The sequence below is a fragment of the Helobdella robusta genome, assembly GCF_000326865.2.
Source record: "Helobdella robusta unplaced genomic scaffold HELROscaffold_84, whole genome shotgun sequence".
NCBI classification, from domain to species: domain Eukaryota; kingdom Metazoa; phylum Annelida; class Clitellata; order Rhynchobdellida; family Glossiphoniidae; genus Helobdella; species Helobdella robusta.
Window position 1 is genome coordinate 341,133 of NW_008705486.1, and position 71,266 is coordinate 412,398.

At 33.1% G+C, this 71,266-nt stretch overlaps 9 protein-coding genes across 9 annotated transcripts in view; 3 read left to right on the forward strand and 6 right to left on the reverse strand.

The window, feature by feature from the left end:
• Window positions 1-3,430, reverse strand: part of HELRODRAFT_182310 (hypothetical protein) — a gene marked incomplete at both ends in the record, with an annotated part of 14,556 nt that extends 11,126 nt beyond the window's left edge. Inside the window, 6 exons of the mRNA XM_009032587.1 lie at window positions 727-1,272; window positions 1,650-1,838; window positions 2,380-2,494; window positions 2,728-2,812; window positions 3,125-3,221; window positions 3,399-3,430. Of these exons, the coding sequence (XP_009030835.1) occupies window positions 727-1,272; window positions 1,650-1,838; window positions 2,380-2,494; window positions 2,728-2,812; window positions 3,125-3,221; window positions 3,399-3,430 (1,064 nt within the window). The remainder of the gene's footprint in view (window positions 1-726; window positions 1,273-1,649; window positions 1,839-2,379; window positions 2,495-2,727; window positions 2,813-3,124; window positions 3,222-3,398) is intronic.
• Window positions 3,431-12,038: 8,608 nt separating this feature from the next.
• Window positions 12,039-13,015, reverse strand: HELRODRAFT_182311 (hypothetical protein; the record flags this gene model as incomplete). The annotated part of the gene is made up of 2 exons (XM_009032588.1): window positions 12,039-12,185; window positions 12,848-13,015. The coding sequence occupies 2 exons, from the start codon at window positions 13,013-13,015 to the stop codon at window positions 12,039-12,041; spliced, it is 315 nt and encodes a 104-aa protein (XP_009030836.1).
• A 5,094-nt stretch (window positions 13,016-18,109) lies between these two features.
• HELRODRAFT_182312 (hypothetical protein) lies at window positions 18,110-20,092 on the reverse strand (the record flags this gene model as incomplete). The annotated part of the gene is made up of 4 exons (XM_009032589.1): window positions 18,110-18,174; window positions 18,452-18,631; window positions 18,733-18,841; window positions 19,985-20,092. The coding sequence occupies 4 exons, from the start codon at window positions 20,090-20,092 to the stop codon at window positions 18,110-18,112; spliced, it is 462 nt and encodes a 153-aa protein (XP_009030837.1).
• Window positions 20,093-37,798: 17,706 nt separating this feature from the next.
• HELRODRAFT_182313 (hypothetical protein) lies at window positions 37,799-41,472 on the forward strand (the record flags this gene model as incomplete). The annotated part of the gene is made up of 5 exons (XM_009032590.1): window positions 37,799-37,814; window positions 38,129-38,196; window positions 38,829-38,881; window positions 39,653-39,876; window positions 41,381-41,472. The coding sequence occupies 5 exons, from the start codon at window positions 37,799-37,801 to the stop codon at window positions 41,470-41,472; spliced, it is 453 nt and encodes a 150-aa protein (XP_009030838.1).
• A 5,636-nt stretch (window positions 41,473-47,108) lies between these two features.
• HELRODRAFT_158058 (hypothetical protein) lies at window positions 47,109-51,890 on the forward strand (the record flags this gene model as incomplete). Its single annotated transcript, XM_009032591.1, has 7 exons — window positions 47,109-47,114; window positions 49,314-49,386; window positions 49,549-49,614; window positions 49,684-49,785; window positions 50,222-50,352; window positions 50,788-50,922; window positions 51,807-51,890. The coding sequence occupies 7 exons, from the start codon at window positions 47,109-47,111 to the stop codon at window positions 51,888-51,890; spliced, it is 597 nt and encodes a 198-aa protein (XP_009030839.1).
• A 4,956-nt stretch (window positions 51,891-56,846) lies between these two features.
• HELRODRAFT_182315 (hypothetical protein) lies at window positions 56,847-58,186 on the reverse strand (the record flags this gene model as incomplete). Its single annotated transcript, XM_009032592.1, has 4 exons — window positions 56,847-56,958; window positions 57,378-57,439; window positions 57,572-57,811; window positions 57,950-58,186. 4 exons carry the CDS (start codon window positions 58,184-58,186, stop codon window positions 56,847-56,849), a joined length of 651 nt encoding a protein of 216 aa, XP_009030840.1.
• Window positions 58,187-61,953: 3,767 nt separating this feature from the next.
• On the forward strand, window positions 61,954-62,926 carry HELRODRAFT_182316 (hypothetical protein; the record flags this gene model as incomplete). The annotated part of the gene is made up of 3 exons (XM_009032593.1): window positions 61,954-61,976; window positions 62,249-62,600; window positions 62,792-62,926. The coding sequence occupies 3 exons, from the start codon at window positions 61,954-61,956 to the stop codon at window positions 62,924-62,926; spliced, it is 510 nt and encodes a 169-aa protein (XP_009030841.1).
• Window positions 62,927-65,619: 2,693 nt separating this feature from the next.
• HELRODRAFT_182317 (hypothetical protein) lies at window positions 65,620-67,542 on the reverse strand (the record flags this gene model as incomplete). The annotated part of the gene is made up of 2 exons (XM_009032594.1): window positions 65,620-65,808; window positions 67,141-67,542. 2 exons carry the CDS (start codon window positions 67,540-67,542, stop codon window positions 65,620-65,622), a joined length of 591 nt encoding a protein of 196 aa, XP_009030842.1.
• A 401-nt stretch (window positions 67,543-67,943) lies between these two features.
• HELRODRAFT_182318 (hypothetical protein) overlaps window positions 67,944-71,266 on the reverse strand; it is a gene marked incomplete at both ends in the record, with an annotated part of 4,271 nt that continues 948 nt past the window's right edge. Inside the window, one exon of the mRNA XM_009032595.1 lies at window positions 67,944-68,061. Coding sequence (XP_009030843.1) covers window positions 67,944-68,061 — 118 coding nt within the window. The remainder of the gene's footprint in view (window positions 68,062-71,266) is intronic.

Below are 71,266 nucleotides of genomic sequence, written 5' to 3' on the forward strand. Positions count from 1 at the left end.
GACCTTCCTCGGTACTCGATCAAAAGCCTTTTCTAGATCCACAGGACACATGTACAATCTTCGTTTCTTCTTTCTATAATTCTCCTGCAACATTCTCACCATGAACAACGCATCCACCGTTCCCCTACCAGGCATAAACCCACACTGCATTTCATTAACTGTCACCATATTTCTCAACCTCCTCTCAAGCACCCTCTCCACTACCTTCATTCCGTGCTCTAGCAATTTCACACCCCTATATGACCCACAATCTCTCACATCTCCTTTGCCCTTATACAACGGCACCAACACACTGTGTCGCCAATCCTCAGGTATACCTTCATCATCAAACATACTGTTAGCAATTCTCATCATAACTTCAATTCCTATCACCCCACTCGTTTTTATATGTTCTGCCGCCACTTCCGAAACCCCTGTCGCCTTACCTAGTTTCATTTCTCTAACTGCTTTCTCTACTTCCTCCATCGTCACCTTCTCTATAGGTCCGTGTGTGACCGCGGATTCCACATCTCCATCCCACTCATTCTCTTCATTCATCAACCTTTCCATATGAGCATTCCACACCTGAGCTTTTTCCTCCTCATCTATGCACAACTTGCCAGATCCATTCCAAACACATCCATTCCCTATAACATCTTTCCTATCCCTCATTGACTGCTTTGCTACTTAGCTACCGCCCCCACATGACCATTCAAATCACCCAACAACACCACAAACTCATCCAACCCCGCTTGCCCAATCTCGTCAGAAACATCATCATAAAACCTATCCTTCTCCTCTTCCTTCCTACTTTGTTGCGGAGCATATCCTGATATCACCCTCACTATTACTTTTCCAAACACCATCACCACCACAATTACACCATTGCTTCTCCGCCTCACTTCCAACACCTTCTCCACCAACTCTTCTCTTACTATCACACCAACTCCTCCCGTACGATCATCCCCCTTCCACCACAACTTATATCTTCCACCTTTAGCCCCCACAAACCTTGTACCCTCACCCTTCCATCTGATCTCCTGTAATGCAGCCACGTCAACCATTCTCCTCTGCAGCTCCTCCACCACTTCCAAACTTCTTCCTGTCAACGTGCCTACATTCCAGGTACCAAACCTCCAACCCCTTGGTCTACAAGTAGTCCTTCCATCTATAGTGCCTTGCACCGCCACACTATAGAGTGCGATGCCAGTAGCCAGACCATCCACAGGGCCTTGCACCACAACCCCATGGACTGGGTCACCGGAGATTCTTCGCACCCTCTTCTGCAGGATACTGAGGGCCATTGTTATTTCCGTCATCATAAGGATTATTTTTTGGCTAGTTTTTACGCAGGACGCCCTTCCTTACGCAACCACAGAGGAAGAAAGTGTACTGCAGAGGGCTGAAAGAGCTATGGTGAAGATGATGTGTGGGGTTAAAGTGAAGGATAGGAGGAGTAGTTCAGAGCTGATGTCGATGATGGGACTGAATGAGGACATTGTGACATTGATAAGGAGATCGAGATTGCGGTGGTATGAAGGAATGGTAGGAAGGTGTCGTCCGCGATTGGGATGGAGAGAGCAGGTGGAGAAGGACAGAGTGAAAGCGGGGTTGCGTGATACTGAGGCGAGTGACAGATGTGGATGGCTGATTTAACAAGTTGATTCAACTTTTTACTGTTTTTATCAACTGCCTTACTGATGATTTCAATTTGAGTCCTAACCACATTATTCAGATCACGTAAGTTGTTGAGTTTACTCATCATTTCGTTTTTATTTGTTTTTACAGAATTAGTTAACTTTTTGAGAGTAGGAGCAAGATTTGAACAAGCGTCACGGAACCATTTCAAATTGCCTCCCCTGTCCAGCATATCACAGATGAGAGATGGTGTACTTATGTACTCGTACTGGCCAATATATATTGCGTGAGCAGGTCAGAAATTAGCAGGTCGGAAATATATATATATCATACTTTTAGGAATCATTTTTATAGTATGCATCGCCTGGACGTCAGTCAACACTGACTATAACCCTAAAACCAGTATGACGAGTCGTAGGTAGCTCCTACTCCTGAACGTGAGGCTCAAATGCACGTTTGCTTGCTCTGCTTTACTCCCTCAATGAGATCTCAATCTCAGACGTTCGTTTACCGAGAATCATATATATATATATATATATATATATATATATATATATATATATATATATATATATATATATTTCCGACCTGCTAATTTCTGACCTGCTCACGCAATATATATTGGCCAGTACGAGTACATAAGTACACCATCTCTCATCTGTGATATGCTGTGATATATATATATATATACATACACACACATACATACATACATACATTATGGCGTATGTATATACATATATACTTAATTTCAACACGAACCTGACATCCATGACTTGGTGCAGTAACATAAGAGCTTGAAGACTTGTGTTGAATTTAGATAGATGAATGATTGTGTACAATGCTTCCGTCTGCTCAGTTATGGCGTCCGTCTTCACTGTTAAGCATGTAACAAATAAGGTTTCATTTATGTTATAAATTAATTATATTAAATTTATATACTATGATCACCTGTTTTTTATATTGTTTTTATATTATTGTTTCAAAAAATCAGAATCTGACAGATGCAAAATCTGTATGCTATTGTGTGTGATGGAAAATAAATTCAAATAATTCACAGCTTGATATTTTAAAGCAGAACATAGCAATAAAAAAATTATGTACAATTACCTCGGGCACATAAGTACGTTTTGTTGACTCCCGTCAACACAGCACTCAATATCTTTGTATCAACTTCTCCTTTTCCTATGTGCAGCTGGTTACGATGTTCATTTTAATAGTCAATAAACGATTTTATATATGTCCGGAAGTTTGCATAAAGGTAAATTATTTTAATAAAGGATCAGTTTACAAAAAAAAAACAAAAACTAAGAAGGCGAGCATTGTTTCATTGTAACGCCCATGCACATACAAAAATTAATATTTAATAAACAGGTTTATGCAAAATAGAAACATAACAAAGTTAAAAGCAAAACAAGAACAGCCAAAAACGCTAATAGCAAACAAAATGATAGTTCATTAACATTTGCTAACAAAAACAATTATCGGTTAAATAAATTTAAATGACCTTGAAGAAGTTGAAATAGATGCCAATTAGACGAGAAGCAAGATCATTTTCATCTCTATTTAGTTTCATGTTTGACAAAAAACAAATTGCATAGAATCTGTTTGTAATAAAAATAAATTAACAATAATTATCAGTCATACAAATAACAAAAATAATTTGACTTATAGCTCAATAATTAACCTGAAACGAAAATAAATTATAAATACTATCATTGCAATCAACAAAAAAGGAGACATACTGAGCTTTTGAAGATATGTTGGTTCTGTACAGCAACCTTTCAACTTCTACAGCAGTTACTAGCTTCATTTTTGGATGTTGAACAACTAAACATAAATGCATTAAATATATTCAAACCGAGGTTGTAGCAACGAAAAAATAAATTTCTATAAATATTTCAGTCGTTTTAAAATGTGATCACAAACGAAAGCCGATGATGACAATGAAATGGTGGCACAAAAACTAACTAAGCTTGTTGAGGAGATGAACAACATTTGATGCAACTTTTGATGAAGGATCCCCCAACTTGTTGACCAATATGGAAAGTAACAACTGCCACACATTGTTGCGGTAAATTTAATATAAAATTACTTTATATAATTTAAATTTAGAATTGAATATTGGTCATTTATTGAACGGCAATATTAAATTATATTATACTAAATTGCAAACGTAAGCAAAAAATTATTCAAATTTTATTTATCGCTTAAAAAATAATAAAAAAATGAATACATGTGTCTGTATAATTACTTACTTACTTTCTTACTCTACTTTATTTTTACTCTTAATCTTACTTTTTACTCTTACTCTTACTCTACTTTATTTTTACTCTTACTCTTTATTTTTACTCTTATTTTTACTCTTATTTTTACTCTTACTCTACTTTATTTTTACTCTTACTCTATTTCATTTCCTGGTTATGACATTAAACTGACCCTCACTGCCTTGTGAGTGATGTTGGATCATCAAAGGCTAGGCCCACCGCTTATAACTGTGGTTGCGTAAGGAAGGGCGTCCTGCGTAAAAATTAGCCAAATAAATTACTTATGATGACAGAAGTGACAATGGCCCTCAGTATCCGGCAGAAGAGGGTGCGCGAGGGGTATTTCGGTTTCATCATAGATAGCCAAACGGCAACCCCCGATCTCGGGGAAAATGTCGTCTAAACGTGTGTTGTTATTTCTTACTCTACATACTACCTACATCACTCATCCGATCGACATGAAGTTTTAGGAAGTTGTTATGCATACTTATACATGTTATGCATGCAGGTATCCAAACGTTACTACAACTTTGCCGTGAAGTGTGGAGAAATTGCTCAATGTCGACTGAATGGAACTATAGCATGACAGTCCCGCTATACAAAGGCAAAGGTGATCCATTGAACTGTTCATCATATCGGGGTATATGTCTGTTAGAACACTCCCTGAAAATTGTAGAGAAAATCATTGAGAGAAGATTAACGTTGTGCATCACAATCGGAAATTATCAATTTGGTTTTCTAGCGGGAAAATCAACAATTGATGCAATTCACATCCTTCGGCAACTGCAAGAGAAGTACCTCGCAAAGCATCAACAACTATCACACATTTTTGTAGACCTTGAAAAAGCATTTGATCGAGTTCCCCGTGTAGCAATCAGGTGGAGTCTATGTCGACAACTCATTCCAGAATATCTTGCTCGACTTGTGATGGAAATGTATACGAATACTAAGACTTTCGTCAGCACAACGGTTGGAAACACAGATGCATTTGACATCGGCGTTGGAGTTCACCAAGGCTCGATTCTCAGTCTACTGTTATTTATAAGTGTGATGGAAGAAATCACAAAACCGATACGCACTGGTGACATTTGGAATCTAGTATATGCTGATGATATCGTTTTAACAGCCACGTCTGAGCAGAATGCAGCACAGATGTTTGAAGATTGGAACACCAGACTCGCCGATCATGGATTCAAAGTCAACATCAGCAAAACCAAAGCAATGAACACTGGTGAACCCATCCAATCCACAGCTATGGACGATGGCCCTGTTCAGTTTGTAAAGCAGGTTTAGGTAACAATTCAATCAAGTGTCAGCAGTGTAACCAGTGGTGTCACAAACGTTGTTCAAAAATGATTGGTACTTTATCTAAATTGTCCAATTTTGTTTGTCATGCTTGCATCAATCCACATTAACAAATTCGAAATAGCACTGTTTTTGAAGCCATTAAAATAGAGAAAGTCACATCGTTTCAATATCTAGGGGATGTACTGAATTGTACTGAAACAGCTGAAGCTGACGTTCGAGCACGCATACGTGAAGCCTGGAATAAATGGCATCTCCTTGCCTCTATATTGATGTGGCGTGACATCCCACTACCACTACGATCAAGACTTTATAAATCTGTGATACGTCCGGTGTTGTTATATGGTGCAGAAACATGGCCAATGACAGCCAAACCGGAACAACAACTCCAACGAACCGACATGAAAATGCTTCGATGGATGCAACGAATTAGTCTGAAGGACCACATCGAATCTACCGAAATCCTGCGTCGTGCTGGTTTAGACGATATAAAGGACGAATGCCGGCAACACCGTCTGCGGTGGTTTGGTCATGTCAAACGAAATGGAAACAGTGCCATAACTTTTCTTGCAGATTTTGAAGTACCTGGCACACGTCCCAAAGGCCGTCCAAAGAAGTCCTGGTCGCAAACAATCGAGCAAGACATGAAAGCTCTAAATTTAAATGAAATGGATACAACTGATTATCTAATTTGGCACAAAAAGTTGATGGCAAAGAAAACAACGTCCTACCTCGGGAAACCAGGTCTCTGGACGCAAAACGAACATTGATTGATTGATTGATGAAAACAAAACGTTCCAAAATGTAAACAAAACCAAAACGTTCTCAATGTCATTGTTATTTTATAACATTATTCCATTCTATTTAAACAAACCCCTAACATATTTTTTTCACCTGATTCCGAAAAGTGTTATTAAGATTTTGAAAAAATGTATATTTTAAAAATAATTTTGAAAACTAGTGTTTTTTAGATGATATATGTGTGTAGCGAGCGATACGCAATCGTCATTTACACTGATAATAAGTGCTGACAAATGTGTTCTTAATTTTTTTAAAATTGATGCAACTTTATGATACATCCATTTGGATTAACTAAACTAGCCTACTTGCCATGTGTTGCTGCTGTATCAGAAAAAAAAATTCAAGAAAACTTTTTATAACTTATGTAATCATTCATCATGTTCTTTCGCACTGGCTACCTATAAAATATAGCATAATTTTTAAAATTTGCACATTAATGTGTAAGTCTCAAAATAAATTATTTTGTTTTTTATTTTATTTTAAAATAAATTATAAAATCAAAGCTAGAATATGCTGGAATGATGTCAATGCATAATCTCCAAGAAAAAAGAAGGAAATAGATGGTTTGTGAATGCAAAGGACTCTGCAACACTGATCGCTTGAAGCTGCCTTTCTTAAAGTTTAGAAGAATTCTAGATGACTTTATAATGCTGTAAAAAATCGCCACTGGCAGTATAGACAGTGGATCCTCGCCAGCAGTGAATTTCGTTGGAAATTCTCTGGTCGTTTTGTTTTTTTCTTGACGGCTTGAAAATGTTTTTGTCATTATTTAATGTTGTAATGGCCTAATATTTTATTCGATTTAGCAAGCAATTCTGCAACCATGTTGTTGTATAATGTTATCTGATTTTCCTTTCTTCAGTTTGTTAATGTTGTTGACCAGTATTTCTATTTCAATTTTTTCGAACTTTTCAGGCTTTCTATAAAATGACAATTTAGGCTCATGTTCAAAACGTTTTTTCATAATCTTTTCATCATATTCAGTCAAGTTTATAATATTGTCCTTTGCTTTAGGGATCTTTACTCTCATTTATATGTTGTTTGATATTGTTCATTTCTGTATTTCTAAATTTAAAAGTTGGTTTTGCCGAAATAAAAAAATGTGTTAGACAAGGCTGTATATTCACTCCAGACTTGTACAATCTCTATAGTGAAATCATCACGAGAAAGACAGATCTTCCTAAAATATTTGTTGGAGGCGTGAATATAAACAATGTAAGATATGCTGATGATACAGTTCTTATAGCGAAATCAATGGAAAAACTGTAAACAATTGTTTCAAAACTGGTTTTTGAAAGAGAATGGATTGCAAATTAAGATCAACAATACAGAGTGCATAGTTAACAGTAAAAACAAAACCGCCCCTATCTGCTCCATAATCATTAATGGTAAACCGGTGAAACAAGTCAACAGCTTCAATTATCTCGGAAGTCTGATTACCTCAGGTTGTAAATGTAATATGGATATCAAACGAAAGATAGCTATGGCAAAAGATGCATATTCTAAAATAAAAAACATCTTCACCAACAGTAAAATCAGAATATCAACAAAATTAAAATTTGGACAGTGATGGAAAAGACACGAGAGTTATCAAAGACCTCTATTGGGACCAAAGAGCAGCGATGAAAGTTGGTAATAAGATGAATAGTTTTGTCGAAATACAAAAAGGTGCTAGGTAAGGCTGTGTATTCTCTCCAAACCTGTACAATCTCTATAGTGATGAGAAAGATAGAAAAAAACATCCCCACCAACATTAAAATCAGAATATCAATAAAATTAAAACTGTTAGAGTGTTACATTTTTCCTGTGCTCACTTACAGCAGAGTCCTGGACGATTTCTAAAGAAATAGAAAAAAGATTGATGCTGCTGAGATGTGGCTTTTGAATAGAGTTATGAAAATTAGTCGGACCTCTCATACCATCAATGAAGATGCAATAAAACAGTCCGGTTATGAAAAAAGAAATTACTACAAATAATCCGACGGAGACAGTGAAAGTTTTTAGGCCACATCATGCGGAAGGAATGGAAAACTACTGGAAAGATAGCAGGGAGAGAGAAAGAAGAATATTTATATCATTTTTCAATTTGTCGGAGGTGCAATCTAATGTCGTAAGTTATTGATCCGTTCTTCTATGAGTTTATTTACATCTTTACAAAAGAGTTGGATTTCTCAGTGAAGAAAGTTTCTTTTAAAATCTACGGTTACTTTTTCATTTCAAGCTACCGGACCGACTAGTTTAATGTCAGTATATCTAGGCAAGAAGTTTTTTATGCATATTCTGTTGAATTTGATCGAAGTTATCAGATTATTACGTTTCTTCTTAATCTTTTCCAACATTCTTATCAACTTCTTATGTTTGTAATCCAATTCTTAAATCAAATTTTCAAAAGTAATTTTTTAAATTATTTTTTTTGCCGACGTTTCGCCGCCAATATATCGTTAGCAAGGTAATGTTTAACTGAAATAACTACGTATGTACGTACAGTACAAATAACTATGCATGTAACAAATAAATAGACATACACAAATAACTATGTGTATACAGTACAAATAGCCATATACATACACAAAATAAGAATACTTCCATAAAAATCATCACAAGCACAAAACGATTGATGTAAGCAAATAAAAAATCACCTTCTCTTGTTCTGGGTTTTGATTCAACAGCTCTAAAATGACATCTGATGAGTATTTTTTTGTAATAGCATATTAAATTTTTCAAAAAAAAGATTCAAGGTGAGAAACTATATAAAAACTATAACAAAAGTGCTAAAACCTAAAATATTTAACTTTATCTATAAAAAAAAAATCAAACTTCACCAACTTGTAACTTTTTTTCTAATTTTTTCGACCGAATCTTTGCACAAAATCTGCATTAATGAAAAACAACGATGAAACAAATTTAACTTGTATCACTTCACTGTCATCAGCAGCCTCGCCACAATTTATTGGTACAATTATTTCAAACGTATTTCTAGCGTTAACATCGTCGCTATCTAAAGTTAAAAGCAACATTAAAGTCTAACCTCAATAGGAAAATTACGGCGATATTTTAAAACAAATGTATATAACCATAAATACATAAACAAATCAGTTTATAATCAGGAAATACAAAAAATTTCCAGACCTAAATCTTGTATGGCCACCCAATTATCCAATGGATTAACACTGGAAATATCAGAATTAACACACACACACACACACACAAACACACACACGCATGTATAAAGGATTTAAAGGTAAATGTTGATAAAACCAAAGTTATGTGAAGCGGGGAGGATTCAAATACTTTTGAACGTCGTAAATTTCCCTGTGCAGTGTGTGGTAAAGGAGTCAGCGGAAATTCAATACCATGTGTAAAATGGATGAATGAACGCACAAACGATGCAGTGGTTTGAAAGGAGAACTCAACAAGGGCAAGAAATTTGTTTGTAAACAATGCAAGTTGAATGATACTACTAAACGAAAGGGTGATACTGGGCACCTGGGAAATTTTGGATTTGAAAGAGTGGAATCTTTTTGTTATATAGGTAATATACTAAACAAGGAGAGAGGATAGAGCGGTCGAAGGTAGAATAAAAGTAGTATGGAAAAAATTCAGAAAAATTACTTCAGGGTTGTGTTCTAGGGGTATACCATTGGGTCTAAAGGGTAAGGTATATAGAGCATGTGTTAGAAGTTGCATGTTGTATGGGTGCGAAACTTGGGCTTTGGCGGCTGAAAACTTAAGAAAACAGGAGAGAACAAGAAAGTCAGACGTTGAGAAGAATAATGGAAGTATTCTTGAAAAAGTGTCTAAGTGATGAGGTAATAAAGAAAGGGTTAGGGGTAGATGAGTTGTCAGATGTAATTAGAGGTATTAGACTGAGATGGTTCGGCCATGTTGACAGGAAAGCAATTGAGGACTGGCTAAAGAAATGTAGAACTATTGTAATTGGCGGTTTAAAAAATGTGGCCGACACAACTTCACTTGGAAAGAAGTGTTGTCAAAGGAAATGAGGGCACTGGCCTGAAACCAGAACTGGCTTAGAAGAGAAAAAGTCGGTTAAATGTGCGTGATCATGCGACAAGGCCAACCCAAAATTTTTGTCAGCATCGCCTCCCAGGGTTGAGCGCCAATAAACGTACATGATGATGATGATTATGAAATATATAAAAACAACCTGTGTACAAATAAATCAGAGTGTCGAAGTCGGATATTTTTCATTCGTGTTTTTTAACAGACATGTTTAGCGATATGTAATCATCTTTAATACTGATAATGGATGCGGACAAACGCACTGTGCAAACATTTATTTGTTCTATTCTATATTACTATTAAATGTTTTATAATGGAGTTTAAATTAATTGTGATACCGACGAAAAAATTTTCACGTTAAAAGAGTATATACATGTTTTGTGTTTTTAAATCGTAAAGTAATTTTCAAGGCTTTAACTGAAGAAATACTTGGAATCATGTGGTGGCTATGCAATAGATAAAAATTGCATAAAATCATTTATATTTTGTAGTACATATAAATAATAATTTTACAGTGAACTTTATTAGTATAAACTATTTATCAAAAATTTATATCCAAGTAAAAACAACGACGTTGTTGAGACTATCGTAAAAAAACTTCGATATCATGTAGAGAGTAATCAAACTAATTATGCAAACCATTTAAAAATTCAACAAAGCCGGCAAAAACTAAATACATATTCTGCTATTTTTAGCTAAAAATAATTACAACATATGTTAACGGTAAATTTCTTTGACGTAGATTATCAACTGCAAATTTTATAGTTGCAAATTATTTCTGTAGATTTATACCAACAACCTGTAGTTGCGTTCTTTATTGTGATACGGAAAATAATGGATAATAATTTTTCGTGGCCATTTACCAACTCACAAATTCAGTCTTGCATTTCTTAGCGTCAACCTCTTTAATATTAATATTAAATATTTACGCAAACACTTTTATCACCACATAACTATTACGTTTCTTTTTATGCATGCCGCCATTTACTACATACCATAATTCGCATTTCCGTCTCAACTTTATGATCTTTTAAAAGAATTTGTTTCAAAATGCTTCTAAGCACTTTTACATCTTGTCTTTTCTATTTCCCATTTTGCATATAATAAAAATCAACCGTGAGGTGTTTGCATCCTCTTCGAGCTCCTTCCATCGAGCGAGCACACGCAACAGATGCCTATTTTCAGAAAGAATGACCTGCCAAGTCTTTCTCAACAGAGAAAACGTCTCTGCTCTTTCGACCTACGACCAAGACGATGGCACAAAGCAGTAGATTTCGCTCACTAGTATCTACATGAGTTTGAATATCATTCATGTCGTAACTTCTCAATAAGTTTTATTTTGCCAAATTAAATAAAACAATCAAATGAATGAATCATTTGAATAAAGAGGAAGCCAAAAAGTAAAAAAACTTGAAATGGCCACCATTCGTATATAACAACAAATGCTAGCAAAAATTATAAAGACAAACAATTAAAAGCAGGGGAAAATATAAATATTGTTCATTAAAACAAAATATATAAAAAATACATGATGAACTTTAAACAATTGTTTATATAAGATTTAACTTTACCTATCTCCGCCTCGGTGCCAAGCCCCAAGAGCTCATTTTTTAAAATCTACGCTTTAAAATTTGTTAAAAGTTCTCTTTTGTCTCATTCCCTTCTTTAATAATAAACTCTCGGGATAGTCTGATAGTCGTGTCAAACATTTTGTTGTACGATACCAAAAACAGATATCGTCATTTGGCTTTACAGATACAACAATGTTGGGTTAATATCTATCACTTCAGTATTTAGCAGTATCCAAACTAAGCTTATTTAGCTTATTTTTTTTACCAAAGGTCTGCATTGAAGTGAGCATAATTTAGCTAATATAATAGTTAGCCAGCGCCAATCACTTGATTATTATAGTCTCTCAGAATCTATTATAATAGGTGTCATCTTTGTCATAGCCTCTCGCGTTTCTTCCACCAATGCTTATAGTAAGCAAGAACACGTTACGGCAATACCAGTATAAAATACTACTCTTTAGATCCATTCTTTAGATAAGGAATTCAGAGATCCAAAAGATTCAGATTCGTCGAATCCAACGCTAGATATTTGGTAATAACCGGATCCATAATTCTCAAATAAGTTAAGTGAAAATTGGTTTAATTGAATATTTTTAATTGCCAGCTAGAATGTGAAATTTTATAAACATTATAAAATCACGTGTTAACATTTTTATCACGTGTTTGTAACCGAATCCCAGCCGAATCATGTGATACAACGGTGTGGTTTGAATCACAAAGCGCAGAATCGTTGAAATTTTTCATTGTTTCGTTTATTCTTACTTACAATCCAAAATTATTAATGTCAGCTATAATGCTTACAACAAATCATTGCGAGAATAAATAAAAATTTTTAAAAAACTTTTGGTTTTTTAAGAACACAAAAGCACAGCCGATAGCCGACAGTTACAAATAAATATTTATTCATCAATATGAACGCATAATTATTTGACAAGTGGCAGACCAATTTTGTTTATATATGTTTTTTAATTGATGTATTAATGAACTATATTTTTAGTTTGAATTTAGTTTTAGTTGAATTTAAAACAAAAATTTAGTCCTTATCACTGTGATTGAATATTTTAGTGGGATGGAACTTGAGTTGAAATATATTTGACTATGAGCCCGCATGCTTCTTGGATCCGGATTTGGATCCACACGAATCAATCACTTAGAATCTCGATTTCCTAGATCCGTCCATTCCTACTTTAGATCATGCTAATACTACCGTGATTTAAAAATACAAATGAATACATAGTTCAGATTTTATTAATATGTAATACTAACCTGAAGTGCATCGATAAAACTTTTATATTTTTTCTTGAGTTGGTCTTCATAATACCACACAAGCAACTTTTGATCCATCATTTCCCGATTGCCATTAGTCAACTTCTCTAATTCAACCAGTGGATGCTGTGCAGATCCGACGACATAAGAGTGGACAACAAAAAGCATAACATTTAATTATTTTATTTAGTTTTATGCTACTACAATTATAAAGATCAAACAAATAAACGAAGAGTGGACAACAAAAAGCATAACATTTAATGATTTTATTTAGTTTTATGCTACTACAATTATAAAGATCAAACAAATAAACGAAGTTTGCATATTTAAATTTAAAAATGAATATAAAATGCGACAGAAAAAATTATCAACCTGAATGAAAGTTTTTAGTTTGCGGTTTGGAACAAGAAGTTCTTGCAAAAACAAATCTTTTACTGTATCTGGATAATTTATATTGCAAATTAACATAACCATATAAACGTGGTGATGAAAGAAACCTATTGGAGGGTGAGTCAGCTCAGATTATACAAGTGTCGGTCCTATGTCGTTATTATTATTACAATTCACTCTTACGATAGTTCTCAAAAGATCAAAGGAAAAAAATTGCAACAAAAGTTTCGAAAAACAGCTAAAAGTACTGAGAAAAACAAGCCAATCAACATAATTAAAAATAACTGTGAAAATAATAAACAAACAAATAATTAAACAAATCAAATGAGAATAAAGAACGTTTGTTCTTTATTCTTTATAACCAAATTAAATATCTAAAAAAATATTATTATACACTATAATATAAAATAATAACAATAATAATATACTAGAATAAAAAATAATATACCTAATAGTTATTGTATATGTATCATGAATAAATGTATGAATAAAAACCATCAACGTTAAACCATGTTATTAAAGTTACCCATGTTCGAGTCACAGAATTTGGGTTATATAAATTTCATTGATAGATTGAAGCATCTGCGCCTTATTATTTTAAAACGATACGATTCGATATTAGAATTTTGTCTCGAATGAAATGAGACGATACGAAACGCCGTCAAAAATAACTATTTGATAACGATACTTTATCTCGATTCAAATTGTTGGAATCGAAACTCGTTAAGCGACACTAATTTTTTAGAAGGATGCTGGATATTTGGCTATCAACAAATAAATACTATCTTTAAAACGATATCTAAATAAAAAAAATAAGCTCTTAATCTCCAAAATAATATAAAATTAATAACGTTATTTTTGATATGCTGAGCTTAATATTACCTGTATTTGGAGTGTTAAGAATTGTATGGTTTTTGAGTTTTGGACAGATAATGTCATCACACAATAAAAATGACGTGTGATAATTTTACCGTCTAAGCAAAGTCGCCACTTTATAGTATACAAAATGTAGTTTCCCTGCCAACTTTACCGAAAACACTGCACACAAACCAAACAAAAAATCAATTCACCAAAAATTACCATAAATTACGATTTTATTATACCTTCTTTTTTGATAATAGATTTTTTTGTGTGCAATTGTTTGTTTAGGGACTTCGTACAAAAGATACCAGACGAAATTTTTATATAATAATAATAATAATACGGCAATTGACAATGGGCCAGTTGCACGATTGCTTCAGAGGCACCCAGAGTCTGCATACGTGACGTTCAACTTCTAAGCTCCGCCGGTAGACCATTCCAAACACGCGGAGCTGCATGATGGAAATGGCGACCCAAGAAATGTGACCTAGATACTTGAATGTTTAAAAAAGTGGGAAATGACGAAATTAATCAATCAATCTTCGTTTAGCGTCCAGAGACCCAGTTCTCCCGAGGTAGGACGTTGTTTTCTTTGCCATCAACTTTTTGCTCCAAATTAGATGATCAGTTGTATCCATTTCATTTAAATTTAGAGCTATCTTGTCTTGCTCAATTGTTTGCGACCAGGACTTCTTTAGACGGCCTTTGGAACGTGTGCCAGGTACTTTAACATCAGCAAGAAAAGTTATGGCACTGTTTCCACTTCGTTTGACATGACCAAACCACCGCAAACGTGTTTCCGGCATTAGTCCTTTATTTCATCTAAACCAGCACGACGCAGGATTTCGGTAGATTTGATGTGGTCCTTCATACTAATTCGTTGCATCCATCGGAGCATTTTCATGTCGGTTCGTTGAAGTTGTTGTTCCAATTTGGTTGTCATTGGCCATGTTTCTGCACCATATAACAAAACCAGACGTATCACAGATTTATAAAGTCTTGATCATAGTGGTAGTGGGATGTCACGCCACATCAATATAGAGGCAAGGAGATGCCATTTATTCCAGGCTTCACGTATGCGTGCTCGAACGGCAGCTTAAACTGTTCCAGTACAATCTCGGACATCCCCTAGATATTGAAACGATGTGCCTTTCTCTACCTTACTAGCTTGCATTGCTATTTCAAATTTGTTGTTGTGGATTGATGCAAGCAGGACAAACAAAATTGGACACATTAGATTAAGTACCAATTATTTTTGAACAACGTTTGTGACACCACTAGTTACACTGCTGACACTTGATTGAATTGTTACCTACACCTGCTTTACAAACTGAACAGGGCCATCGTCCAGTAGCTGTGGATTGGATGGGTTCACCAGTGTTCATTGCTTTGGTTTTGCTGATGTTGACTTTGAATCCATGATCGGCGAGTCTGGTGTTCCAATCTTCAAACATCTGTGCTGCATTCTGCTCAGACGTGGCTGTTAAAACGATATCATCAGCATATATTAGATTCCAAATGTCACCAGTGTGTATCGGTTTTGTGATTTCTTCAATCAGTTATAAATAACAGTGGACTGATAATCGAGCCTTGGTGAACTCCAACGCCGATGTCAAATGCATCTGTGTTTCCAACTGTTGTGCTGACGAAAGTCTTAGTATTCGTATACATTTCCATCACAAGTCGAGCAAGATATTCTGGAATGAGTTGTTGACGTAGACTCCACCTGATTGCTTCACGGGGAACTCGATCAAATGCTTTTTCAAGGTCTACAAAAATGTGTGATAGTTGTTGATGCTTCTCTTGCAGTTGCCGAAGGATGTGAATTGCATCAATTGTTGATTTCCCCGCTAGGAAACCAAATTGATAATTTCAGATTGTGATGCACAACGTTAATCTTCTCTCAATGATTTTCTCGACAATTTTCAGGGAGTGTTCTTAGACGTATACCTCGATATGATGAACAGTTCAATGTATAGCGGGACTGTCATGCTATAGTTACATTCAGTCGGCATTGAGCAATTTTTCCAGATTTCACAGCAAAGTTGTAGTAACGTTTGGATACCTGCAGTACCAGATGCTTTGATAATGTCATTTGTGAGTCCAGAGGGCCCTGCTGCCTTTCCATCCTTCATAGCTTTCAAAGCTTCTGTAAGCTCCTCTACGGATGTAAATGACGGATGTAAGTTTTTTTTTATGTTTATGGCATGATATAAGATTGAAAAATTAAATGGAGGACTGTGATCTTATTTATTTCATATTTTTTATTTCGTTAAAAGTTTATTATTTATTTCATATTTTTTTATTTCGTGACAAGATTTTTTTAAATGTCGTCTTTATTTGAATTATGATACGAAAAATCTTGTATCGTTATAAAAATTCGATTCGAGACGCAGATGCACCAGACCAAAAATATTATTTGAAGCATTTAAAATGCTTTTCTTAGGTTTCCTGGCTTAAAAAACATAAAAAGCAATGTTAATTAGATACAGTTAATTCAGGGTAAAGATAAAGTAATTTAAAATTAGGTTAATGTGGCTATTTAATTTTCTGTTATGTACAGTAGGGGTTTTTATAATGAACTTTAAATTTTACAAAATATATTAGATTAGATTATTTGTATTAATTTGAAATTTATAGTAATAAATTTATTTAATTGTTGTTGGGAAAGACTTCTCCTATATGATCCAATTGGTCTAATCCCTAACTAAAAATTCTTTCATAGAACTACGAGCATGATAAAAACAAACTGTTTTAGTAACCTCGTATACAGCCACAACTATTTTTCTTCCTCCAGATATAACAACTCACGTTACAATAACTAACTTTCGCTTTTAAACACTAAAAATTTATGGTCCGCCTATATTGAGAGCATCCAGGTCTGTCTTGGGTGGCGATGTGGATGAGTCCAATCGGCTGCAGGCCGATCCATGGCAGCTTTTATAATTCTATTTTATAATCCTCTGAAAAGCGAGTTTGAGCTATGTGACCAAAACAGGGTAAGAGTTATTTTTCTTACTTTGATGTTTGTGACATGATTACGGTAGAATAGACGAAGGATTTTTTATAAGTTTTTTTCAGGAGAATGCCGGTAGTTGACCATGTCTCACATCCATACAGCAGACGTAAATGTTCTAGAATTTGATTTATTCGCCTGTGAGACGCTTGAAGTGCCATATGTTGCGGTCCAAAGACATAAATGAACGGGTGACGGCGATTCGGCAATATATCTCCGCACTACAACTGCCAGTGATTGCATTTTGGAGCCAAGGCAAGTGAGCGAATCCACAACTTGTACATTATTATTCATTACTGAAACAGTTTCCAACGAAGGATAACCCGGTTTTGTCCCAATTTATTTCTAGTCCAAAAGATTCAGCTTCCTCAAAGAGGAATCTGAATCCCGAATCCAATTCATCGGGGCTAGGAACTCATCTGGGGCAAAAACGTACCCCTGTCTGACACCATTATCAACAAACCACTAAGAACATTATCCCGTGACTTAACGCAGCTAAGGAAGTGAGTGTAAAAAGTTTTTAGCAGGTCCACGATATGGTCATGAACTCCTAGACAGCCGCCATATAGCTTCTCTGTTAGTACAATCAAAAGCTGCCTTCAGATCAACGTAGCCAAACCAAATCGGTCGACCAAACTCACGACTGGTCTGCAGCAGGAGTGACGGTGTGAGGATCTTATCAATGGTAAATCTGCTAGGGACTGACAGGAGTGTGGTGTCTCTGTAATTTTTGCATTTACACAGACAGAGCAATAACAACTTCCTCCATTTCAATCACTATCAACACACTAATTACAGCTTCTGATTCGAACAAACTAAGACCAACTTTTATTTCGAATGCAACAGAGAAAGCAATAATTTTAAGAGCTCCATCTGTTGCTTGTTATTATGTTATGTTTCGTCTCTTAACCGCATTTATCGCATGGCATAAATAATTCCCTCCTTTTTGTCCACATTCTTGTTCTAGTTCATAATTTCCCCCGCCAAATTTTCAATTAATTTTTCAGCTCTCCATCAATCTCAGCCATCGAGATGTCCATATCACTTATCTCTCTACTTACTAATATGTGATAAATAGTAAAGAGAACAAAACTAAATTTCAATGAACCAGCCACTTTTCTATCTTGCTTCAATTTAAATTTATAGAGGAACAAAACTTAATGCAAACTTTCTAAAATAAATGAATCAATTTGTGACATTTTACATTTTCAAGTTAATTTGGTACAGCATATCGAAAATACATATCAAAATGATTACTTTTTGTAATAATAATTCGATTTCAATATCAAACTATCAAAATTTCTATTCCCATGTTCAGATAATAAATAAAAAATAACCTAATGTTTCAAGCGCTTTTCTTCTTTCTTTCACCAGTAAACTAATTAAAGAATCAAGATAGCAGAAATTATGGAGATGTGAATCCTGAATGAGGACTACCCAAGCAGCCACTTTATCTTTAGATGTTCCTTTTGACAGAACTGTTTTCAACCAGCCTTGCTTCTTTTGATTTTCAATTTCTGCAAAAAAATAGCAAAAATAAGACAATGGAAGAAACCTTGCAATTTTGATGTGAAATTAATAATATAAAATTATCACATATAAATAATGATTGACATACTCTCTTTGTATAATGCGACGTCGGCTTTCATTAATTGAGAAGCATGTAGATAGAGTTCATCAGAAACAGTTTTATTGGCTAATTCATACTCTCCTGAATCCACTGAAATCTAAAAACATAAATATTGTTGTTTTTATTGGCTAATTCATACTCTCCTGAATACACTAAAATCCTAAAAAATAAATATTGTTGTTGACAATGCATCGACATCCAAATCATTTCCCTTGCAGTTCATTCTACGTTAAAAAGGAGAACGTTAAAAACGAAAATAGAAATAAAAGTTTATTATAATTATAAAAATCGTGTTTTTAATCACAAAATTTATGCCATGTCAAACACTTTTGCTTTAACATTTGTTAATAAATTAAACGAATGACTGCATTAACGTGTTAACTACAAACTCTTTTAAAAAGACTCAATTACAGATCCAGTTTAACTGTTGAGCATTTCTTTCTTTCGTATTTGTCAAAAAGAAAAACATAGATCCACCGTTAAAATTTTTTTAAAATTATTACAACTATTTTTTTCTTTATTTGTATATTACTTGCCTAAAATATTTATGTAATATCACATGATTTTGAAAACCAAGTATTAACAGACGACGTGTTGCTTTCAACAATGAAGATCTCTAGTCAATTTTGTGTAGATAACTCCATTGCATTAGAATATGTCTATATGCACTTTGAACTTGAATAACATCCTAAACCCGAAACTTAGAATGAAAATTTTGCAACCTTCGCAAAATTTGTTCACTAATAACATCCATAGTTTACAGAGTTCGTATTACCTTTGTAAATTGGAAGGATTATTTTTTTCTCTCAATCTTCTGGGATTTCCTTTTCCCTAATTAATATATTGAACAATCAGTCAGTTCCTCAATTCCCAAATCACCTGTTGCTTTCAACATTTCTTTTACCACTTTAATTACCCGGAGCCTTACCAGTCAACATTTTTCTTAGTGCCCACTCAATCGCCTCTTTTTCTATATACTCAACCTTTGCTACATTTATATTTGCCTTGGTATCCCATCCCAATCATTTTCTTCATTTAACAGTTTTCCATATACTCTCTCCATAATTTTTCTCTACCCTCTGGGTCTAAAAAATGACGCCTTTAGTATCCTTCATGCAATTTACTTCAACATCTTGTCTCTCCCTATTTCCTGATTAAGCCATAGCGCAAAGGCTTTTTACTGTCCTCTGAACTCAGCTTTTCTGAAAAGTCCTAAAAATATTCGTTTTGGTATCGCTACTTTCTTAGCCTTCTGTTTTAAAGATCGATAGGCTCTTTGATATTCCTCGTTTTTTGAAATTTTCCACTTCATATATACTTTTTTATTCCTTATTACTCTTTTGACCATTTCGTTTTACCACCATGTTTCCTAGTCGTGCTGGCCCCTTCTTCACCTGACATACTGTCTCAGGTGCATTAGGCATACTATTTTTCATATCAACTATAATTTCTCTAACCCAAATCCTTAACAATGTTACCTCCCATTGGTTAAAAAAATTTTTCTCAAATCTGACCACACACCAAAACAGTCACGCAGAAAGTTTGGACAGACGTTGACAAGCGTTTTGAAAGACATCCTGGACCGGGACAACCCTTCAGTTACAACTTCGTGGTATAAGTTGTTATTTTTATTACGTTAAGTCCACTGTAAGGGACTCGGGAGGCAGACGCCACAACGTCAGCGTCGGAGTCAACAACAGACTGGATGTACAGGTAGAAAGCCCCTTTGAAGAAATAGTAAACTCAATTGAATCTGTATAAGTTATGAAAAAAAGGCTCGACGGCCACAATTGAATTCATTGGCAAAGTAAAATGGAGCAGGGCAACATAAGAAGAAGCAATAATCCCGAATTCTGCAAACAAGCTCAGTGCCCTGATAGATAAGCACACATTCATCAGACAGAAAACCAAGTCCGGACAAGAAACCTACAATTGTCTCAATTACAGTACAGCAGTTGCTGCGGTGTCTAAGACAGTTCCCAAAGGTACATCCGGAGAGAGGGATGGCCTTACGCCAGATCTGACCCTCAAAAAAATGCCTATGCGGTGTTTATACCGTGATTTCTCTTCTCGGATAAACTTTTAATTTTCGAATTTTTCGACATGTCTGAAACCACCGAGCTTAAAATTCAACAACCAGCTTCATCAATTTGCTGTTAAGTGGCGTCTGACCTCCTGGAGATGCCCTTATTTTTTGGGGAAAAAACAACTGGCGTTGTCCAAAAAGGATGGTGGAATAAGACCTATTGCTGTTGGTTGTGTGTGGAGACGCTGGGCAGCCAAATGTGCCCAGGTATCCATCAAAGAAATGGTAGCTCCAATCCTTCAACCCCAACAAGTCGGTGTAGGTGGTGGCTCGGAGGGAGTGATACATGCCGTTCAACGTTTTGTTCACAACATGGGCGGAAACGAAAGTTTTTTAAAACTTGACTTCTTCAATGCTTTTAATTCTCTCCGCCGAGACCATATGCTTCAATGTGTCAAGTCACGTCTCCCTGAAATATTCAACTTCTGTTGGCTGTTATACGATGCAGACTCTATAACTATCGATAACAATACCGTCGGTTGAGGCTGTACAGCAAGGTGATCCATTGAATCTTTTGCTTTTTTGTCAATTGACCTATTAATAAAATCAATCCGTTCACAACTTACTTCGACGATATTGCTCTAAGATGTTGTTTGAAGGTTATAAATGGTCAATAGTTCTCTACAAAAAGCTCAACAATAATAAATGCGAAATCGAAACAACTTCCACTAAACCATCAAACTTTCGAAAACAAATTAATACCACGGAGTTAACTATCTCTAATTTTTAGGAGCCGTTATTTTTAAGGGCAAGCACCACGTTCTAGGAAAAAAAGTTTGATGAGATCAATATGGCTTTTGTCAACGATGGTGAATATTTGTAAACTAAATGCCATCATCATTTTGAACCCAGGCGGCGTCAAAATTATTTTTCTCTGTAATAACCTTCCCCGGTCCATCAAAACGAATTTCTGATCAGTTAGATCATCAACTCCGTATGGGACTCCAGTCCAATTTTAATATATTTTTTAATGACAATTTTGCCTGTCAGTATGGGTGAAATGGGTTTGGGCGTTGTGGTTGATTTGGCGCCGTATACTTTTTTGTTAGGGTTAGGGTTAGACTAATTCGTTGCATCCATCGGAGCATTTTCATGTCGGTTCGTTCTTCCAGTTTGGTTGTCATTAGCCATGTTTCTGCAGCATATAACAACACCGGACGTATCACAGATTTATAAAGTCTTGATCGTAGTGGTAGTGGAAAAACTGAAAAGCAATATGTCGCCACACAGTTAAACCACCAATCACAAGCCAGTACAGATTGGAGTACATACAAAACCGTTTTGATAAACGCTGCAATTACAGTTTGTGGAAAAACTGGTACAAAACGTCAGCATGAACGTGACACTTGGTGGTGGAATGACAGTGTACATAATGCAATAGCTGGGTTTGGGCGTTGTGGTTGATTTGGCGCCGTATACTTTTTTGTTAGGGTTAGGGTTAGACTAATTCGTTGCATCCATCGGAGCATTTTCATGTCGGTTCGTTCTTCCAGTTTGGTTGTCATTAGCCATGTTTCTGCAGCATATAACAACACCGGACGTATCACAGATTTATAAAGTCTTGATCGTAGTGGTAGTGGAAAAACTGAAAAGCAATATGTCGCCACACAGTTAAACCACCAATCACAAGCCAGTACAGATTGGAGTACATACAAAACCGTTTTGATAAACGCTGCAATTACAGTTTGTGGAAAAACTGGTACAAAACGTCAGCATGAACGTGACACTTGGTGGTGGAATGACAGTGTACATAATGCAATAGCTGAAAAGAAAGCTGCATACAAGCAATGGCAAAAATCAAATTTTGTTGATGACCATAAAATTTTCCGTGAGAAGAACAACTATGCAAGACGTCAAGTTACACTGGCTCGGACAGATCAGTGCAGAGGATGGCTCACTAAAAGCAAAGGTGAACAAATGAAATCTCTGTATCGTATAGCAAAACAAGCAAAGCGTACGAAAAAAGACATAGTTGGTGCCTCATGTATTAAAAATGACAAAAATGAGATGGTTCTTGAACAAAATGAGATCAAGCTAGAGTGCAGAGAATACTTCAACCGTGTGTTAAATGAAACAAATCCCATCAATGTCAACATTGACGCTCCACCATCCAAGGTCCGATTGCAGACATCACTGTAAAAGAGCTTACAGAAGCTCTGAAAGCTATGAAGGATGGACAGGCAGCAGGGCCCTCTGGACTCACAAATGACATTATCAAAGCATCTGGTACTGCAGGTATCCAAACGTTACTACAACTTTGCCGTGAAACCTCTATACAAAAGCAAAGGTGATCCATTGAACTGTTCATCATATCGTTGTATATGTCTGTTAGAACACTCCCTGAAAATTGTAGAGAAAATCATTGAGAGAAGATTAACGTTGTGCATCACAATCGGAAATTATCAATTTGGTTTTCTAGCGGGGAAATCAACAATTGATGCAATTCACATCCTTCGGCAACTGCAAGAGAAGTACCTCGCAAAGCATCAACAACTATCACACATTTTTGTAGACCTTGAAAAAGCATTTGATCGAGTTCCCCGTGAAGCTATCAGGTGGAGTCTACGTCGACAACTCATACCAGAATATTTTGTTCGACTTGTGATGGAAATGTATACGAATACTAAGACTCTTGTCAGCACAACGGTTGGAAACACAGATGCATTTGACATCGGCGTTGGAGTTCACCAAGGCTCGATTCTCAGTCCACTGTTATTTATAAGTGTGATGGAAGAAATCACAAAACCGATACGCACTGGTGACATTTGGAATCTAGTATATGCTGATGATATCGTTTTAACAGCCACGTCTGAGCAGAATGCAGCACAGATATTTGAAGATTGGAACACCAGACTCGCCGATCATAGATTCAAAGTCAACATCAGCAAAACCAAAGCAATGAACACTGGTGAACCCATCCAATCCACAGCTACTGGACGATGGCCCTGTTCAGTTTGTAAAGCTGGCGTAGGTAACAATTCAATCAAGTGTCATCAGTGTAACCAGTGGTGTCACAAACATATTATTGTACTGGAACTGCCGAAGCTGCCGTTCGAGCACGCATACGTGCAGCCTGGAATAAATGGCATCTCCTTGCCTTTATATTGATGCGGCGTGACACTACCCCTACGATCAATCAATCAATCAATCTTCGTTTAGCGTCCAGAGCCCGGTTCCCCGAGGTAGGACGTTGTTTTCTTTGCCATCAACTTTTTGCGCCAAATTTAGACAATCAGTTGTATACATTTCATTCAGTATCATTTCCATCAGTCTTGGGCATGACACTGCATGGGCATGCAGTCCTGGGCATAACTGCATCCACGCTGCCTTGCGTGCTTTTGAGCAAAAAGCTAAGCCCACCGCTTATAACTGGTGGTTATCGTCAGGATGGGTGTCCGGATTTAAAAAAAACTATCCCCAAATTATTATATGCCATCAAAAACAAAAACACACACACATACACACACACACACACATATATATATATATATATATATGTATATATATTTCATCAAATTTGAATGCCCACTATATAAATTAGATTATATATTAAATGTTGATGATGATAATAATAGCGTATTAGTGTAACGTACCCTTAAAATATGGTTAAACATAAAATAGGACATAAAATTAAATAATTAAACGTATTTATAGTTGAATTTTAAATATCAACAATTTTTATAAAGTTTTAAAACCAATAGAGAGAGGTGTTTAAAGATAGGAGTTGGTATATAACGCTAATATTGCGTCTATATCGTGTTATAGCGTTAATATCGTAGAGAGTTAGCGTGTACAAATATTGTAGTACAATACATATACGTGAATAATAATTGTCAAAATATTATATCTGCATACATGGATGGGCACATTGAAAAGCTAAACATCAGTATCAAACAAAGCCGCCAACTACGTCACTACGGATGTCGGTAGTCTACAATTGACACCATTAGCCTGATTGACATAAGGTGAGCCGAATCTAGGCAAGTAGCTATGTCCTTGTGTTGTGCCATCTCCAAAGCGGGCCACACTCATACGCAGTGGGGAGATATTATAATATTGAGAGAACAGCAAAAGAGTATTTGACCATACTACGTGGTGTTGAAGTTCTTATCAAAAAACTTTTGAGCGCAAAGTGGGCATACTAATTTAATGAAATATGCATCAATCAATCAATCTACTGATTAATTGATATACATATATATATATTATTATATATATATAAGTTTCATTAAATTCTATCGCTAAAGTATTATTTAATAATTTGAATTTTTCTATTATTCTAATAATAAATTGTAATTTATTAATTAGTTTATTAATTGAATTAACAAAATGTTTTATAATAATCATTTTATTGCTATTAATTTAAAAACAACATATTAATAAAATTGTTATTTTTTAATTAATAGCAATAAAATGATTAATATAAAATATTTTGTTAATTTAATTAATAAACTAAATAATAAAATAAAATTTATTATTAGAAAAATAGAGAAATTCAAATTAATAAATAACACCATAGCGATAGAATTTAATGAAACTTATATACGTAATGGCCTTATACCTAACTAAATATATATATACATATATATATATATACATATATATATATACATATATATATATATATACATATGTATATACATATATATATACATATATATATACATATATATAATTGTTGGTAATAGACCATAATTTTTACAATTTTCCGAATTCATGCTGCAAATAAGGCCATATTTCGATTCCGAATGAATCATCATCAGTGCTTTCTGCTATTTATATAGGGAAATATTGACTTTGTCAAAGTAGAGATTGACTTTGTCAAAGTGATCTTAGATGGAAATTAGGTGTCAGGTTTCTTTATTGGCTGGTCGTCGGAAAATAAGTTTATTTTGAATTTTAATAAACTAAACGTTCACAAAAAAACTTTAGTGAGAAAAATTGAAAAAACAAACTACAAACATAGTAACGCCAAACATTTGGTAGAATTTATAAAATATTATAAAAATATATATATATATATATAATGAGGTAGCAACCAACTTCATCTGCAGTCCATTTTCCCGGTCTGAAAAGTAAATGTTTCCGAACTTTGTTCTTGATAGAAAATAAATGTTATGAAGATATTTCAATTGTTTAAAATAGAAGTTATTTAAACATCTCTTTCTACCATTAAATTGATTCTTTCCAAAACTTTGATAAATTTTAAACCCTTAAATCTTAATTCAGCTATTATATTGTTAAAACCGCGGGAATGATCGAATTGCGTTATAATAATTATTTGATTATTGTTATCTTTGCTATATTTGTAATCTTTGGAAAGACTGTAAAATTGTATTTATGCTAAAAATCGGCTATATTTACGTCCTACGCAGTGGGGTTTACAAGTCAGGTTTTCCAGCAGAGAAAGCAAAGTCGTAAATGTGATTTATGTAGTTACTTGGATTAGTTTATTGTTTCTATTACTGTTGGTATTCAAATAAACGTTCAACAAAGTTTGCGTTTGAAGCAGTTGTGTTTATCTATAGGAAATCTTGCATCTACGAATAACGAACACTTGACAATCGCTAGAAGCTAAAACACTGGTGTTAGAAATATAGAAATCATTGAGGTTATAACATTAGTGTCGGTAGTTACGAGAGTCAAGGGTTACAACAATATCTTCCATTTTTATGTACTATTTAAGAATATATATTAAAAATAAAATGAAAAAAATTAAAAAAATTTTAAAAAGATTTAAACATACAAAAATGTTGGAGGTTAGGTGAAAAAAAATTACCAAATTTAAAATTTTTGTCATATTCAAACGTTTTTTCAAATGCCAACAAAGGTAGTAACACTAAATTATTCACTATTCCTAGAAATACGTTTGATGTTGCACGGTCGCCAATAATTCACATTGCAACTACATAAATCAAAACTTCAACCTCGCTACAAAATCTTGCTATTAACCTTGCTTAATACAAGAGATTCTTAAAATCCAAGAATTACAAATATAGCAAATATAACAAAGATAAATATTCAAGATAATAATAATTTAAAAACTTATTCTGTAAAAAAATGTTCAAGTAGTTAAAAAAAGTAGTTAACTATAATAGTTAGTAACAATTTATAAATTGTTAACTAGTAATTATATACTTACTCGAAAAAAGTAGCTGCAAACTACAACTTAACTACTACTGAGTATTTAGTAACTACTAGTTAACTGTTTATAGCTGGTAAAACTACCCATCTATGTCGAATACAGACAGCTCAAATGAAGCAACTTATATTAAATTTTACCTAGAAAGTCCTTTTAACCCAAAGCAAATTGAGGAGAGGCATATCAACTTTGTCCAAATTTGATTATATAATTACATAAAATAGCATCAGCATTCATTTGTGTGCATGGAGTAGAACATAGCCATATTTTATTGCTAAATGTGACCAGCGCATTGTGCACAGGGTGGAAAAAGCATTTAATAATCGCTATGCACAGAAAATGCAATGGAGTACTGACCATTAATAAAATTTTGATAAAAATATTACAATTGTCATTGCCAGATTTTTATAAATCTGCATAATTTATTGAAAAGAAAGCATAAAAATTAAATTAACCAACATTTTTTTATTGTAAACAAAAAAATCACCATATAAAATAAACTGAAAACTATTAAAATTATTATTTTAAATGGCAAACCAAATTGTTATGCAGGCACTTTGCATTGTAACTGATCATAAATATTTGAAAAAAAAATAATTGCCAAATTTTTTCAAATAAAGATATTAAATATTGATTATTGTTTCTACCATAACCATGCTTATAGTCAACACACATAAATAGCTTTGTAATTTGTAAGCATTCAATGACCAGAGTCAGAAATTTTTCGTATGACTTACTGCTCATACTCAACATACTCAAGGCTAGCTACATGTACCTCTAAATTAATAAATGTTAATTATTTCACTAAATTATTAATCCTTACTTGTGAAAAAGTTGAAACCATGTTTTTTTGCTCACACTACGAAATTACAAATTAAATTATGCTTAAAAATTGCTATGCACAATTCAGCACAAGCTTCTCAGACTCACACCTATGTTTGACTTACTAATTAATTACTATTGACAGCAATTTTTGATGCATAATTTAAGTTCAAATTTGTTAATTTTAAAGTGTGAGCATGTAACATAGTTCTCAATACATTTAATGAACTAATTTTTGGGCAGTGTGATGGCCTAATGGTTAAGGTCGCCTGGTGCTGTTTCGATGTGCATGTAATGACTGGGTTTGAATTGATTATACCACAAACTCTATCACCACCTATCATATGCTTTGATGTTTGTGACGTGTTGTTGATTTTTCCGAACCTAGGAAGAGCTTTCACCTTTTTTGGAAAAAGTATACTTTTCTGCCTAACCCTGACACACTGCAAATTTTATTAACCAAATTTATCAGTGCATATTTTCTCTAATAATTTAAGTTCACTTTTCGCCAGGGCATCGAACCGTAATTTTTTCCGTTTCGGTTTACGGTTTTGGTTCAATCAGCCAAACAAATTTCGGTTCGGTTTCGGTTTTCGTTCATGAAATAATATCGGTTTTTTTTTGTTTCCCTCCGAAACTTAATTTTTTTAAGCATAGTTCCTTAAACACATATAACGGACATCCAATTATCACCACAATGTCAATTTGAATTAAATTTTAGATGTGAATAATAAGAAATCAATAACAAAAATGATTTTTAAAAGTTGTCAATACAAAAGGAAACGTTAATACTTTTTTCAACAAATTAAAACAATCATTACAAAGATATTTTTGTTTCAAAAAAGATTAAAATTTCCTCTGATTATTAATATATCTTATAAAAATGTTTTTATTGAAACTACTTCTGCAGTCTCTAAGGAAAAATTTTAATCTAAAAACAGATGTTTCCAGGCTCACTTGTGTAGCTGGTACATCAAAATTTTGAAGATGATCGCACTTGATCTCTAATTTCTTCTCTTTACGTGGCAATTCAATTGGATTCCTCACGCCTTATAGCATCTCAGCTTTCATTAATTTTAAAAGTGCTAAAAAGCAGGGCTTCGAACCGGAACAGAACCGAAACCGAAAACCGGAAAAAACCGATATTTTAGCCGGAACGAAACTCGGAACTGAACCAAAATATTTTTTGCTTGCCGAACCGAAACCGAAAACCGGAATGAAAAAAATAACGTTCCGGTTCGAAGCTGTTAATATATTTTTTATAACGAGCACTTCTATAAATAGAAGACATTTTATTAATTAGAGGAAATTTTCATCTGTTTTGATCATTGTATATAAATATATACTTTTGTTTTCTGAGAAATGTTATGCATTTTTATACTTTGTTTCCATTTGCTGGTTAAAAAAATATTTGAACACATTTTTTTGTATATTTAGAAACTTAAAAAATTGATGACTAATAGTTTCTTAATGAGTTGAAATTTAATTAACAATGATATATCAATAACTAGAATGGATGGGATGAATAGTGTGGGATGGATGAAATTTAGGGAACTGGGTGGGGTACTGTGTGGAAAGAAATGGTCAGTGAAGATGAAAGGGAGGGTATATAAAGCATGTGTGAGAGCAGCGAAGGTATATGGTGGTGAAACTTGGGTGTTGAGGAGAGAGGAGGAAAGTGTACTGCAGAGGGCTGAAAGAGCTATGGTGAGGATGGTGTGTGGGGTTAAAGTGAAGGATAGGAGTAGTACAGAGCTGATGTCAATGATGGGACTGAATGAGGACATTGTGACATTGATAAGGAGATCGAGATTGCGGTGGTATGGACATGTGTTGAGAAGGGATGAAAGGGTCGGGATTAGGCGAGTGTTGGAGTTCGAGGTTGAAGGAGTGGTAGGAAGGGGTCGTCCGCGATTGGGATGGAGAGAGCAGGTAGAGAAGGACAGGGTGAAAGCGGGGTTGGTGATACTGAGGCGAGTGACAGATGTGGATGGCGTCGAGGGGTATTTCGGTTTCATCATAGGTAGCCAAACGGCAACCTCCGATCTCCGGGAAAATGCCGTCTAAACGTGTGTTGTTGTTGTTGTTGTATATCAATAACTAGAATATCTGATACACACGATACCGGCAATATTTACAAAAACACAATTAAATATAATTAATTAAATATATTTGCCCGCAAAATTTATTAGTGCGCTCCACCACGTAATGTCAAAGAAATTCACTTTTCATTTCTTGTCTGGAAGATAATTAATTTTTTTTCGCTAAGTTTCGTGATTATTGCATTCAGAATTATTTGTTACAGAATTTTTAATTTAAAATTTTTTATTAAAATTGAAAATTAATTTGGCTTCCTATCAATAATTTTACATCATTTTATAAGCGTTCTTTACTTTGCTTTACAAATTTGCGCCAGTAGGATTGTGATGACCATTTACTAAATTTAATAACTTTGATGGGCAAAAACGTTTCCCGGAACTGAACCGATAACCGGAACCGAACCGAAATTTTATCTGGAACGAAAACCGGAACTGAACCGAAATATATTTTGTTAGTCGAACTGAAACCGAAAACCGGAACGAAAAAAAATAGTTCGAAGCCCTGCTAAAAAGCGAAATAAATTAATTTAATTAAATGTTTAACATTCTAAATACATGATATAAGCACTCTAATTTTTATTGTTATTAATCTAAGTTTATTTTTAAGCTTGTATATTTTGTCACTTCCCTGCTTATCTCACAAAATTAATTGCATGCTTAGTCAGAAAAGTAGTATACCTTTGCGAACAATGCTTAATTCTAAAAAAACGCAAATAGCGAACAGCCTAACACAATGCAACATGATATAAATCTAAATATAACACTAACATTCGAAAGAAAAAAAGATTCCCGGACCATCGTTTCCTCGCTACGTTGTTTATCCTACTCTCGTTCGACTGAAAACGTGATTGAATTAAACGTCCGTAACACAAGTTTCATGAAAGTGATTTTCAAATTTCACGATCAACGACATATAAATATGGTGTGCCGAAAGACTTTTGAATTGAAATGGAGAAATTTAAGAAGTTAAAGAAATCATTATTGAATGATGCACATGGAAATTTAAAAACACGTGTTTTAACTTAAAAAAAAATTTTAATTTTATTTGATCGAATAAATGTTAGCGAACGAATTTCGTTAAAAAAATTCAGTGTTTTTAAATCATTTAAAAAATATTCTGACAGTAAATATTTTGTTATTTTACACCAATCGTTACGATATTGTATGCTTAAAAAATTATTACATATATTTATTCATCGCAAAATTATAGTTAACACGCTGTATCAAAATATATTTACTAAATGACAATTTTACAACAGTTGTTAAAACCGTGTGTCGGTTTTAATTTATTTAAAAAATATTCTGACAGTAAATATTTTGTTATTTTACACCAATCGACACAATATTGTATGCCTATAAAATTATTAAATAATATTTATTCATCGCAAAATTATAGTTAACACGATGTATCAAAATATATTTATTTTACACCAACTGACACAATATTGTATGCTTAAAAAATTATCAAATATATTTATTATTCGCAAAATTATAGTTAACACACTGTATCAAAATATATTTACTGATTGACATTTTTACAACAGGTGTTAAAACCGTGTCTCGGTTTTAATTTATTTAAAAAATATTCTGACAGTAAATATTTTGTTATTTTACACCAATCGACACAATATTGTTTGCTTATAAAATTATTAAATAATATTTATTCATCGCAAAATTATAGTTAACACGATGTATCAAAATATATTTACATGGTTCGGTTTTAATTTATTTAAAAAATTTTCTGACAGTAAATATTTTGTTATTTTACAAAATAATAGTGGTAGTAGATGTAATGTAGTAGTAGTAGTAATAGTAGTAGTAGTAGTAGTAGTAGTAGATTAGTTTGCTATGAGATAAATTTTAATGGTTATTTGCTGTCAGGGCGCTAATTAACACAAGACTAAAACAATTTGTGCATATGTGTGTATTTTATTTTTTCAAGTTGTATTATTATTATTATTAGTAGTAGTAGTAGTAGTAGTAGTAGTAGAAGTAGCATTGATAGTTGTTTTAGCGGCTATATAAGAAGATAAGAAGTAGTAGTAGTTGTAGTGATAGTACGTAATAGTCGTTGTATTAGTAGTGGTAGTTGTAATTGTGGTAGTAGTAATAGTTGCTTTAGAAGTAGTAGATTTAATAGTAATGTAACGTCCGCGGAAAAGAAATAGAAAAATTAATTACAACAACATTTGTCAGATCAATCAATTAGGCCCAACGCATTTTCAAATTCGGACAAAGATTTAGCTATAGATTTAGTTTTGGCATCACCTTCTATATACTAGAGTACAATTGAAAAAAGACGAAAAATACGGAAGCGACCATTATAATCGCAATTCTATTTAAATTCAACTGCGTCAATAAATTGATAAATTAATGAGATTCAACTACCAAAGAACAAATTGAAAATTTTTTGTAACCTATGTAATGAAGAAATAAGTAAATTTAAAATCATAGAAAAATATTCAATGAATAAATAGACAAAAATAATTTTGTCTTTTTTGAAACAAACTACACCCTTAGTGAAAGTAAACAAAAATATTCAACTTATTCTATGGTACTATAAAAAATATAGAATAGCAATATATGACATAAAATAACAGAAATTATAGTGCCACAAACACTAATCGCTGCTTAGAGCCACTCCGGTTAGAATCTCAATTTAGTCAATTTGTTTTTAAAAATAATCCAATTCAAAACAGAGAATATAAAATCTGAAAGCAACATTCCGCAGTGTTAAGACCAGGGAACAGAACTGTAATACTTCTTCGTTTCGGTTTACGGTTTCGGTTCAATCAGCCAAACGAATTTCAGTTCGGTTCTTGTTTTCGTTCCTGAAATAACATCGGTTTTTTTTTTGTTTTCGGTTTCGCTCCGAAACCTAATTTTTTCAAGCATAGTTCCTTAAACGCATGTAACAGACATACGGACATCCAACTATCACCACAATGTCAATTTGAATTAAATTTTAGATTGTGAATAATAAGAAATCAATAACAAAAATGATTTTTAAAAGTTGTCAGTATAAAACACTTCTAATATTTTTTATTCAACAAATTAAAACAATCATTAAAAAGATAGTTTGAAATCAGTCATATAAATATAAGATTGTTTCAAAAAAGATGAAAATTTTATCTGATAATTAATTTATCTTATTAAATGTTTTTATTAAAACCACATTTGCAGTCTCTGAAGATAAATTTTAATATAAAAAACAGATATTTCCAGGCTCGTTTGTGTAGCTGGTATTCACGTGGCAATTCTTACTCAATTATCGGCGAGGTCAGTCGGAAAAACAAACGAAAAAAAAGATAACAAATTTTTAAAGATGATAAAAATTAATAGAATTTCAAAAGACGAAATATTATCTAAATATTTTTTTTCTGAATTTGTCAAAAAAATTTTTTTTAATTTTTAGCATCGAACCATTATTTATTTCGTTACTGTTTTCGGTTTCGGTTTAACTAGCAAACAATATTTCGGTTCGGTTACGGTTTTTGTTCCGAGCAAAATTACGGTTTTCAACGGTTTTCGGTTACGGTTCAGTTCCAGTTCGATGCCCGGGTTAAGACAAGAAAAATAACACCGCTGGATGAATTTTGTTGAAAACGTCAAAAGTAACAGGACCGGCTGTAGATAAAAGGAGGTTCTAAGCAAAGAAAATTTGGTGGCCCCAAGTGACATTTTTAAAAAATGTGCACAAGAAAATTATACACATTTAAAATAATTTCAACCTGAATACGTTTGTTTTATGATAAATTTGTGCTGCATAATACTGCGATTAATTAAAAAATAAAACAGTTGGGTATTTAAAATTAATTCATGGAAGTAGAATTTTTTTTAAAAAAAGTTGTTTTAATCTGCATTGCGAGGCCTCTAAAAATCGAAGGCCTTAGGCGACTGCCTAGTTTGCCTATGCCTAAAGCCGGCCTTGAAAGTAATATTTTTCAAGAGAAAAAATGCTAATTAGACAAGAATTGTTAATCTGCCTTTAAATGAAATTTAATAAATGATCGACGCAATAAAAACAATTGGATAAAACAAACCATCGAAAAATTTAACAATAAAAAATTTGAAAACGACCAAGAAAATTTAAACCATTTAGCTCTCAGTTTTTAAAAAATATTTTCTGAAAATCAATTAAATCCAGAGTTCTTAGCAATCAAAAAAACTGGAGATACCAAAGGATGATTGAAAACCATTGAAAACGTTGCATGCTTTAGAAAATAAAGATGAAATAATTGTAATTATTTGACATCGAAAAATTTTTCTAGTTATATGTTTGGAGGTATAGTATATAAAAAAAATTGCAAAACGTCAGACTAAGAGGATATCATTCATCATTCGTTAAAAAATTTTTATCGAATCGATCTTATAGGGCTATAAAGTTAAAATAAATAACATTATTCAAATAAATTAAATACTGAAATTGAAATTCCTCAAGGAAGCATTTTATCACCAATGATCTTCTATTTATATAGAAGATCATTGGTGAAGATTTTTATAAAGTTAAAATAAATAACAATATTCAAATAAATTAAATACTGAAATTGAAATTCCTCAAGGAAGCATTTTATCACCAATGATCTTCTATTTATATATAATATAGAGTCAGATGCTGAAATTTGACCAAACGATGTGCTAACTTTATTACATATGGATGATCTAACAATTTTCCATTAAAAACAAAAAGTTAAAGATTTACAAAAAAAGAAAAAAAGATAAATGAAATTTTATTCAACCAAGAAAATTGGTCCAAAAGAAAAGACTTAAAATTTTCACCCGAAAAACAAAAGTAACGATATTTTCACGAAAACGCAATAAACAATAACAAAATTTGTTCTTTCAAAATTCCTTGATAACATATAAAAAATCAAAAATTAAACTTCGAAAGCCATATCACCAAAATAAAATCAAAATGTATGAAAGTGTTAAATCGTATATGTAGAATATATTCCAGAGTTTCGGTTCGGTTTTTGTTCCTGAAATAATTTCGGATTTTTGGTTTTCGGTTTTGCTCCAAAACTTAATTTTTTCAAGCATAGTTATTTAAACCCATGTAACTGACATCCAACCATTGAGTTAATAATTAATATTAATTATTAATAACAATTATTAATAATTTATTATTATTATATTTATCATCATTATTATTATTATTATAATTAATAATAATTATTAATTGAATTATATAATTCCATGCATCCAACTATCACCACATTTTTTCAAGCATAGTTCCTTAAACGTATTTAACGGACATCTAACTATCACCACAATGCAAATTTGAATTAAATTTTAGATTGTGAATAATAAGAAATCAAAAATAAAAATGATTATTAAATTTTGTCATTATAAAAAGAAACGTTTCTAATATTTTTTCAACAAATTAAACCAATCATTATAAAGATATTTTGAAATCACTAATATAAATATAAGATTGTTTCAAAAAAGATAAAAATTTCCTCTGATTTTTAATATATCTTCTAGAATGTTTTCATTTAAACCACTTCTGCAGTCTTTGAGGATAAATTTTAATCCAGAAAAACTCCAAGCACTACCTTTGCTACTTTGTATAACTGAGGATATTTATCTTTCTTATTTATTTCTTATCTTATTTATATCCCCCCAAAACAGAAAAATATATTTTTTTTGTCTAACCTCTGCACATTTTCCAACTCTTTTAAAAAATATTCTATATCAACATTACTAGACATTTGAAAAAACTTATTAACACTTATTATTTCTTCCTCTATTTCTTCCTCCTTTTTTAGAAACTCTTCAAATTCATCCAAAGGCTCATCAATTAACTTACTTGATGTAACATCTAAAGGAGCTATAAGTTTTAATTCAAATTTTTCTAAAAACACTAGTTTATTCCAAAGTAACTTTAGATGTTGCACTGCATGCATTTTTTTGACTGAGATAACAATATTTGAAATCTTGGATCTAAATAAAGGGATCCCAACAAGCTTTCATTGTTTAATAACAACTTTTTTGATGAAGTCTCTTCAAAAAAATTTTTCAGATTATTCAATTTTAGTTTGCATTCCAACCAAACACCATAAAAATCACTCAGTGTCAATTGCTTCAATGTTGTCTCAAATAAAGGATGGAGTGCAGTAGCTAATAAATTAAGTTTTTCCCATTTGTCTTCAGAAAAATAGTAATCGATGCTACTTTTTTTTCTGCTAAGGTTAAATTAAACTGTTTGCAATGTAATCATGATGTCATCATATTGTATGTACTGTTCCATTTGGTTGGGCAATCTCATATTGGCCTTTTGATTTTCAGCTCTTTAAATTTTGAAATTGTGTAGTCTAGTGTTTCTATAAGATTATCTGGGTGATTGGTGGCAATAGCTGTTTTTTCATCATACTTTAACTTTTTCCTTTGCTGAACACTTTCAAACTCCTCATCATGGTTACGTTTCAAATGACTTTCCAAGTTGGCAGCATGATCTCCTTTTATAACAGCTTTAGTATTAATATTGACATTTTATTATATAAATTAGAGCACTATGGAATTAGGAGCTTACCACTAAATCTTATAAAAAAACATATCTAGAAAACCGTCTACAATATGTTACAATAAAAAATAAAAACTTTAACAAACTACCAATTTTAAGCGGAGTTCCACAAGGTAGTGTCCTCGGACCACTTCTTTTCAATATACACATAAATGACATAGTTAATGTACATCTTAACTCAGATATAGATCTAATCATCTATGCAGAGATACCGCTTGGCTAAGCTTTTGTTAGAAAAAATCATGAAATACGGTGTGGCTTTCATCATAAAAGATTCAGTTTCATATAAAAATATAAACACTCCATCAAAATATTCACATATTGAAATAAAATCCATTGATGTTACCCTATTCAAATTACCGATTCATATTATACTATCGTTCTGGTGGTTATGACAAGTTGGCTAAAGTGCCGGATTAACCATTAGACTAATAAAGCTATAGCCTTAGGCCCTGTCAAATAAATCGGCCCTAATTTATTATATCACAAGCGTGTTTAAAGAACCATGTTACAATTTATAGAGACAACATAAAATTTAAATTTTTTTATCTGTTTTAAAAAAATAACATCACTATCATTACACTAACTTAAAAGCGAAATGCAGAGCCAAAGTTTTCACCAAAAAAAATTTGGATTGCGTGTTCCTTTATCCGTAGAACAATAATTTTTGGACGAAAAATTTTGTGCTCAAACGTACGTATTTCGTTGTTGTCGTTATATTTAATAGTGTCATATTCCGTTAAAAATTATGTTTATATTTACTACATTGAAATATTTTAATTTATGAAACGAGTACTTACATGGTGTAGTGAGCGATAATTATCCACTTCCAGTATATGTTATTAGTTTATGTATAAGTGCTGGTTTCATGGATATAGCACAAAAAAAAATTTATAACAAAGATTGTTTTTTATTCTATGGTTCAAGCATTGTCGTTGTCTTCATCAGCGTCTTTAATTAATCGTCTATTCTGAAACTATCGCTAGCCGAGCTTTTGTCTCGTTTCTTTTTTAAATTCGATTTCGTATTGCATTTTATATATTATATACTATATTTAGTACATTTAAAAAAGAAAAGGGATTAGTATAATTTTCTGCATTTATACATTTCGTTTTATACATTTTACATTCTTACTACATACATACNATAATACATACATACATAAACATTATACACATAAGTAGTTAAGTACACATGACATGACATTGAGATTAAACTATTAGAGAATCTTAATTCTTAACTTGTCAAAATAATATTAAAAACAATAAAACATTTTAATTAGAAAATATTTGCTTAGTATTTGATTTGACAGACACCAATTCTCAACCGAATCAAAATGCCAGTGTTCATTATAAAATGCCACTCATCTTATTTAAATGAAAATGTTACTTTACACAGGTTAATTTAATTTAGACTAAACTATACTATAGCTATAAAGTATAACACTATACAATATAATTATAATAATCAGCAAACAATTATATATAATAATATAATATAATAGTAATAAATAATATTAGTAACATAATAAATAATGTTAACTCAAAGTTGTATAAATAATTTGTGCTGATATTAATTAAGTTAAATTTAAATTCAGACTGCCAAAGAATGATATTAAGAGAATGTAATGGAAAACCTCATTAAAAAATACATTGACAATAAGGATGAAAAAAGATTTTAATAATTAATTTGTAGCAACCATTTTACACCAGAAAGTTTTCATAAAGTTGGTTTGAAAATTTTTCTTCAAAAAGATGTTTTTCCAACGATATTTGACAAGGTTAGTGTTACGTATATTTATTCCAATCATTTCAAGTTTCTGTTGTATAATTTAAATGTTTTTAAAGTTATAATTTTGAAATTAAGATATTGTTGTCATGATAATTTTTCTGAAGTGTTCTTTATTTATGTTATGATTTATTATATACCAAAAATAAACTTATTTTAATTTTTGAAGTTTTGTAAACAATAACCTGCTTTTATTATAATTTAAACATTTTGTATTTTTGGCCTTCTTCTGATGTAAAGTTAGTTTCCGATAATATTTCTGCAACGTTAATAACTGATGTGATGTCAAGTGTAAATTTGGTTCGTATTTTTGTATTTATATATTATCAAGATTGTGTTACATTTTAAGCCACCAAGTATTACAAATTTCAGTTTTTATTAAATATTTTTAAAAATTTGCTTTGCGTTAAGTTTTGTTATATTTATATTAAAAAATAAGAAGCATGTTTATGTTTTATGTATAAGATAAATATAATTAAACATTTGTCTTGTCGTTCTGACCGGAGTTATCACCTTAAAGATATTAATTAGATGCCTTGCAAATAATAACATATATTCAAAAACGTCCAGTGTTAATAAAACTTTAATAATTTAACATTTCATTTACCATCAACATCATCGCAGCCAGTTGAAAAACCATCAGCATCTGCTGTTAAATTGCTTTGTATGTTTGACAGGTTATAACATAATATACGTAACAAATAAAATTTATTAAACTTTCTGCAACTCTCAAATACAAATAGTTATCTAAAGAAATTTTTAATATGGCTTGCATTCATTGATGCTTCTATTTCAAAAAACTGATTTGCCATTTAAAAAATTACTTTATGAAATTTTTGGAATATATACTTGAAATCTTGAAATGTAACAGACTGGTATTGATGCTTTGATGCCGAGAAGTTTGAAAAGGAAAGCTAATCAATTAAGTACGACATTGACTAAAACAAGGAAAGTGTTATACAGCTGCAATAGAAGAATAAAGAGATATAAATTAAATGTTCAGGCATTTAAAGAAAAAATTAAAAAAACTTAAAGAAATCAATGATGAACCGAACTCAAGATTGGTTGTAAATTCCTGTAAGAAAATTTTATAAATTAGAAACTATTTTTTCACTATACATTTTCTGTTGAAATTGTATCATTGCTTCCAACCCAAAAATTTATTCTAACGTACAAATTCAATCAGGATCATTTGGAGTTGTTCTTCAACTTTATCAGAAGTGCAGGTTTGAAAATTTTTAAAGTAATTTTTCAAACACTTTAACTTCGTATATTATAATTTGACTTAGAAAAATGCATTGACAATCCCAATGTACAACAGTTGGAAACCATCTTTAAACGAGTTTATTTCAGATGTGGGATTGTCCCTGGGAAAACAGGTTATTCAAAAATTAAAAATACATACCTTTTAGATGATATTTTATGTTTATCATTATCTAACTTTTCAGGCAATGTACAGGAACAATTAAAGAAGATTCTGAATTTAAAATACTCAAAGAACAATTTCAACATATTTTTGAGGAAGCTATTTTAGAACTGGAGTTTCTAAATCGAAACACAGTGTCAACCATGATCGATAATGCAGTGGCATATATTGCTGGATGGGTGGTTCGAAAAGTAACCCAGATGATAGATTGTAATCAATGCTGGCTAGCACTTGTTGAAAAAAAAGGTAGAGTCGCCATGTTTTACCAACAGCTACTTATATTAAAGGACGACGGTGGTTTGGTTTTTCCTTCCCGTGGTGTCGTCAAGGTTATTAAAATAATTGATTTATAAAAATTTTTGCTTTATGCTTTTTTTATATCATCATCATAAAACAGTATACAAGAAAACATATATAACTATTGAATAACAATAAGAACAATGCATTAACAATCATTAACAACATTGACGGCTACTAATAAACTATTCCTAACATTTAATAAACAGATGTGTCATGTAACATAGAGGCAATTAAAAATGGAAACCGAGCAACAAAAAATGAATACTTAATCTGTAGTTTCAAATGTTTTTAAAAGGTTGGCCAATGAAGATTTATTAAATCTCAAAGAATATATATCACAGATACATTTAATGGATTAAATAATCATTATTTTGTTTACTTAGACTTATTGCAAAAACATATATAAATGTACGTTCATTTCATTTCGCAAAAACCACAAATCTTTTGCTATCTATTGGTAAAATCTGTATTTTTTATTTGGTCATTATGTTTTCATAAAACCCGTCACTCTAACATCTTCATTATTTTATATTTCATTTATTTTGTTATTTATGAAATCATTATTTTCAAAATATTTCAACATACTTTAACATACATACTTCAATCATATTTCATTTCTAATTGAGTTTTCACATTTGATTCGTTTAATTGAAACAATAATGCATCAACAATTATTTCAATTCTTCATTGTTTTGGAATTTGATTTTTCATTCAAAACATTTTAGGCCTTCAATTTTTTATTTCTTTCATAATTAGTTTTTGAAATTATGCTGACGACAAAAAATTTTTAAAATTGTAAATATAAATTATACCCCATTATTGAAAAATTATTTTCAAGACCTTCTTTATCTAACTTGTATGCCTTTATATCTAATCATTTAATGTTATCAAATTTTTTATTTGAATTTAAACATGCATTTTTTTAAAATCTCTTTATAATATTCTGTATTATTTCTGAAAGAGTTTATTGTTGCATTCTCATCTGCATTTGTAAATATCTGGTCATTAATCTACATCATAATTTTACCGCAGCAATATATTAACTAGATTCAAGTCATCATTATATCAACTTTTTTCATTGCATAATTACAAATGTAAACGTGTATTGATTAAAATTATTCATGTACATCTTTAAGTGATACTTTTGAAATCTAAATGAATGAAATAATCATAGAAACTAAATAAATATATATATATAAATTGAATTTAATCAAAAATAGTGATGATGTGGGCCGGTATTTTAAGCAAGTCCAACACTGGTTACATATTATTACATTTCAATATTACATCTTCATAAAAGTGTTCATTTTGAATTTAATCACCGTCTATAAATTTTGGCCTTTTTCATAATTTTCTCCTATTTATTCTAACCATTTTTCTTTTAATTGTAATATTTTTAAGCTTATTAATTTTGAGTGTAAATTAATTATACTGTTGTAACCTTCAAAAGATCCAAAAGAACCTTCAACTTCAAAAGATCTCTATATTTCCAACACCAGTGTTCTAGCTTCCAACGATCGTCAAGTTATTGCTATTCCGTAGATTCAAGATTTCCGATAGATGAACACAACTATTGTTACTTCAAACAAACTTTGTTGAACGTTTATTTAAATGCCAACAGTAATAGAAACACTAAACTATTCCAAGTCACTACATAAATCACAATTACAAATTCGAATCAAACCTCGCTGGAAACCTTTGCTATCCACAAATTCTTATATAGCCTCTACAGTAGATTTTTAGCATAGACTCGATAACTTTTTACAATCCTCTATGGTTTACAATCCAAAGATTACAAATATAACAAAGATAGCAATAAATAAAATATATACTACCAAGCTTACAATACAAACAAAGGAATATTTGCTTTCAACATAACATACCCAAACCAAATTAAATCACACAGGAGGTTTTTATAATGTATTTTGGTAGTAAAAGCAAACAATCTTTTTTTCTGTTTAAATGTTATGATTTATATTATTTAATAATATGTTAAATGAATTATATAATAATTTAAGTTAAAATCAAATTCTTCAACTATTTCAACTGTAATTGACATTATTAATATATTAAAAACATAATAATAGTTTAAACTAACATTAAATTCATTAGGCTATTATTTAAAACGAACAACTCTTGATTTTTAATAGAATAGGTATGTAATATTTAATAATTTTTAATTAACATTACTATTTATAAAATAACCCTGAAGGTGCTAGATCATGAGCATGTATATTATTATATTTATGTGTAAATTGTTATATTTCTTGCTTGTTAATTATAAAACGTCTATCTTGCTACAATTAGTAATTATTCGTGATGAGTAAAGTTAGATCAGTCTTACCTTTTTTATTTCGGTTTTATTTTTTGTTATATAACTGCAAAATATTTGATTTACATAAATTTCAACTATCTTAAAAAGTGAAATATATATACATATATATATATAAGATAAAAACTAAGGTTGTAAAATTAGCTTTTAATGTAGTCTATTAGAACCACCGTAAAAGTTCAATAAAAAAATTGATTTAATAAATTTAAATTGTATAATTTTTGTTGCATTTTATTATTTAATTTTCTTTTATTAAGATTGCATGTTGATAGAAAACTCTTTAGTTAAGTTAAAAAGTGTTAATTTTGTATATGATGTTATTATTTTTTTTATTAACTCATAACAGTGGTTTGCATTCTGTACATCATTGAAATAATTTTCCATGTTGAATAAATCTTCGTTGACACATTGTTGGAGTATGTTGCTTTCGATTACGTTTTTTCTTAAAACAATAATTATTTATTTTTAATAATCTTTCTTATTCTTGGCAGATCTGAAAATCATTAAAATTTATTGCTTTTACCAGAAAATAAATAAATGTATCATTTTACTTTTAATACTTCTTTGGAGGCATATGTCAATTGTCCATTGTCTTTTAGTATGATGAGATGATTTGATGATTTGCTAAATATGTTTCTGCTGGCTGAAATCAAGCATTTTCTGCATATTTGTTGAAATTTGTAACAGCTTATTAATGCTGAAACGTTTGTGGCCAACCCATTCATTACCTGTGAGACAGCCCTAAAAATTAAATATAATGTATAAAAATTTTAACATATTTTTAAGAAAAACAAATGTTGTTTACCCTAACTCCAGCATTATGTAACTTATCAATGGCTTTCTCTATTGAATCTTTCAACATGTGAGATGATAATTTATTTGTATAAAAATAAGCTATTGAATGCCTCCAAGCTACTCTCAGACCAACAACATAAAAAACCAACACCTCTGAAGCAACTATGTCCTCATTACCATCTCCATAGTTAACATATCAAATAAAGTCATCTTCACAAATAATACGTTTGTTAGTTTATGCTTAACATTTAACATCAATAAAATTAAAAAATTGAAGAAAAATGCTTATAGTGAAATACACAAGGAATAAACTAACATATGCTACTAAATTTACAAAGTTTAATTTAAAAAACCTGCCAATTTTACTATTATACGTTATTTGAGGCTTTATTAATATCAAATCAAGGATTAAAGAGCATTTGCAATATTTTGATGGATTTTCTATACATTTTTTATTTTATCAATTATAACATCACACATCTTCACATTTTTTTATTTTATCAATTATAAAATTTGTAAAACCTGGTTTAATTTTGATTGGTTCTGTAACTTAAAAGATAAATTATTTATTTCAATATGAAATTACCCAAGTAAAAAATTTTTGTCCAGCTATTTTTTGACTGGTCCAGAGATGAAGGGCATGTTAAATCTACCGAAATTCTGCGTTGTGCTGGTTTAGATGATATAAAGGACGAACGCCGGCAACACCTTCTGCGGTGTTTCGGTCATGTCAAAAGAAGTGGAAACATTGCCATAACTTCTCTTGCAGATCAGCATATATTAGATTCCAAATGTCACCAGTGCGTATTGGTATTGTAATTTCTTCCATCCCAGTTATAAATAACAATGGACTGAGAGTCAAGCCTTGGTGAACTCCAACGCCGATATCAAATGCATCTGTGTTTTCAACCGTTTTGCTGACAAGAGTCTTAGTATTCGTATACAAGATATTCTGGAATGAGTTGTCGACGTAGACTCCACCTGATTGCTTCACGGAAACTCGATCAAATGCTTTTTCAAGGTCTACAAAAATGTGTGATAGTTGTTGATGCTTTGCGAGGTACTTCTATTGCAGTTGCCGATAGATGTGAATTGCATCAATTGTTGATTTCCCCGCTAGGAAACCAAATTGATAATTTCCGATTGTGATGCACGACGCTAATCTTTTCTCAATGATTTTCTCGACAATTTTAAGGGAGTGTTCTAACAGACGTATACCCCAATATGATGAACAGTTCAATGGATCACCTTTGCCTTTGCATAGCGGAACTGTCATGCTATAGTTCCATTCTGTCGGCATTGAGCAATTCCTCCTGAATTCACGGCAAAGTTGTAGTAACGTTTGGATACCTGCAGTACCAGATGTTTTGATAATGTCATTTGTGAGCCTAGAGAGCCCTGCTGCCTTTCCATCCTTCATAGCTTTCATAGCTTCTGTAAGCTCCTCTACAGTGATGTCTGGAATCGGACCTTCGATGGGTGGAGCGTCAAAGTTAACATTGATGAAGTTTATTTCGTTTAACAGACGGTTGAAGTATTCTCTCCACTGTAGCTTGATCTCATCTTGTTCAAGAACCATGTCATTTTTGATACATGAGACACCTACTATGTCTTTTTTCGTACGCTTTGCTTGTTTTGCTATACGATACAGAGATTTCATTTGTTCACCTTTGCTTTTAGTGAGCCACTCTCTGCACTGATCTTTACAAGCCAGTGCAACTTGACGTCTTGCATAGTTCTTCTCACGGAATATTTTATTGTCATCAACAGACTTTGATTTTTGCCATTGCTTGTATGCAGCTTTCTTTTCAGCTATTGCATTTTGTACACTGTCATTCCACCATCAAGTGTCCCGTTTATGCTGACGTTTTGTACCAGTTTTCCCCACAAACTGTAGTTGCAGCGTTTATCAAAACGGTTTTGTATGTACTCCAATCTATACTGGCTTGCGATTGGTGGTCGAACTGTGTGGCGACAATCTGTTGAAATTTTTCTCGATGAATATTGCTTTTCAGCTTCCACGTTTTGATTCTTGAGGCATTTGTTCTGACTTATGTTTTGACAGTTCGACAACCAGGTCTGCCACAAGGAGTCTATGTTGGACGACACATGATTCGCCAGGTATAACTTTGACGTTTTTGAATACCTTTCGGTGTTGTTGCTTGACAACGAAGAAATCAATTTGCGTGGCTGATGGTCCACTTTTGTATGTTATGAGATGTTCCAACCTCTTTCTAAAATATGTGTTCCGTAAACAAAACCCGTGACTTTCAGCAAACTCAAAAATGCGGTTGCCAGCTTCATTCCGTTCTCCATAGCCAAACCACCATGTACGCTGTCATAACCATCTGTTTTCTCTCCAACGTGGCCATTGAGTTCCCCTCCAATCAGGATTGTTTCAGATTTTGGTATTGTTGAGATAGTTTCCGAGAATGCAGCCCAGAAGGCACTTTTCATCTCTTCTGATTCGCCTATCTGTGGTTCGTATGCAGAAAAAATAATCATTGTTTGCTTTTCTATGCGAAGCTTGATCCACATGAGACGCGAATTAATCCTATTCAATGGACCAGACTCTAAAGCGCATTAAAAATATGCGCGGTTCAAAGGCATGTACAAGTATTTTAAATATATGGTATGAGCTATATATTTTAATTAGAAAAAAATTTGAGCACCGTTTTGTTATATTTTAACATTAAAATTATAACTCCAAAACAAAAATAAATTTGTAAGATTTTAAAAATTTTTGGATGAAATTATTTTTCAAGGGTTGTTTGAATGGTAAAAATTATGCTCTTCAAATTTTTATATTACGCTTCATTATCCATTTTGCTTTACTCTTTCCTTTTCCGCCTGTCAACATGAAGATTTCGACGAAGGTTGGGACACTATGTTTTCTATCATGTTTTACAATGAATAAAATTAGTTTTGGTCACTAATTAAAGCTGTTCCCATCAGCAATTTAGTTAAAATTGGTTCGAATGCGCATGGAGTTTATCTAATTGTTTAACGTTCACATATCACTCGTTTGTAAAGTAAACTTTAAAAGATTAATAATAAACATAATAAAGCCTAACCCCAAACTAAAATTAAACTGGTAAATTAATTTAATTATAATTATTTAATTATAATTTAAATATATTTAAAAATTTTAGATCGGTACTGGGTAATCCAAAAAATAGCAAACAAATCTAGGTAAATTTCGTCATTTTGCTCTTCTAACCCATTATATTATAATATGTAATATAGTAAATAAATAAATGATGGTAAAAGGCGCAGTTTTTAATTTTTTGACTTTGTGTTATATGTTATTTGTAAATAAAAATTTATTTTATTCCTTTTCTTTCTTTTTAAAAATTTGTAACTTATGAAAGCAAGCCAAAACTCTTTTTATTCATAAATTTATTGATTATAAAGATTATTTTGATTGATTATCTATGATTTATTTTAATAAAATAGAATAACATTTTATTTTAAGAATGATGAACGCAAGCTGTTTTTAAAATATTTATTATTTTATTGCAAACTATTTTAAAATGAATTACAAATAAAATTGATTTTAAATTTATTTATTATCGTTATATAATATTTGGTTTCTCTCAGTCAACTGGTAATCTATTTGAATGGAGTTTTTGTCAAAATGTGTTATAAACAAGGTTAGCATTGACATAGACAATACATACATTTCTTTCTAGCGGTATTACTTGAAATTGTCTAATTGTGTACTCATCAAATGTAATTTTAACGGGGACATACCCTTCAATGAGACTGTTATGTCTACTTAGGAAAAGCTAGCAAATGTTCAGTTTTAAGCTATTTCGGCTAAATAAAAGTATAGTAAATTACTTCTTTTTGATAAATGTAATAAATAATTTTTAGTTCAATCAAAATAATATTTAGAAATTAGAGTTGGTTAGTGTCAGGGTTAAAGGCTATATTAGGGAACGTTTGCTAATTTGAGACAAGTCTATGTCTGATGTAAACACAAGTTTGCCAAGTAGGCTGAATGGTTTTATTGAGTACTGAGTAGCTATTTCATTAAACCTATAGACAAATGGGAGTAGGCGTTACAGTTTGGGTTTCCTGTCGGATAATTGTGAATTAAATACTGTGTCTGATTATGTTTGGCTGATTTTAATTTAGGATGTTATGGCGGATGGCTGTGGCTATTAAATTCATATTGGCATGTTTTGAATATTATGCTAGATGATTGCGAATATAATATTGGTTTGCAGATATGGATATTATCATAAATGTTTATGTTGGCTGATTGGAATGTTATGGTAGCTGATGGTGAATATCATAGTGACTTATTATATGGACTTGGGATAAGCTAGTGAACGTTCATTAACAAATGTTCAGTTTTAAGCTATTTTGTTTTTATGAAATAATTTTGAGTTTATTATGGTATTTAATAACAACTGGAGATTGGTAAGGGAACATTCTTTAAATGAAAGTATGCTGACTTAAGACAAAATTTGGAGTTTGTGAATGATTGGGAAATTACTGAGGTTGATTGGTATATTAATGTAATATTCAGTCAGCCAATATAATGTTCACAAAAGCCTATTGCAATCTATCAATAAACCACTCTGCAATAAAATTAAGTCCTCAGTCTATTGGTAAAATCCCAGCAGCATATTTTATTTTGGCAGCAGTACCTTATATATTTGAAAACTACTAGATATTTCTGTTATTTTGTCACAAAAGATACTGTATATACATGAAAATTTACATATGGTCTGTGGTAAAATACCCCTAGTTGTTTTTTTTTACTTAGCTGATGGTAATTATTGCAGCATTCAGGGTGAGTTAATGGGTCTGCATTACATTTGCAGCATTCACAAGTTTGAGAATATTTATTGCTTCAAAGTTTTTTTGGTATAATATTACAAGTGAGTGGTGAATATGCAAGAGTGTTATGTGACATCAACCCAGGAATAAGATGGTTCATTGCGTGCATTTTTTGAGATGAAATGTTTTATTACACATTTTTTGTGAGACTAACTGACCCCAAGTCTGTTCTGCGTTTTTAAGAATTAGACTTGATATACTAGCAATATATAACTCACACCAATATTTAGTAAACAATATATTGTTATAACTGTCACTAGACCCCAGTTCAAGAAAAAATTATAACATTTTCTAAAATCATGTTTTTAAAAAATTTAGTTGTAAAAGTAATATAGAATTCCTCAAAGTAGATCTTTGTACATTCTTGCCTTTAACAAGAATGTACTTAACACATTTACAAATGTGCTAGAAAATAGCACAAATTTGTTGCTTGACATATGATTCATTAATTTTTTTTCATATCTCATAAGTTAAATTGTATGTATTTTAATTTTGTTCTTTATATTTTTCATTCTGTTCATTATGTTATGGAGAAATGATGATACATATTTTCCAGTTCTGCTTCAGAACGTTGATAATTGTTGATATGAAAATCTGATCTCATACATAATTAAAGCAGCTAAATCACATGATGATATTTTTTGTATTTTTTCTTCCCTTTAAAGTATTCAGATAAATGTTGTACATTTAAATTTTTAATGAAGGAACCTTTTTGAATAGTGTTTTAAGTCAGTTTGAATGCTTTTTCCATTAGTAGTTTTTTGTTTGAACATAAAGCTTGTTCAGTTAACTAATAATTTGTGTGTGCACTGTATACTTTTCCATTAATGATTTTTTTCGAACCTGAAGCTTGTTCCGTTAACTAATATTGTGTGCTTATATCTGTAACTGTGTGTATCTGTTAGTGATGGTCCGATGTCAAATACTTTAATTTTGATTTTTTTAATATAAAACTATTTTTTCAAATAAACGTCAACTCAAACTCATTATGTCATTATGTAACATTGATAAGGAGATCGAGATTGCGGTGGTATAGACATGTGTTGAGAAGGAATGAAAGGGTCGGGATTAGGCGAGCGTTGGAGTTTGAGGTTGAAGGAGTGTTAGGAAGGAGTCGACCGGGATTGGGATGGAGAGAGCAGGTGGAGAAGGGTATTTCGGTTTCATCATAGGTAGCCAAACTAAATAAAATAATGTATTTTCCAGCTGAAAGCTAATGACAAGGATTAATTTTTTTAAATGTTCAGACTCTACTTACTGGGCACAAACATAGTAGCAGAAATAATTCATAATGTGACTGAAGGGCATTGAAAGTGTAGTAAAAGTTGAGATAACCTGTACTTTTATATTGTCACCGAAAAAGCTCATATTGTAAGTAACACTTGTTGCAAAATTCATTATCCAGCCAATTATCATTGATGCCAGAGGTCATCTTCTGGGTCGACTGGCTGCCACCACGGCCAAATCAATTCTGCAAGGTAAACGTCAAACAGTATAATTTGATTTGATATTTAAACTAAATTAGCGGCTAATGATGCCATTCTTATCCACATTGGTTGATTCAATGAACATGCAATGAGATAACTCACTGAAGCCGCTCATTTTAAATTTTACTCAACGTTAATTTCGTAACTTGTTAGGTCAGAAAATAGTTGTTCTAAGATGCGAGGGCATAAACATTTCTGGAAATTTTTACAGGAACAAGTGTTAGCATGTAGTTTTGACTTAACATAGAATTATTTTTCATTTAAACCTTTTTGTGTGTTTTTATGCAGTGAAGTATTTAGATTTTTTGAAAAAAAGAATGAATACCAATCCAAGCCGAGGTCCTTACCATCATAGAGCTCCCAGCAAAATATTTTGGAGAACTGTTAGAGGTTAAAATTGTACACTTTTTAATTTAAAAAATTTGTGATGCAGATGAGATGATGATTAAAATATAACATCCAGTTCTGCTACAGAAAAGACCTACTGTTGATTATTAAGCCTGACATCTGCCTTATTTACAATCTATAAATTGAGCCTGCTTATTTGTTATTCTGATTTATAAGGTAATATTAAATTAACTGTAATAAAATTTTGATTACTAACAATAATAATATCTTAAATATGCCCAACTTATTATATTTGTGTTAAAGTGAGCATAAAAAATGAATATTAATTTTCCAACTTTTATAAAATGATGTTATGAATTTCAAAAGATCTACTTAGCAGAGTGTTGGAGTCAGGCATTTTTGCCTGAGTCGATATTTTAGGGGCCAAAGTACAAGTTTATGATTTTGATAAAGTGGTGTAACAACAACTTTTTCACAGGTATGTTGCCACACAAGTTACATCGTGGTAAGGAGGCTTTGGATCGTCTGAAAGCATTTGAGGGAGTACCTCCACCTTATGACAAACAAAAAAGATTTGTTGTTCCTTCTGCTCTTCGCATAATTAGGCTAGTCTGATATATATGTTTGTAACAACGTTAATGTTTGTCGGTTGCATGGTTGTCTGATCGCAAGCTCTTAATATTGCTGCATTTTGGGAAATCACTTGACTTTAGTGGGTTGCTCAAGAGATTAGAAACATGAATGTTTCTCCCACATTTTTAATTTTATGGTAATTTTCATGCATTTTTATTTTTAGTGTACGAACTTCAATTTTTTTCCATTTGTTTTGCCCTGAATTTTTTATTGTTCAAGTTTATGTACAAAACCCTTTTAAAAAATTTACCAACCACGTTATATAAAGAATCTTTTTGCATCATCTATTTGTTTGGTTACAAATGGTTTATGAGACATATAATGATTGAAAGTATCAAGTTTATTGCAATAAGAGATTAATCTTGAATGTCTGGTGTCAGAAAATAAGGCGATTTTTTTTATAGATTGAAGCCACGAAGAAAGTTTTGCCAGTTAAGCAGGCTGTCGCATGAAGTTGGTTGGAAGTATCAAGGTGTTGTAGCAACTCTTGAAAAAAGAAGAAAATTGAAATCATCATTGTATTTTAAAAAGAAAATATGTGAAAAGGTTTATATTAAATTATCTTGTTCATTTGTAGCAATCAATTGCTACTTTTTTGTTTACTAAAGTAAAAATTGTGTATAATTTATTTTACCCATTTGTCGCGTCAAAAATAACATACGTATAAAAACGTATAAATTTTTGGCTCACTTATACTTTGCAAGCATTTGTTATGTTAACACAGATATTTAGGTGTTTTTTATAGATATTACATGATTTAAATGAAAATAACTCAAAAAGTCTTGGCTTGTTTTCAAATTTTTGTTGAAACCACTATACGATGTGTTAGACAAGATAATTATTTTATGTGAATCGTCGTTGTGACCTGGGGATAGTTTTGTCTTGTGTAAAGTTATTTTGTGACTTAATTAGTGGTATTCATGATGATTAAATTTAACCATTAAAATTGATGTTTAAATGAAATCATATCAATTTCTCATGCATCACCATCTGAAATACCTATCTGTTATGTGCTTTTGCTTATTTTTATACTAACATTGTATGTACGCAGTGATTGTTTGGCGAGACTAATCTGTATTGTTTATTTTTTCAAATTTGGGGTATCAATGATGATGTCTGTACACCATACATGTTGATGTTCAGATGAAAACAACAATATTTTTCATGCATCACCATCTGAGATTCCTATCTAATATTTATTATCTAATTATTTTTATACTAACATATGTTACACAGTATTGCTTTGTATGTATGCAGTGATTGTTTGGCGAGATTAGTTTGCACTGTATATTGTTTCAAATTTGAGGTATCGATGATGATGTCTGTACACCATACATGTTGACGCTCAGATGAAAACAATATTTTTCATGCATCACCATCTGAGATATTTTTTTATTTTATTTTGATATTTTTTTTATTTATTTTCACAGAAATTGATGGAACAAGCGAAAAAGAATGTTATATCGAAAGTTCCACAGTACCAGAAAATAATTGAATCGTATGGCCATCATTAACTGTTGTCAATGGTGGTTGATTGAAGGATACAAAATAAAATGTTTCCAATGTTTTTAGTCGGCTAAAAATGTCGACGTCATTCAGACGATAAACCTAGTGTTATTTTAGTTGATCGGAGTGTATGTGTCTACTTTTTCGAAGTAGGATATATGATACGCAATCATCCTTGATACTGAAACTCACGTAATTTACTACGGTGAGTTTTGAAATAATTAGTGATTTACCAGGAAAGCTAATTGCGCTGGCTGCTACGAGCTTTTTTTGCGGCTCTATGTTCGCCATAAGAAGGTTTTTTATAGCTTGCGTCTTTCCAAGTGTCAAAATTTTCCAATATTTCCATAGTCTCCACGTTATCAAATAAGTCTTATTTCAAACGCTCGTTCGCTGATCATTGGATTGGCGTTATGTTTTTCGGTCGTAAGTCTGTAGAACCGATTGAAGCTAACACGGTCAGCATAAAAGCATTGGTTGATGCAATTGTTTAATTCTGTACGCATGAATTAAGGCCAACCAGCGAACAACGATGCGCGTCGGTGATAGGTTAAATTTAGCGAATTCAATTGCTTTAGACCACTACAGGCTATTCGTTCAGGTTAAGTACGTCGGTTCTCCGTGTTCAAATGAACAGAAATTTGTGAAATAATCCGCTACAAAATAGGGCTGCATGTATATCAATGTCATACTCAAGAAATGATAGACCGCTCGAAGCATTTCGAGAGCCATTGTTTCGTCCATTTAAGGTGATGCTTTTATCAAACAATTCAGAAATCATAAGCTGGACGAACCTGCACCGCTTACATTTTCCAAATCTGGGTCCTATATATATATATATATATATATATATCAAAGTCAATTCCCCTATATAAACGGAAGCACTGATGATGATTCATTCGGAATCGAAATATGGCCTTATTTGCAGCATGAATTCGGAAAATAAGTTTATTTTGAATTTTAATAAACCATACTAGTGAGAAAAATTGAAAAAACGAACTACAAACATATTAACGCCAAACATTCGGTAGAATTCATAGAATAATGTAAAAATTATGGTCTATTACCAACATATATATATGTATATATTTTGATGAAAATCACAGGATGTTCGGCGTTAGTTAACTTCCAATTTAACTTTTGCTGTAATTTTCATCAATATATATATAAATATTTCATCAATATATATATCGATATCGTTGCCCTTGTCTGGATGGGATTCTGACTTAGAGGCGTTCAGTCATAATCCCTCAAATGGTAGCCTCGCACCATTGGCTTATCAGCCAAGCACATGAACCAAATGTCTGAACCTGCGGTTCCTCTCGTGCTGAGCAGGATTACCATTGCAACGACTAGTCATTAGTAGGGTAAAACTAACCTGTCTCACGACGATCTAATCCCAGCTCACGATCCCTATTAGTGGGTGAACAATCCAACGCTTCGTGAATTCCTCTTCACAATGATAGGAAGAGCCGACATCGAAGGATCAAAAAGCAACGTCGCTATGAACGCTTGGCTGCCACAAGCCAGTTATCCCTGTGGTAACTTTTATGACAATTTGATTTGAGTTTCTTGGTTACAATAATTGAGTTGTGTTATCTTAAACCTTATTCGGCAGGCTACTGACGAGTCTCGTGAGAGACGAAACGTACGTCTGGCCTAACGTGGGTAATGGTTTACCAATAATATATATACATTTTTATTTGAATATTTTATTTTTCTCAAAAAAGAGGGGGAAACTAAAATGCAACCAAATGCTTGTAGGAAAGTCACCCTTATCCAACTAAATCAACATTGATCATCATAAATCAAAGATTAAAGTAGTTCAACAATAATCAAAGATTAAATTAGTTCGAAATAAAAGGTACATGGGGAGTATATTCTTTAAGGTTATAACGATTCAAATAATAACAGATCCAATATTAAAGTCAAATGAAATTACACATAGATTCATTCATACAATACACGCATTCTATCATTCACACATACTCACACACATACATGCACAAAACATAAGGTATATAGAAAAAAACAACATAATTTTATATAATCGATAATAACAAACTTCCTAACTCAAGAAAATAGTATTTTATGAATCAGGTAGCGTTTAGTTTTAGATTTAAACAAATGCAAGTGACTGAGAGCTTTAATCTCAAGTGGAATCACCGTTTCCAAAACCTTCGGTCCTGTTAGTTTCAAACTTATATTTATTAATTTTATTCGGGCTGGATTTGAATAAAAATTAGGATTGTGTCTTAGAGGCTTACTATGAATAGTATTTATTAGAGTAAAAAATCTTTATAAGAAAGTGGAAGTAATTCATGTAGGTATTTAGACATGAAAATTGAGACAAAGTATACATGGACTGGACATGTTTATATTTAAAATTTTCAAAACAGGGTAATATTTTGAAACAGAGCAAAACGGATGGAGTTTTAGTAACAAACGAATGAAACGGTTTTTACACCGTTTGACCTGATTCAAGTGCACAGCAGGACAATTGCCCCAAAGTAAGTTACAATAAACGAGATGAGGATAAAATAAATGAGTGTGTTATACAGTTCCAGAAGTATATTTCTGTGATCTTGTGTAGTATACCTATTAATTTGTTAAATTTGTCAGAAACAAAATTAAAATGGTTTAATTAAGACTCCAAGAAACCTAATTGAATCGGGCAATATTGTTAGTGTTAATATTAATATTTAAGTCAGGCAAACAAATTGTTAAAATCCTCGGACCAAATATTAAATAACTGCATTTGGAACAGTTGATTCTAAGCTTATTTAAGGTAAACCAGTTAACTATTTTTTCAAGTTCATCATTTATTATAGACGAGTCATTTGCAGGATTCTTGGTGTGGAAAAGAACAAATTTGGCTATTTCAGAGGCATGACACAAGTCGTTAATAAATAGTGTAAAGAGAAGAGGTCCTAGAATGGAACCTTGAGGAACTCCTAAAGATATTAAGAGTCTCCGAACAATAATCACCAATATTAACCAATTGTTTCTTATTCTTAAGATATGAGCAGAACCATAAATGCACTAGATCTCTAACACCATAGGAATACAGTTTGGCAAGTAGGATGTCATGGTCAATCATATCAAACGCTTTTGATAAATCTATAAAAACGCCAACCTTCAAAACACCATCATTTAATTTATTCATCACTGCGTGGGCTAGATGCAACACAGTTAATTCTGTTGAAAAATTAGGTCTGAAACCAAATTGGCTGTCACTAATAATATTATTAGCATTCAGAAAAGAAAATAGTCTACAAAACATTAGTTTTTCTAAAATTTTGGAAAACGGAGAGAGTAGTGAAATGGGCCTATAATTATTAATGTCTTCTCTACTACCCTTTTTGAAAATGGGAATTATCTTAGATTTTTTAAAACATTCAGGGAAGATGCCTTGCGAGAAAGAGAGATTGCAAATATGGGTGAAATGGACTAAAACTTCGTTAATGATTTGTTTAATTAGAAAATTACTTAGTGTGTCTGTTGAGGTGCTTTTACTATTTTTTAAATTGTCAGCTATATTTAAAACCTCCGATTCATTAGTTAACTTTAAAAACATAGACTGATTATTTGATTTTAGAAATTTAGATGAATATTGTGTAGACTGTTCGATTTTGCTATATTAGTGAAATGAGTATTCAGAGCATTACATATCTCTTTACTATCTTCAATCGTTACAATGTTAATATTATTGAGACTATTGATGAATAAAGAAGAAGTGTTATTGTTTAAAATTTTATTTATCAGTACTCATTTTTGTCTAGCGTCTGATTTAGCTGCAGAAAATTGTTGTTTGAAAAAATTATTTTCAGTCATCCTCTTATATCAAGTGAAATTATTTCTGAACTGTTTATATCTCAAATAGTTATAGACCGTAGGATTAAGCCGATAGAGTTTAAACAACTTGTTTTGTTTATTAGACATTTTGATATCATGGGTTATCCATGATTTTTTACTTATTGTTTTGTTCAAAGAAAAAGGAGCAAAACTATTCAAAGCACTATTAATTATACTGTAAAAAATTGAGCAAGCACCGTCAACACTAGCTTCATTTGAATGAAGCTGACCAATCACTTGACCAATCAACATATCTCAGAAAAAGTTTAGTTAATCTTATATTATGTTTGGTGAGTCTGTGCACAAGTGAGGTGCATTCTAGCATTGACTTTAGCCTATATTTATGAGATAAAAAGAAAATAGGAAAATGGTCAAAAAAATCGGACACAAATACTTTCTGCATAGTCTGCGCGTTAGAAAAAAATATTATCTATAAGAGTAGATGAAGTGGAGGTAACCCGAGTAGGAAAAAGTATCAAAGGACTAAAGCCATATGACAGAAGCAAATTTTGAAAATTTTTATTATGAATACAATTTGAGTTTAGAAGATTAATATTAAAGTCCCTGACTATATACGTTATTTACATATATTTAAAATCAATTCCTATTTCATAATAAATAAATCTATTTTACTATTAGGTGGGCGATAAACAGCAATAACTTTGAAGGGTTTAAGAGCAGGAGTATGATCAGGTTTTAAAGTTATACATAATATATCGACAGATTGGTCATTAAAAATAGAGTCATGACAAATATTAAAAACAAGATTATTTTTCACAAAGATACCTACTCCACCACCTTGACGATTAGCCCTATTTCTAAAAACAAAGTTATACCCATAAAGATTGATTAATTTAGCTGAAGCGTCATTTAACCACGTTTCACTAATAATAATTACATTACATTAAAAAAAATTACACAAATGATTGGATAGAATTTGCAAATTAGACATTTTATTAAGAAGACTACGTGAATTTATGTGTAGAATGGAAAGATTTTTGCAGCTATGGGTATCAAATGATTTGATAATATTATGAAAATCATCTATAGTAAAATGTGAATTATTATAAAGGTTCGACGAAATAGATCCAAAATTAATATGTGGTGTGTTATTCATGGTTGTCGGTGGTGTTGTTGTCCATTTGTACAGTGTTGTCTTCAGATTTAACTATTGATTTTGTACTATCGTCTAGTGGCTTGTTGTTGGCGTCAAAAGATTTGCTGTTGAAGACAATTTATTTGTTGTTCATCAAATTGGATTTTACATCTATTGATTTATTATTATTACTATTATTACTACCTTTGTTATTACAACCATTATTAATACCATCATTATTACCATTATCATTATTGATTTATTATTGTTGTCCATCAAATAAGTGTTGAAAAGCCATTCTCTAACGCGTACATGTTCGGGCAACGCATCGGCAGATTCGACTATATTGGTAAATTTGTTGTCAACGCAAAGTCTAAAAGATGTAGATTGGTCGTTGTTTACAAGCGCCAGGGCATAACTTTTCTTTAGAACAGGGTAGCATGACAAAACTTTTACATCCACCGATTTCAAGTGTTCAATTATGTTATCACTGGTACATCTGTTGACGTTGCTGATGTGTTCGAATTTTTTTATCTTGTATTACTTTGCTCGCTGATATCTTTGACCGGGCTGCTTGTCTTTTACCAATTGTTGTAGTTCTTTGAGCTGTCATGCTATTCGTAATGTTAATGATCGGTTAGTTCACTCTTGCACGTTTGTTTTAAGTACGTAGACCGTAAAATTATCAGAATTTGTAGTAGTATTTACTGGAGATTGTACACAGTCGGACCAACTAACATGTGCAACTGTCGGTTTTGAAAAATTTGCTCGATTGTTGTTGGCTTGATATTGAACTGTAGTTTGTGCATTGGGCTGTTTTGAATAATTGTTATTACTCAGTGTTTGAGTCGATTTTTGTGCAACATGCGGTTTTGCACTAATTGTTTGAGTGTTATTAGCTTGTAACATGGCCATACTTTTGTTAACCTCCATTAATATTTTTGTACTAGTGCTTAGAACCTCAAAAATGTCTGTACGCTTTTCATTATCGTATGTCATATTTAAATTATCATTTAAATTTAATTCATTATTAAATCCAGGAATTTTATTCAGATTTAGAGACATATAAATTGATACCTTATTATCCAGTTTTTCTTTAAGCATGTATTAACAAACTTCAAGTAAGTTCTTTAATTTATCCAGTTTTTTAACGTTACCATGAATTACAAATTTTGGAATATTCGACGAATTCAAAAGTTCTAAATCCGAAAGCAATAACTTTTTAGCAGAATTAAAATCATCTGTATTAAACTTATCAGCAATAACATTAATTAAACGGTTATTATCCAAATTTGCACCATTATTGAAAATAAAAAACAACAATTCATTGATAACAACTTTTGCGGCCGCCATGTTGAGTATATATATATATTGAGTATATATATATTGAGTATATATATATTGAGTATATATATATATATATATATATATATATATATATATAGGATTAAGACTGTCAGAAATGCAATTATTGTTGAAAATCACAGCATGTTCGGCGTTAGTTAATTTCCAATTTAACTTTTCGATGTTATTAAAAACAAACTATCTTCAAACATTTGTGTCGATATAATATCGATCACCAAGAAAAAGGAAATCTTGTAGAAGAGAAAAAATCTAGAAAAAAAGAAAAGGAAAAAACATATATCTCGGAAAACTTTTTGACGCTAAATCGTTCCAGTAACGGCAGTGTCGTAAAGCAGTTATAACAATCAATGTTCCGGTTATTATCTTGTTGCTCTCGCTTTAATATTATCAAATTATTGATTAGCGGTTCGGTCACTATTCATTTCTTGAGTCCTATCATGTGTTTCCAAACGTTACTACAACTTTGCCGTGAGGTGTGAAGAAATTGTTCAATGCCGACTGAATAGAACTATAGCATGACAGTTCCGCTATACAAAGGCAAAGGTGATCCATTGAACTGTTCATCCTATCGAGGTATACGTCTGTTAGAACACTCCCTTAAAATTGTCGAAAAAATCATTGAGAAAAAATTAACGTCGTGCATCACAATCGGAAAATTATCAATTTGGTTTCCTAGTGGGGAAATAAACAATTGATACAATTCACATCCTTCGGCTACTGCAAGAGAAATACCTCGCAAAGCATCAACAACTATCATACATTTCTGTAGACCTTGAAAAAGCATTTGATCGAGTTCCCCGTAAAGCAATCAGGTGGAGTCTACGTCGACAACTCATTCCAGAATATCTTGTTCGACTTGTGATGGAAATGTATACGAATACTAAGACTCTCGCCAGCACAACGGTTGGAAACACAGATGCATTTGACATCGGCGTTGGAGTTCACCAAGGCTCGATTCTCAGTCCACTGTTACTTATAACTGTGATGGAAGAAATCACAAAACCGATACGCACTAGTGACATTTGGAATCTAATATATGCTGATGATATCGTTTTAACAGCCACGTCTGAGCAGAATGCAGCACAGATGTTTGAAGATTGGAACACCAGACTCGTCGATCATGGATTCAAAGTCAACATCAGCAAAACCAAAGCAATGAACACTGGTGAACCCATCCAATCCACAGCTACCGTACGATGGCCCTGTTCAGTTTGTAAAGCTGGTGTAGGTAACAATTCAATCAAGTGTCAGCAGTGTAACCAGCGGTGTCACAAACGATGTTCAATACAATTGATACTTTATTTAAAGTGTCCAATTTTGTTTGTCCTGCTTGCATCAATCCACAACAACAAATACGAAATAGCAATGTTTTTGAAGTCATTAAGTTAGAGAAAGTCACATCGTTTCATTATCTAGGGGATGTTCTAGATTGTACTCCTTGCCTATATATTGACGCGGCGTGTCATCCCACTACCACTACGATCAAGACTTTATAAATCTGTGATACGTCCGGCCTTGTTATATGGTGCAGAAATATGGCCAATGACAACCAAACTGAAACAACAACTTCAACGAACCGACATGAAAATGCTCCGATGGATGCAACGAATTAATCTGAAGGAATACATCAAATCTACCGAAATCCTGCGTCGTGCTGGTTTAGATGATATAAAGGACGAAGACCGGCAACACCGTCTTCGGTGGTTTGGTCATGTCAAACGAAGTGGAAACAGTGCCATATTTTCTCTTGCAGATGTTGAAGTACCTGGCACACGTCCCAAAGGCCATCCAAAGAAGTCCTGGTCGCAAACAATCGAGCAAGACATGAAACTCTAAATTTAAATGAAATGTATACAACTGATCATCTAATGTGGCGCAAAAAGTTGATGGTAAAGAAAACAACGTCCTACCTCGGAAAACTGGGTCTCTGGACGCTAAACGAAGATTGATACTTTCTTTCAAATGCCCCACGTAACAGTTAGCAAATAGGACACCCATTGTAACTCCATCCGTTTGTTTGTATAATTTGTTATCTGGTGTATGTGCTTGATCGACTAGTGGCTGATCTACTGGTGCTGTTTCGCCGTGCGTACTATGACCAGGTCTGAATATGACAAAATAACCTTCGCCTATTATATGTTCCATGCGTGATGCGCCGTTTAGTATGTGTTGTTGATTCATCCGACCTCTAACCTTTTTTTTATGTAAAGAATATGCATATATAGGAAATCAAGGATATACAACATTGAACAGCCGATAACACGATGTACGCAAGCGTTCCATAATGATTCAATGGATAATTGGTGTATTTCTGCTAACGGGGTAATTAGTACATTTTGTGTATACTCCATTAACCTAACGCCGGCCCCTTGCAGTGTATGAATAAAATGATCAAAATCAAAAAATATTTTAATATTCAACTGCTAAAAAATTTGAAGTAGCCCTTGATGTTGCATTATTATTAAAAAGCAACGATAACACAATTTTTGACTTCGTCTAAGTTGAAACGCAAAAAGTTGACAAATAAAATAGCAGAAAATAAAAATGAAAGGTGACTTTCGAAATGAGAACGGATTTTCAATTTGTATAGAGTCTTGTGCATTGCGTCAAAAGCCTTCGATGTTGCTCTTATATCGCTTTGTTCATAGGATAAAGACAAAATGACCCAGTCACTTATACACTTATTAAGCAATTATTGAAAAAGCAACTTTTAATTCCTAAAAACGATATAAAAATATTTCATATGAAATCAAAATGTCAAAAAATGAATGAGAGCTAGTCGTAATAATTACACATTTCTCTACCAGTTCTAACATATTCATCTCTTTCGGAACTTGTCAATTGTTGTACCGTTAGTGGTGAGACATTGTTGTAAGGTATTTTGCGATTACTTATTGTTACTAAAAACTGAACCTCTGCGTCGTTTTCATCGTCCAGCTCTGTTTTAAATTTTTTGTTAAAAATAACAGATGAAATTTTCAACAGATGAAATTTAATCTTATTTCAAACAAACTAATCAGATGAGTGTTTCCTGGTGAAGAATATAAAATGAAAATAAAAATGAAGAGGTGTTGGGTTAATGTAACAACAATGTAAGAATGCTGGGAAAATAGCGGAGTATGTAGTAAACATAATAGAGTAAGAGGAATCCTGTAAAAATATTAGAGCTTTGATCAACAATTATTAAACATTTTTAACGATAAAAAACAAGGTAAAAAATCTTTTCAATTAAGACTAAACAATTTAAAACTCGGGGAAGCTGTAGAGAAAAATATACTTGAGACAAAAATAATGACAATACTATAAATGACGAATGTTGGAGAGTAAGAGAATGAAAATGAAGCGGAGGCTGAAATTTGTGACAAGTGGGTGTTTGAGGTGTGAACGATAAGTAAAGATGATTAAAAAGAATGGATAGATTAGAAGGTGAAATAAAACGTCAACAAAGTGAAAAAATATTATGTTTTGAAAAACCATTTGAGCAAATGATACATTTGAAAGAAAAGCTCGATAATATGATAAATCGTACATGAAAAAACTTAACATGTTGTCCAGAATATTTGTCATACCTTATATGTCCAGTAAGGAGAAAGTCTTGGTGAAATTATATTATATGTTATATGAAGTTGATTCAAGTTTGAAAATAAAATGAGAATGAAAGATGCAGGCTATTAGATTTTTACAGTAGAAAGTAAAAGATGTTAAAATCTGAAGACACGGGAGTTAATGGTATTTCAAAATAATAAAAGTAAAACATGGGATTTTCACATAGGGAAAAGTGAGTTTAGAAAATATTTAGTTGAATATGGAAAGTTTGTTAAAAATTATAAACATTTGTGCAAAAATTTAATTATCCTAAAATAAATAGCTAGTCCTATAAATTTGTCCTGGGTTATGATGGTCTTGGGAATGACATAAAACTGCATCCACGCTGCCTTGCGTGCTTTTGAGCGAAAGGCTAGGTCCACCGCTTATAACTGGTGGTTGTCGTCAGGATGGGTGTCCGGATGTAAAAACTTTTCCCCAAATTATTCCTATGCCATCACAAAGAAAAACAACGGCCCCTAGTCCCCAGCAGGCCTTAAGTGGTCAAGGGGTGCCAAGAATCCCTGGGAAGTATGCAATAGCGGAGGGATGTTGCAGAAAAATTCAGAATGGCCCCTCTATGGTACTTAGACCTGGAACGCTCAATGTTGGATCACTGACTGGCCGCAGCATGGAAATCGCAGAAATGCTCGAGCGTAGAAGGATTGACATCTGCTGCCTTCAGGAAACCCGATGGAAATCGAATGGTGTCTGTCATGTCAACTCAGACAAAGAAAAATATAAACTATTCTGGAATGGTCAAAAGACGGCCAAAAATGGTGTTGGAATTTTTGTCAGAGAAACGCTAGCCCAAGAAGTACTGGATATTAAAAGGATTGATTCACGTCTCATGTGGATCAAGCTTCGCCTAAAAAAAGCAAACAATGATTATTTTTTCTGCATACGCACCACAGACAGGCGAATAAGAAGAGATGAAAAATGACTTCTTGGCTGCTTTCTCTGACACCATCTCAACAATACCAAAATCTGAAACAATCCTGATTGGAGGCGATCTCAATGGCCACGTTGGAGAGAAAACAGATGGTTTTGACAACGTACATGGTGGTTTTGGCTATGGAGAACGGAATGAAGATGGCAATCGCATCCTTGAGTTTGCTGAAAGTCACAGGTTTTGTTTACTGAACACATATTTTAGAAAGAGGTTAGAACATCTCATAACATACAAAAGTGGACCATCAGCCACGCAAATTGATTTCTTCGCTGTCAAGCAACAACACCGAAGGCTATTCAAAAACGTCAAAGTTATACTTGGCGAATCATGTGTCGCCCAACATAGACTCATTGTGGCAGACCTGGTTGTCGAACGGTCAAAACATAAGTCTAAACAAATGCCTCGGAGAATCAAAACGTGGAAGCTGAAAAGCAATGTTCATCGAGAAAAATTTCAACAGATTGTCGCCACACAGTTAGACCACCAATCGAAAGCCAGTACAGATTGGAGGAGTACATACAAAACCGTTTTGATGAACGCTGCAACTACAGTTTGTGGGGAAACTGGTACAAAACGTCAGCATGAACGGGACACTTGGTGGTGGAATGACAGTGTACAAAATGCAATAGCTGAAAAGAAAGTTGCATACAAGCAATGGCAAAAATCAAAGTCTGTTGATGACAATAAAATATTCCGTGAGAAGAACAACTATGCAAGACGTCAAGTTGCACTGGCTTGGAAAGATCAGTGCAGAGAGTGGCTCACTAAAAGCAAAGGTGAACAAATGAAATCTCCGTATCGTATAGCAAAACAAGCAAAGCGTACGAAAAAAGACATAGTAGGTGTCTCATGTATCGAAAAATGACAAAAATGAGATGGTTCTTGAACAAGATGAGATCTAGCTACAGTGGAGAGAATACTTCAACCGTCTGTTAAACGAAACAAATCCCATAAATGTTAACTTTGACGCTCCACCCATCGAAGGTCCGATTCCAGACATCACTGTAGAGAAGCTTACAGAAGCTCTGAAAGCTATGAAGGATTGAAAGGCAGCAAGGCCCTCTGGACTCACAAATGACATTATCAAAGCATCTGGTACTGCAGGTATCCAAACGTTACTACAACTTTGCCGTGAAATTTGGAGAAATTGCTCAATACCGATTGAATGGAACTATAGCATGACAGTCCCGCTATACAAAAGCAAAGGTGATCCATTGAACTGTTCGTCATATCGGGGTATACGTCTGTTAGAACACTCCCTTAAAATTGTCGAGAAAATCCTTGAGAGAAGATTAACGTCGTGCATCACAATCGGAAATTATCAATTTGGTATCCTAGCAATTCACATCCTTCGGCAACTGCAAGAGAAGTACCTCGCAAAGCATCAACAACTATCACACATTTTTGTAGACCTTGAAAAAGCATTTGATCGAGTTCCCGTGAAGCAATCAGGTGGAGTGTACGTCGACAACTCATTCCAGAATATCTTGTTCGACTTGTGATGGAAATGTATACGAATACTAACTCTTGTCAGCACAACGGTTGGACACACAGATGCATTTGACATCGGCGTTGGAGTTCACCAAGGCTCGATTCTCAGTCCACTGTTATTTATAACTGTGATGGAAGAAATCACAAAACCGATACGCACTAGTGACATTTGGAATCTAATATATGCTGATGATATCGTTTTAACAGCCACGTCTGAGCAGAATGCAGCACAGATGTTTGAAGATTGGAACACCAGACTCACCGATCATGGATTCAAAGTCAACATCAGCAAAACCAAAGCAATGAACACTGGTGAACCCATCCAATCCACAGCTACTGGACGATGGCCATGTTCGGTTTGTAAAGCTGGTGTAGGTAACAATTCAATCAAGTGTCAGCAGTGCAACCAGTGGTGTCACAAACGTTGTTCAAAAATAATTGGTATTTTATCTAAAGTGTCCTATTTTGTTTGTCCTGCTTGCATCAATCCACAACAACAAATTCGAAATAGCACTGTTTTTGAAGCCATTAAGGTTGAGAAAATCACATCGTTTCAATATCTAGGGGATGTTCTGGATTGTAATGGAACAGCTGAAGCTGCCGTTCGAGCACGCATACGTGCAGCCTGGAATAAATGGCATCTCCTTGCCTATATATTGATGCGGCGTGACATCCCACTACCACTACGATCAAGACTTTATAAATCTGTGATACGTCCAGTGTTGTTATATGGTGCAGAAACATGGCTAATGACAATCAAACTGGAACAACAACTTCAACGAACCGACATGAAAATGCTCCGATAGATGCAACGAATTAGTCTGAAGGACCACATCAAATCTACCGAAATTCTTCGTCGTGCTGGTTTAGATGATATAAAGGACGAATGCCGGCAACACCGTCTGCGGTGGTTTGGTCATGTCAAACGAAGTGGAAACAGTGCCATAACTTCTCTTGCTGATGTTGAAGTACCTGGCACACGTCCCAAAAACCGTCCAAAGAAGTCCTGGTCGCAAACAATCGAGCAAGGCATGAAAGCTCTAAATTTAAATGAAATGGATACAACTGATGTCTAATTTGGCGCAAAAAGTTGATGGCAAAGAAAACAACGTCCTACCTTGGAAAACCAGGTCTCTGGACGCAAAACGAAGATTGATTGATTGATTGAAATAGCTAATAAAAGAAATAAAGTTATCATGAGATAAAACTAGTTTATTACAACGTTTTTTTTAAAATCCGTGTCCAATTCAGTTTTTTACAATAACAATTATTTTTAAAGAGTACTGACTAAGTATTAATAAAAAATAGATAAACAAATATTTTTTAAAATAACCACAAAATTAAATTCAATGCTATTTCTATGTCATAACTGCAGTTGTAAATAATAAATGAATTAGTTAGTTTTAGAACCTTGAAAAAGCTGGATTTTTTTTTCAACTTCTGGCATCATTTCTGAGTTTTTTTCCATAGAAGATTTTTCATGTGACAGTAGTGTTTTCATGATGTCTTCGTTTGAACCTATATGATTAGCTTTTGTCGTGAAATGTGCTTCCAGATTCATTGATGACGGTAATAGTTCGGACTAGTTTGACAAAAATGGAAATGGAATAAAATTTTAAATAAAATGGAATAAAACTAGAATAAAAACTTGGCAAAACATAGCCAAAAAAGTGGGAGAAACCACAGAAGAAAGTCTCAGCAAAGAAAAATAGATAAATTTAACAAACTTAAAAAAATTAGAATGCTGTAAGACATCAATTCAAACTATCAAAAGAAAGCTGTACATTCACTATCTGAAGATGTGATAGCAAAAAAGAACACTTTTAAAAAAATGAAAAACACTTTTTTCTATTTAAACGCTCCAAAAAGAAGATATTATTGTTTTGAATCCCCTATGAAGCGTTTCAAAGCAAAATTTTTAAAATAATTAAAATTTAAAATAATATTCGTTGGTGCATTTATTTATTTTATTTAGTTAATTTTTATTAATTCATCATTTTTGCGCTGCCATGGTTGCCATGGCGCTTTATGACATTACTATTATTTTGATTAAGTCTGCCGATTAATTCAAAACTCGCTGCATTACTGTATGAATTATTATTATTATTCGACGGAGCATTTTAGGAAAAAAAAACACTTTCACACTTTCATATTTCACGTTTTTTATATAATTTTACAACAGAGACAATTGAAAATGAATTAAATTTGAATGATTAATAAATTAAATAGTATGAAGCAGATGCCAAATGAAACGCTTGTCGGATAGCCTATACCTACGCTAAAAATTTCGGCTGGCTAGGTGCATAGGAAATTAGGGAGTGGGCAAAACTTTAAAATATAAAACATAAAAATATAAAATTATCTTGACAAGATGACAGAAAGTATATAAAAAGAATTGCATTTTTTGATCTCCTACTGCGTCACATTTTTTTGTTTTTTCCCGGAACGTTTATTCCTTTTAATAATTGTAGAGCAAATGAAAGAAAATAAGACATGGAGACAGCAAACTTAATTCGAATAAATCTTTGGTATCTGCTTCATAACGTATGTTCTGGTATTTTACCACTTTATCAATTATTTAATAAAATGAGGTTAGTTGTTTTTGTTTTTTTTTTTATAGAAAATTATTAACTTAATTTTATCATTAGAGTCAGTAGGCGTTATATTATTTGCTATTATTTAAATCATTATAACCTCATCAGTTTTAATATGATGAAGACATGAAATTACGATAATACAATAAAATATCATCCTTTTTTGTTGTTGCTGTTGTTGTTGGTATTATTGACGTTATCAATAATGTAATTATTGTCAACGATGCTGTTTTCATTGTTGTCATTATATTTGTTATCAAAAATATTATTGTTATGGACATAGTTGTTGTTTTAGTTCGCCTGTGAGGGTGCCTTAAAACATGATAGATGTCCATAAATCGAGCCACAACCACTGAGTCAGCCCTAAGGTCGGCGGTAGTGAGGGTGGTGGGATTTGCAAAGCAATTAAAAAGGTGCGGAGAAGTGTGGAGGGGTGAGTTACAGAGGTTGCATTGGTCAAGAATGATGTTGTTTATGCGATTGAGATAACTATGGAGGTGGGAAGGGTAGCTGTGATAGGACGGTTCTTGTTGTGCGGGGTAGTGATGCTTCAATTTTGCTGATAAGAGACTATTGAGTATCAGGTTTGATTTTAAAGAGTTGATGGTATTGCAAACTGTGGAAGTATGATTATGACAAAGTAAAACTATGTTTGTGTGATTGCGAGGAAGTTGTTGAGTCGAGTTGAGCTGAAGTTGTAGAGTGTTTGAGATTGCGGGCATTACTCGGTATCAATTCTGACACTCTCTTCACTGTCAACACTCACACACAAGCAATAGCCAATGGCATGGATGATTGTTGTTGATTAGATGAATTAAAAGTGGTAAGGAGGATTTCTTTTTGCTGACCTAAAGTTTGTACCAGGCAGAGACTTAAGTATTTTATTTCGTTGCTTGGATTTTTTGGCTATTGCTTGTGTGTGAGTGTTTGGCTATTTGCTTGTGTGTGAGTGTTGAAAGAGAAGAGAGTGTCAAAATTGATACCGAGTAATTTTGGGGTGTTTTTCAAGAGGTAAGTTTGTATTGTTGATAGTCATTGATGGGTTAGGGTTGTTGCGGTTGCGCTAATGTATGGAAACATCAAACTAGGAAAGGCAGTGAGCGGGAGTAAAAAGAAGAGACGACTAGTATTCGCTTGGATAGGCTAGACACGTGTTTCGTCCCCACCGGAACCCATCAGCAGCCCGAATATCTATCAGAATTGTATCGCAGTTTTTTCCTTTATATAGCTTCCACGAATCACTTCGTTAGTTTGTGGTGTTTTATTTATTGTTGAAAATTGTTAGTTTTAGTCGTTAGGATTTTCAATCCGACAGGGTTTAGGGTGAAAGTTTGCTTCTTTTGTGAATAGAGTAAAAAGAGTGACTGTCGATTTTGTGGTAGAAAAAGAGAGAGAGAGAGAGAAAGAGAGAGAGAGAGAAAGAGTGAATGAACGATTATTGAAAAAAGTTGTTAGGTTTGTGAGGTAGTTATTGAGAGCGGTCGTGATTGGTCCAATAAGAGGAAGATGAAACTGTAAGTCGTCCGTTCGCGTAGGCATTGAATAGGGCAGAAGAGATTACAGAGCCTTGAGGAACTTCTGCGTAAATAATCCTTGTGTTTGAGGTGATGTTGCGAAAATGGATTTTGCATTAGAGATTGCATAAACAATTTAGACAGTTGGAAATCAATCTAGTGAGTTAGGGTGGCAAGGTGGATTGATTTTGAGCAGGATGAGGTGTTTGACAGTCAAAAGCTTTGATGAGGCAATAGTGAGGTGAGCCGGCTTTTTTTGGTTGAGTCCGTTGGCAAAGTTAGTGGAAAGCTGAAGTAGGGCTGTGGTAGTGGAGTAGTTCGGGTGAAAACCATGTTTAAGGTCAGCTGGCTAAAGGTAGGTGACGATCGCTGGTAGGAAAGATTCAGGAGGCTGTAGAGTGCTGATTGAAAGAGTGATTCCGTTTCTGTGGTAAATGCATCCTAGTCGGCTTTTGAGATGTTGATGTTGTGATGTGATTAGCTGTTTCTATTGTTATTATGATGGGTAGATAATGGTCAGAGTTAAGAAATGTGACTGTGGATGAATTCGTGGAGGTGATTAAGCTGGCGGAGAATATTGTGAAATCAGGGGAACCTATATATATAGGCAGTATGTATTAAATACAACAACAACAACACACGTTTAGACGACATTTTCCCCGAGATCGGGGGTTGCCGTTTGGCTACCTATGATGAAACCGAAATACCCCTCGACGCCATCCACATCTGTCACTCGCCTCAGTATCACGCAACCCCGCTTTCACCCTGTCTTTCTCCAGCTGCTCTCTCCATCCCAATCGCGGACGACCCCTTCCTACCACTCCTTCAACCTCGAACTCCAACACTCGCCTAATCCTGACCTTTTCATCCCTTCTCAACACATGTCCATACCACCGCAATCTCGATCTCCTTATCAATGTCACAATGTCCTCATTCAGTCCCATCATTGACATCAGCTCTGTACTACTCCTCCTATCCTTCACTTTAACCCCACACATCATCCTCATCATAGCTCTTTCAGCCTTCTGCAGTACACTTTCCTCCTCTCTCCACAACACCCAAGTTTCACCACCATATACCATCGCTGCTCTCACACATGCTTTATATACCCTCCCTTTCATCTTCACTGACCATTTCTTTCCACATAATACCCCACCCAGTTCCCTAAATTTCATCCATCCCACACGAACTCTAGCCGTAACTGCGCTCAAACATCCTCCATCCGCGTTCAGCTTATCCCCTAAGTAAACAAAGCTTTCCACTCTTTCAATACTACCACTCAACCCCGTCCTTGCGTCCGTCCTATTAATCACACCATGAACACATTTCTTACATTTGAACGTGCCTTCCACCTTTTTCAGTGCCACCCTCACACCACTACATCTCTTATGCACCCATTTCTGACATCCTATACACAATACTGAGTTAGCCTTCACTCTCCTGTCACATACCCCACAGGGGTCTATTTTACTTATCACTCGCTCCCCACCTTCCCCACCCACCATTACCTTCGTCTTACCAATATTAACTTTTAACCCTTTCTTTTCAATAACACTTTTCCATCTGTCAAATTTTAACTGCAATTAAATCATCTGCATACAAACTCTCAAATAACAACCCCTCCATTATGTTTCCACACACAACATCCATCACAATTGCAAACAGAAACGGTGATAACACTGAACCTTAATGCACTCCTACCTTAACACCAAAAGCGTCCGACATCCCCCTTCCAACCCTCACCTTTGTCTTTGCCCCTTCATACAGCTGCATCACAGCTTTAACAAGTCTCTCATTCACTACTTTCTTCCTCAACCTTCCTCGGTACTCGATCAAAAGCCTTTTCTAGATCCACAAAACACATGTACAATCTTCATTTCTTCTTTCTATAGTTCTCCTGCAACATTCTCACCATGAACAACGCATCCACCATCCCCCTACCAGGCATAAACCCACACTGCATTTCATTAACTGTCACCATATTTCTCAACCTCCTCTCAAGCACCCTCTCCACTACCTTCATTCCGTGCTCTAGCAATTTCACACCCCTATATGACCCACAATCTCTCACATCTCCTTTGCCCTTATACAACGGCACCAACACACTGTGTCGCCAATCCTCAGGCATACCTTCATCATCAAACATACCGTTAGCAATTCTCATCATAACTTCAATTCCTATCACCCCACTCGTCTTTATATGTTCCGCCGCCACTTCCGAAACTCCTGTCGCCTTACCTAGTTTCATTTTCCCAACTGCTTTTTCTACTTCCTCCATCGTCACCTTCTCTATGGGGCCGTGTGTGACCGCGAATTCCACATCTCCATCCCACTCATTCTCTTCATTCATCAACCTTTCCATATGAGCTTTCCACACCTAAGCTTTTTCCTCCTAATCTATGCACAACTTGCCAAATCCATTCCAAACACACCCATTCCCTATAACATCTTTCCTATCCCTCATTGACTGCTTTGCTACTTTGAACATTTTCCTCGAACTCACATCAAATTCCATTTCCTTCATTAACCTATCTGATGCTTTCGTCATTGCAGTTGCCACTGCCTGTTTTGCAACCTTCTTAGTCTTCTTATACTCAGACTCCGCTTCCTTCGTCATGTCCCTTCTCCATACCCTAAACCTTCTTGACCCCCTAAACCTTCTTGACCTCCAAAACACTTTTTATATCTTCATCCCACCACCACGTCTCACCATGCCTACACTTTCCTTTCGTCCATCCACATACTTTATCTGCCGTAGCCAACACACAGTCCCTGTATCTCTCCCAAACATCTCCATCCTTACCACTCTCCCAATTTTCAGCCACCTTCACTTCAAATGCCTTCCTCACCTCTGCATCCAGCAACTTCCATGTCTTTCTCTTTGCCACAAACTTATCCTTCTTTCTCCTCCCCATTTCTTTTTTGATGTCAC